Source organism: Lutra lutra, chromosome 6, assembly GCF_902655055.1.
Source record: "Lutra lutra chromosome 6, mLutLut1.2, whole genome shotgun sequence".
Lineage (NCBI taxonomy): Eukaryota > Metazoa > Chordata > Mammalia > Carnivora > Mustelidae > Lutra > Lutra lutra.
In genome coordinates, this window is record NC_062283.1 from 30807755 (window position 1) to 30879843 (window position 72089).

Sequence of the window (72089 nt, forward strand, 5' to 3'; positions counted from 1 at the left end):
ACCCAAAAGGAGAGATAATTTCATGCCGGGGTTTGAGGTGAACTCTGGGGAAACGGTGGTCAATCCTTCTCAGATAACACAATCACTATTTGGGGGCATTGACAGCTCATTCCACCCATTCTCACACATAGTCTGTCGAGTCCTCTACCCATCACTTTGTGATCACAACTTCTAAGAAGTTGTGTGGGACTGTGTGTGGGACTGTGTGGGAAGTTGTGTGGGTCTGTGAACCACCTGTAATTATATACAATACCTTTTGTATATTGTGGAGAAAACTGGAGAAAACACACTCCCTGGTTGGTATTATGGAGCTAAGGTCACACTCCTATCCTTAGTGACCCCATTAATTTATATAGTTATTTTCCTGAAATCTCAGAGCAGCTGGCTTCTGGATTCCAAGTGTTGACAGAACTAGTTGGACTGAAGGCTAAAGAGCTAGCAATATGGCATGCAGGTCAGCATTGGAATAAACCCAAGATGCACGACAGACTCCAGGAACCACCATCACCCCCGGGTTCCCAAGAACTGGGTGGGAAACAGTGGCTTAGATTGGAGAAAGCTCATGGAACAGGGTTCTTCCTCCCAGCAGCTTCTGCCCCAGAGAAGGTCCACATGTTTCTGCCTGAAACAAGGAGAGGGGACACCTTGACTAGGTGGAACAAAAGACCCAAGGACACTTGGACAGTCACTCACCGGTCAGATAAACAGATTTCCTCCAGTCTGAAAGGCAACACAGGAAACAGGTGAGTTAAGAACCAGAATGTCTCCTTCAAAGAAGACACAGAAACTTCTAGAGAAAAAGCAGAACTTACTGAGATCTGCTTGGAGTTCATCTGAAAGAGAGTGAGAAATAAGCATGAAGCCCCATCTCTAAGAACAGCAAAGATTGCACCTGACAAATCCACAATTGCACATGTAAGTATCCTAGAAGTTATAGCTGCAGATCCAACGAGCCTCCACAGCTCCATGTCCTCTCTGGACCTCCTCAGCCACTTGACCCAGGGCAAGGGCCCTCTGTCCACTTTTCCTCTGCACCAGCTGCCACACTCACAGACTGTGGCCACTGCCCTGCCTTACCTCTGGCTTTCAATGCCTCCTCCTTTGCCCACTGGTCCTCCTCCTTTTCCCTATGGAGTTTCTCCCATTCCTTCATCTCCTGGCACTTAGCAGTTTGTTCTCCCTTGGTGTAGTAGGCAGTCCCAAAGAATAAGAATATCAACAAGGTCAGGATCACCATGAGGGCTGACATCCAGGGAGAAATCTGGAGAAAGAAGTCCTCTGTGTCCGGTCAAACACACAGTCAGGGGCACAGCCCAGAACAGTCCACCCAGAGTTACTAAAAGAGTGAGAATATCAACAAGCTCAGGATCATCCAGGGAGAAGTCCAGGGAAAGAAGTCCTCTGTGTCCAGCCATACACACAGTCAGGGGCACAGCCCAGTACAGTCCACGCAGCACACCCAGGGACTCCCAGTCCCTCCCTGTGGCCCTACTGGGAGAGGGAAACAGCACAGACCTGGGGAAAAAAAATGACAATTGCTTTCTCTTGGCTCAGGATTGGGTTAGAAAGGGAGCAGGTCACATTCTCCGAAGAGCTATGTTTCACCACCAGTGCAGCCTCCACACTGAACAGCCCTTCAGCATTTTGGGCATGGGTCTCAGAGAATGTCAGGAACTTCTCTCCACTGAGGGCTATCCCCCGCACCTGGGGCTTTGGGAACCACCCCAATGTCTTACATACCACTCGGACCCCGTCCTCCCCTGGCCCTGTGATGTGAACTTGAGGGGCAGAGCCCACACCTGCAAGAAAGAAGCTGGAGAGTACAAAAGGTCTCCCAGAGCCCAGGGATGCAAGAAAAGCCTTCCGGTGCACACCACCAGGGGCAGCATTTCATTCTGGGGTCTCCACTGGGGAGTGATCATGGCAGAACAAAGCAGGGGTGCTACCACAGAAAACAAACAGAAGGAGCATGGGGACCTGTGGTAGGCACAGAAGGCAGGTCTCTTCTCCCCAAACATGAGGGTGGGAAGTCCATTGTCCAGAGTAACAGAAGGGGGAATTTGCTCTCAGATTCCATCTTTCTCTGCTCTTCTCACCTCACACACTCTCCAGGTCATCTGCATACCCACTGCCACTTGGTACATCACTTCACCTTCAATAAATCTAGCTACCTCCTGAGGAACCTACCTAATATCCACATTCCTGAGGGTTACCTCTGCCTGAATTCCTCACAGATACTTCAGACTCAAATCCTGAACAGGTTCATACTTACTTGGTCCCATCTTTGATAGCCCGATGATGAAAACATTCCAATCCTTGAGTCTTCCTTACACCCAGCTCACCCTGGGCCACATGCTGTTAGTGCCTTCACACAGTGCTTCTAGGCTGAATCATGTGACTTGACTTAGCCACTAAGAGTTCAGGGAATATGACTCCAGCAGTGGTTGGAAACTACTTTTGCCATTTGCCTTGCCCTCTTCCATAAAAAGGACATGCTCAGGCTAGCACTGCCTTTCTAGCTAAAGTTGTCCTAGACCAGCCAAGAGCCAGCTAAACAAAACACATGTGAGCAGACCCAGCCAAGGTCCACTGTCAGGACAAATAAAAATTAAGGCAAAGAGGCTTAATTTTCCCTGTTGAAAATAAGGGAAGAGAGTCCCTTCCTTTTTTTTTTTTCCATCATTTATTGAGAAAACATGTGACTGTGGGTGCTTTCTCTCCTCTTTGAAATGTACATAAGTCCATTGAAGAACACAGATAGGCTTTTTGCCAGCTTTGTGATCCAGGGATGTCTTTCTCAAAGATCTGGGAAACTTGTCTTTGAACGGCTCACTCAAGAAAGACAACACCCCTCTCTCCTCCTTCCTGTGCCAGGGTATGGGCCTAACCTCAGTGGCACCAGGATCCTCGTGTAAAACCACTTCCTGTTATAAAAATGGGAGAATTTGTTTTTCTTCTGGATGAGGTCAACTACCTAACATAGATGGTCACCTAATTACTATGTAAATCTAGGGTGAACTGTTTGTGACAGATGGTGCTGTCATGTCCACTTACTTGAGAGCTAGTAACAACTATCCTGAGAACATATGTGTAATGAGCTGTGTCTGCATGGCTATGGAAAAGAGTGATTTTCTCTGTCTTTGCATCTCTTCAAGGATTGAATATGATGCACATCACATTTTGGTAAATCTAATTCTATAATAAAAGGATTTTCTTCCCCACTATCTCTGTGAAGGAGATTTCTCAGAGATTTCCTTTTAATTATATTTCCCCAATATGACCAAAGATGCATGAGCAAGCCCAGTTAAGAGTAGCCGAATACTACTCCAAATTGCTAACAGACACATGAAAAAATGTTCAACATCACTAGCCATCAGGGAAATAAATATCAAAACAACATTGAGGGGTGCCTGTGTGGCTCACTGGGTTAAGTCTCTACCTTTGGTTCAGTTCATGATCTCAGGGTGCTAGGATCCAGCCCTGCACTGGGATTTCTGCTCAGAGGGGAGCCTGCTTCCCCCCACCACCACCGCCTGCTGCTCTGCCTACCTGTGATCTCTCTCTCTGTCCAATAAATAAATAAAATCTTAAAAAATACCACATTGAGATATTACTTTGCATCAGGTAGAATGGCAAAGATTAACAAGGTAGTAAACAACAAATCTTGAGAGGATGTGGAGAAAGGGGAACCCTCTGACACTGTTGGTAGGAATGCAAGTTGGAGCAGCCGCTTGGGAAAATAGTGTGCCAATTCCTCAAAAAATTAAAAATAGAGCTACCCTATGACCCTGAAATTGCACTACTGGGTATGTACATCAAAGATACAGATGTAGTGAAATGAAGCCAATATTCATAGCAGTAATGTCCACAATAGCCAAACTGTTGAAGAGCTGAGATGCCTTCAACAGATGAATGGATGAAGAAGAAGTGATTCATATATAAGTGGAATACTACTCAGCCATCAGAAGTATGAATACTCACCATTTGCACTGACATGGATGAAACTGGAGGAGATTATGCTAAGTGAAATAAGTCAAGAAGAGAAAGACAATTATATGGTTTCACTCATATGTGCAACATAAGGAATAGCATGGAAGACATTAGGGGAAGGAAAGGAAACCTGAAGGGGTGAAATTGGAGGTGGAGATGAACCATGAGAGACTATGGACTCTGGGAAACAATCTGAGGGTTTCAGAGGGGAGAGGGTGGGACGATGGGTATTATGGAGAGGATGTGTTGTGATAAGCACTGGGTGTTGTATACAAATAATAAATCACTGAACATTACATCAAAAACTAATGACGTACTATCTGTACTCAAGGAACTCGAGGAACTATAGAACACTCATGAAAGAAGTTGAAGAAGACACACAAATGGGAAAAGCATTCCATGCTCATTGTTAAAATGTCTATACTGCCTAGAGCAATCTATACTTTCAATGCTATCCTGATCAAAATTCCAGCAGCATTTTTCAAAGAGCTTGAACAAACAATCCTAAAATTTGTATGGAACCAGAAGAGACCCTGAATTGCTAAGGAAATGTTGAAAAAGAAAAACAAAACTGGGGGCATCACATTGCCTGAATTCAAGCTTTACTACAAAGCTGTGATTACTAAGACGGTGTGCTACTGGCATAAAAACAGACACATAGACAAGTGGAACAGAGTAGAGAGCCAAGATCTGGACCCAAAACTCTATGATCAACTAATCTTTGAGAAAGCAGGAAAAAATATCCAGTGGAAAAAAGACAGTCTCTTCAATAAATGGTGCTGGGAAAATTGGATAGCTATGTGTAGCAGAATGAAACTCGACCGTTCTCTTACACATACACAAAGATAAACTTGAAATGGACAAAAGACCTAAACATGAGGCAAGAAATCTATCAAAATCCTAGAGGAGAACATAGGCAGTTAACTCTTCGACATCCATCACAGCAACTTCTTTCAAGACATGTCTCCAAAGGCACAGGTAACAAAAGTGAAAATGACCTTTTGGGACTTCATCAAGATTAAAAGCTTCTGCACAGCAAAGGAAACAGTCAACAAAACAAAGAGGCAACCCATGGAATGGGAAAAGACATTCGCAAATGACATTACAGACAAAGGGCTGATATCCTCTTGTTCATTTCTACCTTCATACCATCGTGGTCAATGAAGTTGGTTGATATGCTTTCAGTCTTCTTAAATTGCTACGATTTCTGTGCTCCATCATATGAGATAACATGGGAAATACTTCATGTGCGTGTGAGAGGAATATACATCCGTTGTTGGACAGAATGTTCTGTAAATATGTCTTTTTTTATTTTTAAAAGGTTTTATTTATTTATTTGACAGAGATCACAAGTAGGCAGAGAGGCAGGCAGAGAGAGAGGGAGAGGGAAGCAGGCTCCCTGCTGAGCTGAGAGCCCGATGTGGGACTCAATCCCAGGACCCTGAGATCATGACCTGAGCCAAAGGCAGCAGCTTAACCCACTGAGCCACCCAGGCGCCCCTGTAAATATGTCTAAAATGTGGTTTCATTCCAATGTTTCCTTGTTGCTTTTTTTATTTTGTTGTTGTTTTTGTTGTTTGTCTGAACATTCCATCCATTGTTGACAGTGGGGTGTTGACGTCCCATACTATTTCCTCTGTTAGGTCTTGCTGTTTCCCCTCTGGTGACCCCTATACTGAAGGCTAACAGTATTCCACATGACAAAAATGAAATTGTTATGGGGCCCAGCACCAGTATCAACAAGTAGGGCAAAAAACAGGGTATATTTGAATCCAAAAGGCAATAAGTTGATAATGGGCACAGTCTGTACCTTTAGTTCCTCAGCTTCCACATGCACCATTTTACCCACATTGGAAGTTTCATATAACAACACAACAAATCCACATTTTCACCATCTACAAAGCTACACTTACAAATGAAGAAGTTCTCTTTCTCCAAAATGAAACACACAACACTGTTATATTATTTACTCCTCAAGTTGAGTCAAAATCCCTTTGACTATTCTGTTATGTAGAGACAATATTTTAAATACCACCACCAGCAACCTGAATAAAATCATACTCATAAAAAGAAGAGACAGGAATAATGTAGATATTAAAGACAAATAGCACATCTACATGATAAGAAGGAGAAAATATGCAGAGCTTCTACAGTTCTTTTTCAGTTATTGTTCACATGCAGGAACTGGTATCTATGAATTCCATCTTCCACTTCTAATTCTGTGTCTTCTCATTTCTCCCGGAACCATAGCAGGTCAACGTTCTCTACCTTGGAAGCGAACACACCTTCATTCCTGAAGGTCTGAGTCCTCAATAGTCTGGTTTCCTTTTGTTTGCTGTAGTTTTCTATCCACCTTTACCATTGGAGTTGGACATACTGAGAGACAGTACAGTGTTCAAGGTCAAAGCTTTCTATAGTTCACCGGGGGTTTAAAATTCTCTTCTTCACTCACACCTTCATTCTTGTAGCAGTTCTGTTCTTTCCAACTGGTGTTGGCAAACCAGGGAATTCAGACCCACATCCTTCATTCCCGGAAGTAACTAGCACAAGTTTCACAAGTAACAGACAGGTAAGTGTGTTTTATCCATCCCAGCATAGGAAGTATATAAAGTAGAATATTAGACTGCTCTCCTCTTAAACCATCAACCATCATTTCCCCAGAAATTTTTGGAAGACTAATGCCTCTGGTTAGAGTGCACATTTCCCAAAAAAGAGCGGGAGACCCACCCATAGCCTCTGGGTCCTCTGCACACCTCAAGCTGTGTTTAATTTGCAGAGTCATTCAGCCCTTATCTCCTTCATATCCAAACAGCATAAATGCTCCATGAAAAAACACACACACACACCCTAAAAAAGAAAAAAAAAAGAGACAAGCACAAAAGACTCAACTATAGAGAACAAACTGGTGGTTGGTGGGTGACAGATGGGTGAAATATGTGAGGGGGATTATGGCGTACACTTACCATGATAAGAACTGAGACACGTATAGAATTATTGAATCACTATATGGTACACTTGAAACTAATCTAACCCTGTACATTAACTGTACTGGAATTTAGAAAACATTTTTTTAAAAAATATAAATAAATAAGTAATAAGAAACTCTAGGACACTTTATAAATTAAATTTTTGCTGAATTTACATAGGGACACTGATAATATAAATGAATTATAAATGATGATTAAAAATTTTTTAAAAATAAATAATTTTCATTATCAAAAGAAACATGACCTCCTTTAGTAAAATTCAGCCTACCCCAAATCAGCTCAAACAAGAGTCAACTTTTATCTTCTGCTATCTGAGCATAAGGTATGAACTAACTATTCTCATAACTATACCAGGAGTCTGTATCCAGAGCAGGAGTTCAGGACACCAGCTCACTCAGGACCAGCCTCAATCCTTTTGCTTCAGGGAGTCTGAAGCTCCAGTAAGAACCACCATGAGGGGTCTGAGACTATGTTGGTTCCTAAGGGGGATATAACTTTGGGCTACAAGAGAGTAATGGAGATTTGGCTCCTTGGGAAGCACCATCAATACCAGAGCCTGGGCTGAGCCCCTGCCCTGAAAGTTTCACAGTTTTTTCCGGAGAAGGAGAAAGCACCGGGTCCTCCCCAGGCCCATGCACCACAGAGAAGATGGTCAGGGACACATCTCTTGACCTAGACATGATGTATAGAAACAGACAGGGGCTCTTGGGTGGCTCAGTGGGTTAAAGCCTCTGCCTTCGGCTCAGGTCATGATCCCAGGGTCCTGGGATTGAGCCCCGCATCAGGCTCTCTGCTCAGCTGGGAGCCTACTTCCTCCTCTCTCTGCCTGCCTCTCTGCCTACTTGTTATCTCTGTCAAATAAATAAAATCTTAAAAAAAAAAGAAAAAGAAATAGAAACAGCCAGCCAGTGGAGGAAGCTAATGGGAAGGAGAAAATGTGGAAGCCATCAGTCATGTTAGAAAAGGAGACATCACCTTTGTTGAGGTCCAGAAAAACCCCTACCCTATGGAGAACTTGCACAAGGATTAGTTGAGTCACAGTGATGGTGCAGGCATAATATATATTGGCATATTGTCCACAGTCCAGAACCCCTTTTCTGGGAACTCTTGTGCCAGACCTACTTCTTCACATCTTCCCTACAGACCCCCAGAGCCCACTCATTTCTGTCTCCACTGATTTTCATCTCCCAGTAACATCACTGTGATGTTTAGAGCTCACAGTCCAGGATGCTGGGTCTCTCCTGTATCCTCAAATGTATCCATCCAGATCATATTAGTCTTTTTATCAGACACAGCAAGGTCAGGATATGCAGAATCTGGATCCAGACACTGCATAGAGAGTTGCCAATCATGCAAGGCCTTCCCCTGCCCTATAAGAAGGCACACAACCACCACCACCCAAGACACCTAGCTGCAGGGAGGGCTAAGCCTTCTGAGATTAGAGCCTTGTGACTCAAGCCCATAGCCCTCCAAACAAGAGAAGTAATCATGAGACTGATTAGGAGGTTAGATATGTCACAGGACACTTGAGGATCAGACGATACTCCATGGACTGAAGGATATCTCTTTAGCATCCAATATCACTCACACCCACCAATCCCAGCTACATGACTTTCACTGCCCCATCCGAGCCCACCACCATTGATGGTGCCAGCATCTGTATCATCATAGCAAACTGAAGGAGATGTCAGCAGCCATCAGGCAGCAGTAGAAGCGGCCAGAAAGAAATCAAAGTAACTCACAGGCCTGGAACTTCTCTTTCTGCCAATTTACGAGGGAAACACATCTCCCAAAAGTGAACAAATACTAGAGATTTGAGGAGACTGTACACATCAATGTCAATATCTAGGCATCTGAAATGCAGTGATGAAAGGGTTACAGGGAAATATACTTATGTCTGTGTTGATTTGCTTGATGGAAACAGATCACTTAATATGGGCTGACCCCTGTGACCCTTTGAGAAAAAGAAACTTTGTTTACTTATTCTTCACCAAGAGATTAGTTGACACCCAGCAAATACATTTCTATATAAATACTGACACGGATTAGCAAAGAAGAGGAATCAGGAGGAGAAGGAGAAGGAAAAGGAAAAGGAAAAAGGGAGTTGGCATTCCATTCTGAGACTCTACAATGCATCCAGAGCTATGCTATGCATTTCAGCGGCTCAAGTGCATTCTTCACTTCATTTCCACAGCAAGTCTTTCATTATGATTCATTTTTTTCCAATTTCGTGAATAAGATGAGGTCAGATATTAGTCCACCTCACACTATGAGCCCATCAATGTGAAAATGTTGATTCTACTGTAAGGGTGTCTGTCCTGACAAAATAAACAGGTATACAGAGTTCACATTATTTTCCCCCATAGGCTTCTTTTTCTTTCCAAGTTTTTATTTAAATTCCAGTTAGTTACCATACACTGTAGTATTAGTTTCAAGTGTAGATTTAGTGACTCATCACTTACATACAACACCCAGTGCTCATCACAAGTGCCCTCTTTAATCCCTGTCCCTCATCTAGCCCATCCCCCACCCATGCCCCTCCAGTAATTGTCAATTTCTTCTCTAGAGTTAAGAGTCTGTTACAAGGTATACTTTGAAACACATGCACTTCAGTTCAATAGAGAAGGGAGAGATGCTAAAAGAATAGTTGATCCCATTTTTAACAAATAAATCCCAAAAATCAATGAGGCTCTCTGAAGGGGTTTCCTCATATATCTGGCCCCCAGGCCTCCTTCACCCATGGCTCCCCCTTCTCTGCTGTCACAGTCATTATTCCTGATCATGAACACAAACAGCCAAACACAAAAGACCACATGTTACACAGGTTCAAAGGACCCAGAACTTAATCCACCCCATTGTTACAGGATGCTCTGGATAAACTTTCATTGCATTAGGATCACCCTGATCACACTCTGGTCCCACTCCTAATTTCACTAGAAGGTTGAGATGGTCTCATTATCAGAAGCAAACTCAATTAGATGATTAAAATAAATATGTCTTTTTAGAAATGTCTCAGACAGATGTCAGGAGTTTATTACTTTTCAGATACCCAAATACCCAAATACACCCTCGGTGTACTTCCCACTTTATCCACCATGACTGTGATTTCTGGTCTCTCTTTCACTGCTCTGAACCACCCAAAATCTCTCCAAGAGGAATCACAGGATCTCTACTTTCCTTCTTATCTGTTTCTCTCTTCCCTACCAGCTTTCCTTTCCCTAATTTCCTCCCCATTTTCTGTGGTAAACAATTCTCACTCCTCATAGTGAGATGTGTTTAGATGTGTCTGCCCTTCTACAAACTTCACGCATTGCTCCTAATAAACCCAAACAAGGTGGAGCCCATCAGTCAAGTGCAATATTCTCCTAAAAGGAATGACAATGGTTGGGAACAATCATTAGTGGATGTTTTTTGAAATCTATACATATCATCTATCATGTTATATATTAACAATATACTATAGATTACAGTGTAATATATTTTAATATATGTTATTCCACCTACTACACAAACATATATACAAGATTTTGTATATAATGAGGGTGGTTCAGAGATCCCACCCCCAGGAATCCATAACTGTCCTGGAGGTTCTGGATCTCAGATTCAGATCAACTTCTCTAAAGCATTTAATTCCTCAGCAACTAAGCCATTTAAAGGAAGAAACCCAGCTTAGAAAAGGAGTCAGAGCATGAGGAAGGGAAATGGAGAACATACCAGGGGACCAGCAAGAAGCAGGGAACCCAAACTTAGATCTATGAAAAGTAGGAATTTCAGGGTAAAATGGATTCAGGACCAAGAATCCACTTAAGAAGATCTAAGTACTAAGCAGGCAAACATGATTTCTGAAATCTTCTAGATATGGGAATTTCTAATCTATACAATCACTATCCTTTTCCAGACTCTCCTTATAAATGACCTCTTTATTGACATTGAACAAACTAAAAAAATCATTTAAAAAGGTGTGTTCAGAGAGAGACAAGATGGCGGGAAAGTAGGAGGAGGCGCCGTTTCAACCTATACCCTAAAGTGAGCTGATGACCTACTAAAGAACTCCCATCACCCATGAAATCATCCTGAGATCAGAATTATACATGTCTGGATCTCTACGGGGCAGAAGACGCCAGTGGGCAGGTAAAACAGAGTGGGAACGTCGGACTGATATCAGAAGATAAACAAAAGGGGGAGGGAGCCACCAGAGGCGACCCATTGGAAAGTAATACCCCAATACGAGAGTGCCCTGCGTCTGGGGACCAGCATTAACTTGGAGTCTGGTTGAAAGCACTCAAAAAGAGCAAAGGATCATGGGGGGAAAGTGTGGGAATTGGGGCGGTTAGGGACAGCTGCTTAAGTCCCTGAACCTAGGACAGCCATTCCTGGCACTGAGCCAGAGAGAGTGTAGCGGAGAAGCCAGGTCTTGGTCCCTGAGCCACCAGCGCACCTGAGAATGCATGGGGTCTGGCTTCCGTGAGGGGCTGGGAGCCTTGCCAGCCGGGAGAACGCCACGCCTTTCTATCAGAGCCAGAGACACGTGCGCCCTACACCCTCCCCTGAGAGAGGTGCGCACAGCGCCAGCCCGGTGCTCTCGGACTGGAAAGACCAGGCACTCCCAGCCTGGGCCAGCGGGAAAATCTCAGCGTGCGATCACTTCTTGGAACCTCTCTGGTGGTCTGGAGCTGCCCAGACAGCCGCCAGCGGGAAAATCTCAGCGTGCGATCACTTCTTGGAACCTCTCTGGTGGTCTGGAGCTGCCCAGACAGCTGCCGCTGCCGTGGTTTTGGGTACTGTGTCCGCAGGGACTGTGACTCGGAACCTGCTCTGCCAGTGGCCGAAGGGGAACTTAATGTGCTCTGGAGACCCAGAGGGGAACAGACTGAGACTACTCTCTGAGACGGAGGTTGGGGTGCAGTTTGTTTTCCTCTAAATCTCCCAAAACCATCAAAAGCTAAAAGAAGCTAACAAACATAAAAACCTCCAGAGAACAAAAGCCTGAAAAACCGGTTTCCTCAGAGCCCGCCCCCTTGAGGGGGGCGGGAGAACTTAACTCAGGGAACATTGTCTGAAAACCCACGTGGCACGCCTCTCCCCCAGAAAACCAAACAAGAAAAAAGGAAAAGAAAAAGAGATGACAAGAGAACAACCACCACTACTTCATAGATACAACTTTTGTTTTTGATTCATTCCCACGAATCTGGTTCTTTTTTTTTTTTTTAATAGATATTTTTTTAACCTACTTACCATCACAGTGAGATGTCCAGTACATTAAATTCCATAATAACCTTTTAACCTGAACTTTTTGATACGTATACCCGTGTTTTTCTTTTGCTTTTCTATTTTTTAATTTTTTTTCAATTTTGGTTCAGTTTAGTTTAGTTTATTCTCTTATTTTTATTTTTATTTTTCAATATTCATATAGAGTTAAACTTCAAGGTAATCCCCTTTCCCCAACCAATGCTACCCCTATAGGTAAACCAATTTTTAAAACCCCTTTATCTTAGGAAAGTTGATTCCTTTAACAAAGATATCAAGATACATCCAGGAAGAATCAAAATAAACTTCCTCACCCACACTGAGAATTTATAACCACTCTCTCATCTTTTTCTTCCACCAATGTTTCTGTGTATTTATATTTGTTCTGATAGTATATAAATTTTATACTTGGGGTTCTTTTTGATGAGGTTTCCCCCCTTTTTTTTTTTTTTTTGCTTATATATATATATATATATATATTTTTCTCTTGTCATATACTTTCATCAGTCTTTTTGTTTGTCTGTTTTTGTTTGTATACTTTGTAAATCTTACCTTGGGGCCCATTTGGGCTGAGCCTTCTCTTTTATCTTCTCTCTTTTTTTTTCCTGTCTCTCTCTCTCTCTCTTTTTTTCCTTTTAATTTTCTTTTTTCTCTGATTTGGGTGTGAAATCCTGATTGCTCAGAAGCATTCCAGGGTGCACCTTAACTGCACCACGGTGGATACATCCAGCTACATCTGTTCAGACATCTCTCACCAAAATGACTAGGAGGAGGAATGCCCAACAGAAGAAAAATACAGAGGATGGGCCTTCTGCAACAGAGCTAACAGCTATCAACATAGACAATATGTCGGAAAGGGAATTCAGGCTAACAATTATCCAGGCAATAGCTAGGTTGGAGAAAGCCATGGATGACCAAATGGAATTGATTAGGGCTGAGCTGAAAGCGACCAGACAGGATGTTCACAATGTTCTCAATGAGTTCCAATATAATCTAATTTCTAAAAAAGCTAGGGTAACTGAGACAGAAGATAGAATTAGTGATCTGGAGAACAAACAGATAGAGAGAAAGGATCAGGAGGAAGCCTGGAACAAACAGCTTAGGAGCCATGAAAACAGAATCAGGGAAATAAATGATGCCATGTAATATTCCAACGTCAGAATCATTGGAATCCCTGAAGGGGAGGAGAAAGAAAGAGGTCTAGAAGATATAGTGGAACAAGTTCTTCATGAAAATTTTCCCAATCTTGTGAATGGAACCAGCATTCATGTACTAGTGGCAGAACGGTCCCACCCCCACAAGACTATAGATTCCAAAAAAACCCATTAAGGCAACTGATAGTAAAATTGAGAAATCATAACTGTAGATACAATCTCTTGAAAGCCGCTAGGACAAAGAAGCTCCTTAGGCACAGAGGAAAGCCCATCAGAATAACGTCAGACCTGTCCACAGAAACCTGGCAAGCCAGAAAGGACTGGCAAGATATATTCAGGGTACTAAATGAGAAGAACATGCAGCCAAGAATACTTTATCCAGCAAGACTGACATTCAAAATAGATGGAGAGATAAAGAGTTTCCAAGACCGGCAAGGCTTAAAAGAGTGTACGACCACCAAGCCAACACTGCAGGAAATATTAAGGGGGGTTCTATAAAAGAGGAAAAATCCTAAGAATAGCATTGAACAGAAATATAGAGACAATCTACAGAAAGAAAGACTTCAAAGGTAACACGATGTCAATAAAAATGTATCTATCAATAATCACTCTCAATGTGAATGGCCTAAATACACCCATAATATGGCACAGGGTTGCAGATTGGATAAAGCGACAGGACCCATCCATATGTTGTCTACAAGAGACCCATTTAGAACCTAAGGATACACCCAGACTGAAAGTGAAGGGATGTAGAAGCATCTTTCATGCCAATGGGCCTCAAAAGAAGGCCAGGGTAGCAATTCTCATATCAGATAAATTAGATTTTTAAATAAAGACTATAGTCAGAGATACAGAAGGACACTACATCATTCTTAAAGGGACTATCCACCAAGATGATCTAACAATTGTAAATATTTATGCCCCCAATATGGGAGCAGCCAATTACATAAGAAAACTATTAATCAAGATAAAAAGCCATATTGATATAAATACATTAATAGTAGGAGATCTTAACACGCCTCTCTCAGTAATAGACAGATCATCCAAGCAGAAAATCAATAAAGAAACAAGAGCATTGAATGACACATTGGACCAGATGGACCTCATAGATATATACAGAACATTCCACCCTAACACAACAGAATACTCATTCTTCTCAAGTGCACATGGAACCTTCTCAAGAATAGACCACATACTGGGTCACAAATCAGGACTCAACCAATACCAAAAAACTGAGATTATTCCTTGAATATTCTCAGATCACAATGCTTTGGAAGTAGAGCTCAACCACAAGGAAAAGTTTGGAAAAAACTCAAACACCTGGAAGCTAAAGGCCACCTTGTTTAAGAATGCTTGGATCAACCAGGAAATCAAAGAAGAACTGAAACAATTCATGGAAACCAATGAGAATGAAGACATTTCGATCCAAAACCTATGGGATACAGCAAAGGTGGTCCTAAGGGGGAAATACATAGCCATCCAAGCCTCCCTCAAAAAAATTGAAAAATCCAGAATACACCAGCTGTCTCCACACCTTAAAGAATTGGAAAATCAACAACAAATCAAACCAACTCCACACATAAGAAGAGAAATAATCAAGATTAGAGCAGAGATCAATGAGGTAGAAACTAGAGATACAGTAGAACGTATCAATGAAACTAGAAGCTGGTTTTTTGAAAGAATCAATAAGACTGATAAACCAAGGCCACACTAATCCAAAAGAAAAGGGAGAAAGCTCAAGTTAATAAAATTATGAATGAAAAGGAAGAGATCACAACTAACACCAGGGAAGTAAAATCATCAGAAGTTATTATCAACAGTTATATGCCAATAAGTTAAGCAACCTAGATGAAATGGATGCATTCCTGGAAAACTATAAACTCCCAAAATTGAACCAGGAAGAAATCAACCACCTGAATACACTGATATCTAGTAACGAGATTGAGCAGTGATCAAAAACCTCCCAGAAAACAAGAGCCCAGGACCTGACATATTTCCTGGGGAATTCTACCATACTTTCAAGGAAGAAATAACACCTATTCTCTTAAAGCTGTTTCAAAAAATTGAAGCAGAAGGAAAACTTCCAGACTCTTTTTATGAAGCCAGCATTACCCTGATCCCCAAACCAGGCAAAGACCCTACCAGAAAGGAGAACTTCAGACCAATATCACTGATGAATATGGATGCTAAGATTCTCACCAAGATCCTAGCAAACAGGATCCAACAGCACATTACAAAGATTATTCACCATGACCAGGTGGGATTCATCCCTGGGTTACAAGGATGGTTCAACATTCGCAAATCAATCAATGTGTTAGAACAAATCAATAGGAGAAGAGAGAAGAAACACATGGTCCTCTCAATTGATGCAGAAAAAGCATTTGACAAAATGCAGCATCCGTTCCTGATAAAAACGCTTCAAAGTATAGGGATAGAGGGAACATTCCTGAACTTCATAAAATCTATCTATGAAAGACCCACAGCAAATATCATCCTCAATGGGTAAAAGCTCACAGCCTTTCCATTGAGGTCAGGAACACAACAAGGATGCCTACTCTCACCACTCTTGTTCAATGTAGTATTAGAAGTCCTAGCAACAACAATCAGACAACAAAGAGAAATAAAAGGTATCCAGATTGGCAATGAAGAAGTCAAACTGTCTCTTCGCAGATGACATGATACTTTATATGGAAAACGAAAAAGAATCCACCTCCAAACTACTGGAACTCATACGGAAATTCAGTAATGTGGCAGGATATAAAGTCAATATATAAAATATTGGATATAAAATCAGTTGCTTTCTAACCATGACAATACAGAAAGGGAAATGAGAGAATCGATTCCATTTACTATAGCACCAAGAACTATAAGATACCTGGGAATAAACCTAACCAAAGAGGTAAAGGATCTGTACTTGAGGAACTACAGAACACTCATGAAAGAAATTGAAGAAGAAACAAAAAGATGGAAGACCATTCCATGCTCTTGGATCAGAAGAATAAACATTAAAATGTCTATATTGCCTAGAGCAATCTATACTTTGAATGCCATTCTGATCAAAATTCCACTGGTATTTTTCAAAGAGCTGCAGCAAATAATCCAAAAATTTGTATGGAACCAGAAGAGACCCCGAATTGCTAAGGAAATGTTGAAAAAGAAAATAAAAACTGGGGGCATCATGTTGCCTGATTTCACGCTTTACTACAAAGCTGTGATCACCAAAACAGCATGGTACTGGCACAAAAACAGACACATAGACCAGTGGAACAGAGTAGAGTCCAGTCATGAACCCTCAACTCTATGGTTAAATAATCTTTGACAGAGCAGGAAAAAAATATACTGTGGAAAAAAGACAGTCTCTTCAAAAAATGGTGCTGGGAAAATTGTACAGCTATTTGTAGAAGAATGAAACTCGACCATCTCTTACAACATACACAAAGATAAACTCGAATTGGGTAAAAGACCTTAACGTGAGAAAGGAATCCTTCAGAATCCTAGAGAAGAACAAAGGCAGTCGACCTCTTCAACATCGGCCACAGTAACTTCTTTCAAGATATATCTTCAAAGGCAAAGGAAACAAAAGCGAAAATGAAGCTTTGGGACTTCATCAAGATCAAAACCTTCTGCACAGCAAAGAAAACAGTCAACAAAATGAAGAGGCAACTCATGAAATGGGAGAAGATATTCGCAAATGGCAATACAGACCAAGGGCTGATATCCAAGATCTATAAAGAACTTCTCAAACTCAACACACACAAAACAGGTAATCATGTCAAAAATGGGCAGAAGTCATGAACAGACACTTCTCCAATGAAGACATACAAATGGCTTTCAGACACATGAAAAAATGTACATCATCACTAGCTATCAGGGAGATTCAAATTAAAGCCACATTGAGATACCACCTTATACAGTTAGAATGGCCAAAATTAGTGAGACAGGAAACAACATGTGTTGGAGGGGATGTGGAGAAAGGGGAACCCTCTGACACTCTTTGTGGGAATGTAAGTTGGTGCAGTCACTTTGGAGAACAGTGTGGAGATTCCTTAAGAAATTAAAAATAGAACTTCCCTATGACCCTGCAATTGCACTACTGGTTATTTACCCCAAAGATACGGATGGAGTGAAAACAAGGACCATCTGTACCCCAATGTTTATAGCAGCAATGGCCACGTTCGCCAGACTGTGGAAAGAACCAAGATTTCCTTCAATGGATGAATGGATAAAGAAGATGTGGTCCATATGCACTGTGGAGTATTATGCCTCCATCAGGAAGGATGAATACCCAACTTTTGTATCAACATGGACGGACTGGAAGAGAGTATGCTGAGTGAAATAAGTCAAGCAAACAGTTTCTTGTGAAGAATTGTACAAACAGTAATTATTTATAAATTCATTCTTGTGCAGTTTCACGTATTTTAAAACCTGGTGTAGAGGGCGCTTTCAGGGAGTAGGCTTGAGCCCTGGAACTCTGAGTAAGGAAGAAGGGCTCGCGGTGACCACCAGGCTGAAGGGAAACAGGCACATCAGGAAACCCATCTCGAAACAGCCAGAAGCCCTAGCTTCTGACCAATGGGCTACTTATGGCTGGGCACAGAGACCAAAAAAGAAAAATTCCCTACGTTTCCATACCTCTTCACTCCCCCACTTCCCTGTAGCCCTACCACCACTGCCCCCTGGCCAACAGTATCTCCTTTGCTGTCCTGCCCGATGCTCCCTTGCAGCGTATTCCATAAACTTGTATTTCCTGTGTCCTGCATTGGCCGAATTCATTCACCACCGGAGCTGCCGGTCCCACACCAGGACTTCTACAACACTGCTCTCCAGAGTCTTTTCTGGAGGGTAATAGAATATACAGCAGCACAAAATGACACTTTATTTCCACAGGAAGAAAAAGGTTTAGTATAGATAATAATTGTGTGCTTCTAGTAAATTGTAATAAAAAAATTGAATGCCTCAGAACCCTGAATTTTTATCAACCCTGCATTTTCCTGTTAGAAGAGAACCTCAAAGAAGTCACAACCGTGAGGGAGGGAGGTGGGGTGGGCAGATGGGCCAAAAAGGTGAAGAGAGGGAGATAGGCTCCCAGTTAGATGGTAGTTACACTCATGGTGAGCATAGCATAATGTTTAACTTGTGAATCACTATGTTGTGCCCCTGAAATGAATGTATCATTGTCAAGTATACTCAAATTAAAAAATTAATAAAAATTTAGAATAAATTAAACTTTACTTTATTTCATAAAACCCCACTTTTAATAAGTGGGTTTAATTCTTTCCACCAACTGGCACATTATAAAATCATAATTCATTTTATCTTAGCCCTAGTTTTCTGGCTTTCTCTGAAACTGCTTCAAAGGCACCTGAAGCAACTAAACATCAGAGAGGGGGGCAACCATAAGAGATTCTTAACTAAAGGAAACAAATAGAAGATTGCTGAAGGGGGGGGGGTTGGGGGGGAAGAGGTAAGTGAATGTTGGGCATTAAGGGTAACACTTGATGTAATGAGCACTGGGTGTTATATGCAATTTATGAATTACTAAATTCTATCTTTGAAATTAATAATATACTATATGTCAATAATTGAATTAAAACATTGGAGGGGGAGATGAACCATGAGAGACAGTGGACTCTGAGAAACAAACTGAGGATTTTGGAGGGGACGGGGAGTGGAGGTTTGGGTGAGCCTGGTGGTGGGTATTGTGGAGGGCTCATACTGCAGGGAGCACTGGGTGTGGTGCATAAACAATGAATTCTGGAACACTGAAAAGAAATTTAAAAAGAAAATAAAAATTTTAAAAAAGAATTGTTATATGGCTGTTAAAGTAGATAGTATAATATTAACTCAATTATCATCAGAATAATCTATATTTAGAGCAAGAAAAGTCATTCATGGTCAGTGAACAGTTTTTGTAGATGAAACAGCCAGAACGTAAGCCTGATGAGCTGGAGGAGGCAGGGAGTTTGCTGTTTTGTTTCCTTTCCAAGTTGTCTTATCCTCCCACTGTCCTTCAGGAAAGTCTTCCCTGTACTTTGTCATTCCTTCCTCTCCCCTCTCAACATGGGGTCCAAGGAAGAGAATGCAGGGGAATAAACTTTCAGGCCCTATCATCTGCATCATTGCTGGGTCCAAGGTCCCCTTCCTCCTCCTCTTTCACCCTTCATTGTATGGAGTTGGGGGCTGGGCTGGGCTGGGCTTGAGGACTGGGGTGTGTAGGGGTGTGGGGGGCAGTGTTACTGCAGCTCCAGCCCTCCCCCCTCTGGAAAGTTCCTGCATGAAATTACTAGATGGCGGGACTGATGTCTTCATCTCTGTTTGCATGTGTGAGAATCATGTTTTGTGAATACAACTTGTGTAGCTTTGTTCCTGGCACTTAGGAGGTACTCAGTAAAATAAGACTTTCTTCCCTGTGTCTTTTTTTAAATAGGATATTTTAAAAAAATGTTTATTTATTTAATTGACAGAGAGAGAGAGCACAAGTAGGTAGAGAGGCTCAGTGGGGAGCCCAATGCTGAGCTGGATCCCAGTGCCCCGGGAACATGACCTGAGACAAAGAGAGACACTTAACTGACTGAGCCACCCAGGTGCCCATTCCCTGTGTCTTTTAATAATATTCCCCTAATGTCTTAGGCCTTGAGGAGTCTCCCTGAGGGGCAGCGAGTGGTCAGTACAGTGGGGATGATCCTGGAAGTAAATATTGGCTCTGGTTCATCCCATATCTTTTTTAATTAAGGATTTCCCCAATATTCCTGAGTCTAAGTGTATGTTGTCAGAATGGATGTTTGAGGATGACAACATGGGATGCTTTCAGATATATCCAGAAGTCCTGGTACTGCCCAGAATATCTCAGTCCAGACATCCTGGCAGAGAACTATCACTCCCGTGCATCAGGGGTCTCTCAGTTCTTGCTTCCTGAAAATAAATACAGTGGATCATTCAGAACAATTGAGAGTGAAAAGGCTGGGTGTGTGGTTGTGAAACTGAGAGATTAAGGTTTCCTCATCTGTAGAATGAAGACAGTAGTGACAGGAAGCTGGCAGAAGTGTGGCCATGGAGTGCCGGCCCAAACTAGTGTTTTAACACCAGTCACACATGAACACCTGATTACTAGGCAGGCTTGAGGGAGCAAACAAAGGTCAGGTGTGAAATATGAGTTTCTATTCTGGCGATGCTTCAGTGTTGCATATATGTTTGGGGTAGGAAGAAAAAAAGAGTGGTGGAGATGGTGGAATTGCTGTATCCACCCAGGGTCTGACTTGTTTAGGTCAGAGTTAACAGTTTTTGTGTTTGTCAGTGAACTGAAATGTTTTCCAAATTTGGACAGGGCTGGGTAGCCAATGTGCTGCTGAAATGACTCCTCTGCACATGAGCCCAAGCAGTTTCCTGAGTGCTGTGTGCTAGACACATGACCAGGGCACACAGTGCCTCCCTTTGTGGATGCCACAAACAGTTCACAGAAGAACACATGTCAGGGCTGTGGAGGAGAACAGAGGGCCACTAAACCCCCAACACACATGTGTATGGGGCACATGTGGGGATGAGCAGGTTGGTGAAGGCCCCACTGAGGAAGATAACATCAGGCAAGATTGCAATGGTAACCAGTTTGAGGGATGAGAGAGAGAGAGAGAGAGAGAGAGAGAGAGAGAAACATTCAGTGGCTTGTGAGAAGGCCTGAGGCTGGGGAAGCTCCATGAACTGGAGGAACTCACCCAGGCTAGTGAGCAACCAACTGGGTAAGTGATGGATGATGTCAGAGACAAAGACAGGACCTGAGAGCCATAGATGAGAGGGGGATCTCTCTCATCTCATTAGCAGGGGATCCCTTGAAGGGATGAGGAGACCTAACATAAGCTGACTTGAGAGGATCATGACCTTGGAGTGAAAATGAATGTGAGTAAATTCCCGATTGCTTAGTTCCCTAGGAGAGGATGGGGACAGGGGTCAGAATAGGAAATGACTACTAATGGGTACAGGAATTGATTTTGGTTGTGATGAAAATGTTGTAAACCTAAGTTAAGATAATGGTTGTACAAGCCTTGGAATATATCAAATCTGTGACATTGGTGAAAGCACACGCTATGGGCCTTCATTAAAAAAAAAAAGAAAAGAAAAGAAAATGAGCTTGAGGAGGTAAGGCTGGAGGTGGTAGGGATACTAATCAGGAAACAGAGACCCCCAGTTTGGATCAGGGAGGACATAAGAGTGTTGTAGGTAGGTACTGGCAGTGAATATGAATTTGAGAAATTCTTGAACTTTCTAGTATGTTGGAAGTAGACTAAGAATGTGGAGTGTCAGGAATGTGCTTCAAGTTTCTGGCAGACATAACTGGGTGAAGCCAGGTGTCCTTTACTGAGATGAGGAAGTGCAGCAAGGGAGGGGCTGGAGAAGAAGCCCTAGTGCTCCATGGTTTTTCTTCAGAGGCCAGAGAATCCACATTTCCTGGTGCAGAATGTGACCTGGCAGGGAGGGGCTGTGTGATAAATACAGTATTAAGCAGCCACAGAGCACTGTGCATTTACTTCTGCAGGGACAGTTTCCTGAATGATGCTAATGCCCAATACTAAATTGCCTGTTGCCAGGTCGTGGGATGATGTGGGTGGTCTCCTGGTGAAGAAAGGCAAAACAGCTACACTGGTGGATCCATGATACACCCACAGACATGGTGTCATCTTAGTAGTGAACAGTTAGGTGACCAGGAGAGTAGTAGTTGTCCAATAAATGGTTGCTAAGTCTGTGTCTCTGTGTGTCCTCCTGCAGAATGGGTCAGTGTACCTGTGCTTGTCCTGTTTCTGTGGCTCTGATCATGCTGTTTCCTTCCTGATAACTAGGGTGCACAATCCAGAGGGCAGGGCAGAGTCTGCAGGGCAGATTCTCCTATCTGGAAGTGCTTAGTGCCCCAGGTCCCTGTTTCAGGAGAGACCCCTGCAACTTGTGCCAGGCTCTCCTTCTCCACTCATCTGGGAACCACTACCTCTCAGACAAGAGAAGCCAGCATCACCCATATTGGACCTGGAAGCAGGGTGTGGGGTTCAGAGTAGCAAACTGCTGAGGCAATCTGAGAGCAGATTTGGGGTCAACTGAGATCTTGCACTGTTGAGTTAGAGATGCTTATGAAGTCCCTGGTTTTCAAGCCGGTGAGTTGGTTCTGAAGATACTTGTTTGGCAACAAGAGTAAAGCTCAGAGCTATTGGCTGTGGGGAGGAGGCTGAGATCATGGTAGGGTTAGAGGTGGAGGTGCTGGATAATAATGGGGGCAGCATTTGACTTATTTATTTAATGACATTTCTGTAGCATTCCCAGGACCAGGTACTGTTCTAATGACATAATTTCATAGGATGCATATACATATTGAGAGGATTCTGTTTATACCTTGGGGTATACCTTATACTCTTACTATCCCCATTTTGCAGATAAGGCACAGCAGATGAAGAAACTTGTTGAAGAAAGTCACACAGAAAGTGGCTGTGAGTGGAGGAGATGTCAGCAGTCCAGAATCTGTCCTTTAAGACCACTGACTCCCTCCCATATATAAGTGGTGTGAAGCCCTTCTTTCTGAGCGGGGCTCATTTTACCCTCTGCTGCTCCTGCCCTGCTGGGATCCTTTATCCTGAGGCAGAAGCTCCTCAAGGATAGAGAGGATGACTTTTGTGGACCCATCATGGAAAATTGACTGGGCATTGGCTGTGTGAATGGCCAGGGCCTTGTCCTGAGAAGCAAACGGCTGGGTGGGGGGATGGGACTGAAGTTCAGGTGAACTGAACAAACAAAGGACCCCAGGACAATGTGCATGTGGTGGGAGCCACAGTGTCCTTGAGGAGGATGCAGTCTGACTCTCATGCTTCTCAATCATTCCCTGGTTATAATTAGGGGGCAGCAGAAGAACAGCAAAGAGGAGGAGCTTGTGTTCTTCATGGAGAGGGACCTGAGTCTATGCCCTGTGTCTCTGGGCATCTGTGGTGGCCTGTGACTCATGCAGATATGGAGGAGACCCCTGTGCTGAGGCAGCAAAGGTCTGGTCCTGTGGGCAGAGCAGGCTGGGAACGTTTCCAAAGGGCTGGGCAGGCAGGTAGTGAGATGGGAATGAAGCATGGTGGAGGCAGTGTGTCATCCTGTGAGGATCCCCCAGGACTGAGGGATTCTATCATGCAGAGCAAACAGAGCAAAGCTGGAAGTGTTCTTCTTTGTTCAGGAAGCCAAGGAAATAAGTGTTGGCTGTAGCAGAGTGACGGAGAGGGAGAGAAGCAGGGGTTGGGGGGTCAGAGAGCAGTGGCAGATCATCCCTATGGGGCCTATGGGCCATGTGGGGAACTGTGGAGCCATTTCAGGGCTTTGAGCAGAGGAGGGACATGGTTTTGCTTGTGGATTGAAAGAGTCATGCACATAGGAGAGAATAGTCACAGGGAGTGTAGTCACTCTCATCTGAGTGAGACATATAGTGAGTCAGCCAAATTTGAGTAGCACAAGAGGTGAGAAGTCACTCTTCTGAGGTCCAGCATAGGTGCTTCTTGGAGAAGTGTCCTGTCATGACATGTTCATCAGTTCTCAGAAGACCAGAGACTGAGGGGGTGGCAGCAGTGAAGTGAAGTGAACCTTTTGTTGTAAGAAGTCATGATTTGCATCCTATAGGTGATGGAGTGGGAACAGGCTTTAACAGAAATAGCTGTGGACTCTAGGTTTAGTGCAAATGTAATTCACCAGAGTACTAAGATATGGGGATAAATATCTAACTTAGGAGTAGGTGTGGGTAAGTTCCTGAGTTGGCTGAATGAGCAGAGCGTTCCCACCTAGGCCACAGGTGTTTTGTGGTCAGTTTTCAGTCCTGTCCCAAGAGGAGGCAGGTTAGAGCTGTGGATCTGAGTGTGGTCCCTGGAGCATTAGTAACAGAGTCCCCACCACCCCCTTAAAAATACACATTCTTAGACCCACCCCAAAACTACTGAACCAAGAGCTCTGGGGGTGGAGCCCAGCCGTCTGTGTTTCACAAGACTTCCTGGTGATTCTGATGCCTGTGGAAAGTTGGAACCACTGAGTTAGAGAGTCCTTCATGGAAGGGCCTGGAGTCAGGAGCACGGGCTGCTGTGGGAGTCTCTTTGACATCATTGCTGGGTCTCAAGTATGTGGTAAGAGGATCTTGCCCAGGTGCAGAGTGGTAAAAGCTGAGTCCTTCAGGTCAAGACCTCCTAACTGACTCTTACCCCCACTTTTCTTGACCTCCCACCTGACAGTGTGTTCCCTTCTCTGTCCTGCATCTCTCTTGCTTTCTCACCCTTATGTCTGTGTCCACAGAGGAGTTCGTGTTGATTGGCTCCTCAGAACCCACTGTGGCAGTGCTGGGTGGGGTCATAATGCTGCCATGTCATGTGTTCCCAGCCATGAATGTGGAGAACATGGAGCTGTGGTGGTTCTGCTCAAATTTCTCAGAAGCAGTGTTCATCTATCAAAACCAGTGGGAGCAGAGAGAGGTGCAGTTGGGCCCAGTACACAGGGCGGACTTCACTGGTGAAGGATTTCCTCACCTGGGGAGAGACCATCCTGCACATCCACAAGGTTCAGGCTTTCAACAATGGGCTATATACCTGCTTCTTCAGAAAGGGAAGCTTCTGTGAATCTGCCAGTTTGGAACTGAAGGGGGCAGGTGGGTCATTGATCTATATTTAGTGTGCTGTAGTATTGGAGCTGGGAACAAACTTGGGGCCAAGTAAATCAGTCCCTCATTTTACAGCTGAAGGAAAGGAGGTGTCTTCACTTATTCATTAATTCAGTGTGCATATAGAATCCCCATGAAGTGTCAGCTCCCCTTCTGGGTACCTGGGGGCATTACTGAACCAAACCATGATCCTTGCTCTGTAGAGTTTATTTTCTAAAAGCAATAAAAGTGTAAACAGTTGGGTTATAGAGGGTGTTAGGTAGTGGTGAGTAGGCATTTGGAGAAGTGGATATCTGGGGGTGAGAGTTCCAAGCATAAGAACAGCTATGTGATATAACCGAGTTAGGCATGTGGCAGGTGTGTTGGGCACACAGGGAGGACACATGGTTAGTGAGAGGTGAATAGTGGGGTGGGGAGAAGTGAGAATCCTGGCATAAACAGGTGTTTCTGGACCAGGTGCACAGAGAAGAGACTGATCAGGAAACTTTCATGAGCAGCACATACTTGAGAAGGTACTTGGGATCACCAGTCTCTTCCAAAGGGCCTTTCTGGTTTGTGGTCTGGACTATGAGGGGCACAGAGACCGTGGTGATTGTGGTTATGAAGAGTTAACCATATAGTCCTAGGGCTGGAGTGTGTGTTCCCAGGGGAGTGCAGGAGTGGAAACTGGGGAGAAATGGACAGCTGTTTAGTGGGGGAGAGACATATGTGAGAGTATAGAAGGCTTTTTGTGCTGTGTAACAGAGTTTGAATGTAGAGGTGAGGAAATTTTGAACAGAATGATGTAGGGTGGAGGTTTGCTTTGACTGTGTGAGGGAGGATAGATGGAAGGTGAGGAGACTGAAGGCATGAACGTAGTTAAACAGAGGAAGGTTGGCTATCTGATTTCATGTGGGGGCTCTGGGGTGGGAGATATTTGGCTTCAGAGTAGTTTGGAAACGAGACACAAACGAGTCAGTAGATTTGGTGATAGGTGAAGGGGGGAAAGGGGACTACAGAGAATCCTAGGGTTTCTCTTTTGCCAATTGTTTAACTGTAGTAGAAATATTGATAATTATAAGTTATTTCCTAATTGTCATGATGCTGTGTAACACAAAGTGCAGAGCTCTCAGTGGCAGATAGCTATTTATTTAACTTGGGCATTAAGTGAATTTAGCTAGTCTAGGCTGTGTTTGGCTTCTTCTTTTTCTCTTCATTTTCCAGTTTTATATATATATATATATTTTTTTTTAAATTTTATTTTTTATAAACATATATTTTTATCCCCAGGGGTACAGGTCTGTGAATCGCCAGGTTTACACACTTCACAGCACTCACCATAGCACATACCCTCCCCAATATCCATAACCCCACCCTCCCTCTCCCAACCCCCCTCCCCCCATCAACCTTCAGTTTGTTTTGTGAGATTAAGAGTCACTTATGGTTTGTCTCCCTCCCAATCCCATCTTGTTTCATTTATTCTTCTCCTACCCCCTTAACCCCCCATGTTACATCTCCTCTCCCTCATATCAGGGAGATCATATGATAGTTGTCTTTCTCCGATTGACTTATTTCGCTAAGCATGATACCCTCTAGTTCCATCCACGTCATCGCAAATGGCAAGATTTCATTTCTTTTGATGGCTGCATAGTATTCCATTGTGTATATATACCACATCTTCTTTATCCATTCGTCTGTAGATGGACATCTAGGTTCTTTCCATAGTTTGGCTATTGTAGACATTGCTGCTATAAACATTCGGGTGCACGTGCCCCTTCGGATCACTATGTTTGTATCTTTAGGGTAAATACCCAGCAGTACAATTGCTGGGTCATAGGGTAGCTCTATTTTCAACATTTTGAGGAACCTCCATGCTGTTTTCCAGAGTGGTTGCACCAGCTTGCATTCCCACCAACAGTGTAGGAGGATTCCCCTTTCTCCGCATCCTCGCCAGCATCTGTCATTTCCTGACTTGTTAATTTTAGCCATTCTGACTGGTGTGAGGTGATATCTCATGGTGGTTTTGATTTGTATTTCCCTGATGCCGAGTGATATGGAGCACTTTTTCATGTGTCTGTTGGCCATCTGGATGTCTTCTTTGCAGAAATGTCTGTTCATGTCCTCTGCCCATTTCTTGATTGGATTATTTGTTCTTTGGGTGTTGAGTTTGCTAAGTTCTTTATAGATTTTGGACACTAGCCCTTTATCTGATATGTCATTTGCAAATATCTTCTCCCATTCTGTCAGTTGTCTTTTGGCTTTGTTCACTGTTTCCTTTGCTGTGCAAAAGCTTTTGATCTTGATAAAATCCCAAAAGTTCATTTTTGCCCTTGCTTCCCTTGCCTTTGGTGATGTTCCTAGGAAGATGTTGCTGCGGCTGAGGTTGAAGAGGTTGCTGCCTGTGATCTCCTCAAGGATTTTGATGGATTCCTTTCTCACATTGAGATCCTTCATCCATTTTGAGTCTATTTTCGTGTGTGGTGTAAGGAAATGATCCAATTTCATTTTTCTGCATGTGGCTGTCCAGTTTTCCCAACACCATTTATTGAAGAGGCTGTCTTTTTTCCATTGGACATTCTTTCCTGCTTTGTCGAAGATGAGTTGACCATAGAGTTGAGGGTCTATTTCTGGGCTGTCTATTCTGTTCCATTGATCTAGTGTCTGTTTTTGTGCCAGTACCATGCTGTCTTGATGATGACAGCTTTGTAATAGAGCTTAAAGTCTGGAATTGTGATGCCACCAACTTTGGATTTCTTTTTCAATATTCCTTTGGCTATTCGAGGTCTTTTCTGGTTCCATATAAATTTTAGGATTATTTGTTCCATATCTTTGAAAAAAATGGATGGTACTTTGATAGGAATTGCATTAAATGTGTAGATTGCTTTAGGTAGCATAGACATTTTCACAATATTTATTCTTCCAATCCAGGAGCATGGAACATTTTTCCATTTCTTTGTGTCTTCCTCAATTTCTTTCATGAGTACTTTATAGTATTCTGTGTATAGATTCTTAGTCTCTTTGGTTAGGTTTATTCCTAGGTACCTTATAGTTTTGGGTGCAATTGTAAATGGGATGGACTCCTTAATTTCTCTTTCTTCTGTCTTCTTGTTGGTGTAGAGAAATGCAACTGATTTCTGTGCATTGATTTTATATCCTGACACTTTACTGTGTCTTTTGGGTTTTCCACATATAGTATCATATCATCTGCGAAGAGTGATAGTTTGACTTCTTCTTTGCCGATTTGGATGCCTTTAATTTCCTTTTGTTGTCTGATTGCTGAGGCTAGGACTTCTAGTACTATGTTGAATAGCAGTGGTGATAATGGACATCCCTGCCGTGTTCCTGACCTTAGCGGAAAAGCTTTCAGTTTTTCTCCATTGAGAATGATATTTGCGGTGGGTTTTTCATAGATGGCTTTGATAATATTGAGGTATGTGCCGTCTATCCCTACACTTTGAAGAGTTTTGATCAGGAAGGGATGCTGTACTTTGTCAAATGCTTTTTCAGCATCTAAGGAGAGTATCATATGGTTCTTGTTCTTTCTTTTATTAATGTGTTGTATCACATTGATTGATTTGCGGATGTTGAACCAACCTTGTAGCACTGGAATAAATCCCACTTGGTCGTGGTGAATATTCCTTTTAATGTACTGTTGAATCCTATTGGCTAGTATTTTGGCGAGAATTTTTGCATCTGTGTTCACCAAGGATATTGGTCTGTAGTTCTCTTTTTTGATGGGATCCTTGTCTGGTTTTGGGATCAAGGTGATGCTGGCCTCATAAAATGAGTTTGGAAGTTTTCCTTCTATTTCTATTTTTTGGAACAGTTTCAGGAGAATAGGAATTAGTTCTTCTTTAAATGTTTGGTAGAATTCCCCTGGGAAGCCATCTGGCCCTGGTCTTTTGTTAGTTTGGAGATTTTTGATGACTGTTTCAATCTCCTTACTGGTTATGGGTCTGTTCAGGCTTTCTATTTCTTCCTGGTTCAGTTGTGGTAGTTTATATGTCTCTAGGAATGCATCCATTTCTTCCAGATTGTCAAATTTGGTGGCATAGAGTTGCTCATAGTATGTTCTTATAATTATCTGTATTTCTTTGGTGTTCGTTGTGATCTCTCCTCTTTCATTCATGATTTTATTTATTTGGGTCCTTTCTCTTTTCTTTTTGATAAGTCTGGCCAGGGGTTTATCAATCTTATTAATTCTTTCAAAGAACCAGCTCCTAGTTTCGTTGATTTGTTGTATTGTTTTTTTGGTTTCTATTTCATTGATTTCTGCTCTGATCTTTATGATTTCTCTTCTCCTTCTGGGTTTAGGGTTTCTTTCTTGTTCTTTCTCCAGCTCCTTTAGGTGTAGGGTTAGGTTGTGTACCTGAGACCTTTCTTGTTTCTTGAGAAAGGCTTGTACCACTATATATTTTCCTCGCAGGACTGCCTTTGTTGTGTCCCACAGATTCTGAACTGTTGTGTTTTCATTATCATTTTTTTCCATAAATTTTTTCAATTCTTCTTTAATTTCCTGGTTGACCCATTCATTCTTTAGAAGGATGCTGTTTAGTCTCCATGTATTTGGGTTCTTTCCAAATTTCCTCTTGTTATTGAGTTCTAGCTTTAGAGCATTGTGGTCTGAAAATATGCAGGGAATGATCCCAATCTTTTGATACCGGTTGAGACTTGATTTAGGACCAAGAATGTGATCTATTCTGGAGAATGTTCCATGTGCACTAGAGAAGAATGTGTATTCTGTTGCTTTGGGATGAAATGTTCTGAATATATCTGTGATGTCCATCTGGTCCAGTGTGTCATTTAAGGCCTTGATTTCCTTGTTGATCTTTTGCTTGGATGATCTGTCCATTTCAGTGAGGGGAGTGTTAAAATCCCCTACTATTATTGTATTCTTGTCGATGTGTTTGATTTTGTTATTAATTGGTTTATATAGTTGGCTGCTCCCACGTTAGGGGCATAGATATTTAAAATTGTTAGATCTTCTTGTTGGACAGTTCCTTTGAGTATGATATAGTGTCCTTCCTCATCTCTTATTATAGTCTTTGGCTTAAAATCTAATTGATCTGATATAAGGATTGCCACTCCTGCTTTCTTCTGATGTCCGTTAGCATGGTAAATTCTTTTCCACCCCGTCACTTTAAACCTGGAGGTGTCTTCGGGTTTAAGATGAGTTTCTTGTAGGCAACATATAGATGGGTTTTGTTTTTTTTATCCATTCTGATACCCTGTGTCTTTTGATTGGGGCATTTAGCCCATTAACATTCAGGGTAAGTATTGAGAGATATGAATTTAGTGCCATTGTATTGCCTGTAAGGTGACTGTTATTGTATATTGTCTCTGTTTCTTTCTGATCTACTACTTTTAGGGTCTCTCTTTGCTTAGAGGACCCCTTTCAATATTTCCTGTAGAGCTGGTTTGGTGTTTGCAAATTCTTTCAGTTTTTGTTTGTCCTGGAAGCTTTTAATCTCTCCTTCTATTTTCAATGATAGCCTAGCTGGATATAGTACTCTTGGCTGCATGTTTTTCTCATTTAGTACTCTGAATATATCATGCCAGCTCTTTCTGGCCTGCCAGGTCTCTGTGGATAAGTCTGCTGCCAATCTAATATTTTTACCATTGTACGTTACAGACTTCTTTTCCCGGGCTGCTTTCAGGATCTTTTCTTTGTCACTAAGACTTGTAAATTTTACTATTAGGTGACGGGGTGTGAACCTATTCTTATTGATTTTGAGGGGGGTTCTCTGAACCTCCTGGATTTTGATGCTTGTTCCCTTTGCCATATTGGGAAAATTCTCTCCAATAAATCTCTCCAACATACCTTCTGCTCCCCTCTCTGTTTCCTCTTCTTCTGGAATCCCAATTATGTTAATGTTGTTTCATCTTATGGTGTCACTTATCTCTCGAATTTTCCCCTCGTGGTCCAGTAGCTGTTTCTCCCTCTTCTGCTCAGCTTCTTTATTCTCTGTCATTTGGTCTTCTATATCGCTAATTCTTTCTTCTGCCTCATTTATCCTAGCAGTGAGAGCCTCCATTTTTTATTGCACCTCATTAATAGCTTTTTTGATTTCAACTTGGTTCGATTTTAGTTCTTTTATTTCTCCAGAAAGGGCTTTTATATCTCTCGAGAGGGTTGCTTTAATATCTTCCATGCCTTTTTCAAGCCCGGCTAGAACCTTGAGAATCGTCATTCTGAAATCTAGATCTGACGTATTACCAATGTCTGTATTGATTAGGTCCCTTGCCTTTGGTACTGCTTCTTGTTCTTTTTTTTGTTGTGAATTTTTCCGCCTTGTCATTTTGTCCAGATAGGAGTATATGAAGGAGCAAGTAAAATACTAAAAGGGTGGCAACAACCCCAGGAAAATTATGCTTTAGCCAAATCAGAAGAGATCCCAAATCGTGAGGTGGGAGAAAGGGGATAAAAAGGGGTTCAGAAAGAAAAAAAAAGAAACTATTAAAAAAAGAAAGCCGATAAAAAATATAAAAAGGAAAAAAATATATATATATTAGATAAACTATTTAAAAAACGTTAAAAAAGAAAACAGTAAAAGTTAAAAAAATTTAGCAGAAGAAGAGAAAAAAAATTGAAAAAGAAAAAAAATTAAATTAACTGCAAGGCTAAGGAATCATGGGGAGAAAGCCATGAGTTCCATGCTTTGCTTTCTTCTCCTCTGGAATTCCGTCGCTCTCCTTGGTATTGAAACTGCACTCCTTGGTAGGTGAACTTGGTCCTGGCTGGGTTTGTCATTGATCTTCTGGGGGAGGGGCCTGTTGTAGTGATTCTCAAGCGTCTTTGCCCCAGGCAGAGTTGCACCGCCCTTACCCCGGGGCTGGGCTGAGTAATCCGCTCGGGTTTGCTGGGTTTGCTTTCGGGAGCTTTTGTTCCCTGAGTGCTTTCCATAGAGTTCTGGAAGATGGGAATGAAGATGGTGGCCTCCCGGTCTCCGGCCCAGAGGAGCCGAGAGCCCAGGGCCCCACTCCTCAGTGCGCCCTGAGAGAACAGCGCCCAATTACTCCCGTCACCGTGGCCTCCAGCTGCGCTCCAAGCTGACCGAGCCTTTGACTGGTTCAAGGTAACCCCGAGTTTAGAGCTTACTCCTCGGCTCTGTCTCTGTAGCCGGCTTCCCCGTTCTAATACCGGTAAGCTCTGCGACACTCAGACACCCCCGATCCTTCTGTAATCTATGGGACCTGAGGCCGCGCTGACCCCGCCTGGGCTTCACCCCAGTTAAGCCTCTGGAGCGATGTCCCTCAGCGGAACAGACTTTTAAAAGTCCTGATTTTGTGCTCCGTTGCTCCACCGCTCGTCGCTCACTGGCCCCTCCCCCCGCGGTCTATCTTCTAGTCGCTTTGGATTCACTTCTCCGCCAGTCCTACCTTTCAGATAGTGGTTGATTTTCTGTTTCTAGAATTGCTGTTCTTCTCTTCAATCTCCCGTTGGATTTGTAGGTGTTTGCAATCTTTAGATAAGCTATATAGCTGATCTCCCGCTACCTGAAGTAGTCTCAGCCTACTACTTCTCCGCCATCTTGACTCCTCTATCCCTGTAATTTTTTATACAGTGTATGTCAGCACCTGGCAGGAGGTCATTTCCTGTCCAACCTCTCCTCACTCTGCAGTTAGTGTCACCTGTAGCCCAGAGGGGAGGCAAGGGTCAGTAGATGAATGCTGAGCAGACTTGTTCTGACTGAGGTCTCACCAGCATGTGTTCCCTTTCAGTCTGGAGGAAGGCATATATGTATGCAGGTATGCTACTCAGTTTCCTGTTACTGTATCTCCCCTGGGTCAAATCGGCCACCTTCTATGTATCAGACCCTACAATAGGATGGTGTTGGTGTCCATGCTCCCCTTGTCACTTTTGTCTTCTTTCTCTTAAGACTGTAAGGACTATCCTTGGAATGACAGTTCTGCCTCCATTCTGACCCATTCTCTGCTGCAGGTCACTGTTAGGGTTACCAACACCCTCTGAAACCACTGCTCAATTCATACTTTTAATTGTTGCATTCACAACAGAGAGGTTATTTATAAGGAGAGCCTGGAACAGGATTGTGCCTTTATAAATCAGAAACTGTTGTATGTAGAGGATTTCAGAAATCAAGCTTGCCTGCTTAGGACTCCTGTCTTCCTAGGTGGATTCTTGATTGTGAATCCAGTTTTCCCTGAAATTCCCACTTTTTTTTTTTTTTGTCTCTGGTTTTGATTTTCCTGTTTCTTGCTAGACCTCTGGCATGTTGGTCTTTATTTTGCTTCCTCATGCTCTGACTCCCTGTTGGAACTGGGTTTCTTCCTTTAAGCCTCCTTAGGTGTTGAGGATTTAAATATTTTAGAGCATTTGATCTGAATCTGAGAGGCAGAGCCACCATGATATTTATAGATTCCTGGGGTTGCGGTCTGTCACCACCTGAAATTACATACAATATCTTTTATATATTGTTGTGTAAGAAGAACAATAACTTATATATATTATAATCTTATTATATTATTAAATATATAATATATTAAATATTAACATTAGGATATGTAATATGTATATGTTTTTAAAAATAGCTACTGATAATTGTTTCAAGCATTATCTTTCCTTTCAGGAGAATATTGCTCTTACATAATGGACTTAACTTGGTTGGGTTTTTTGGAGGCAAAGTGTGAAGATGCAAAAGCAGAAACCTAGAAGAGTTAAAATTCTTTACTAGGGAAAAGTGGAGTTCAAATCAGGAAAGGAAAAATGTGTTAGGAGAAGAGAAGGAGCTGAGAAGGAAAGTAGAGAGCCTGAGATTCCTTTGGAGAGATTATGGGCAAATAAGAGTGGTAGAATTGAGAACCCAAATCACAGCTGTGGTGGTTTGAGTGGGCAGTATACAAGAGGGTGTGCAAGTTATTTGCATGTATGAAAAGTAATAAACTCCTGATACTTGTTTGAGAGATTTCTGAGAGGACTTATACTTGTTTTAAGCTGTTTGAAAGTAGTCATGTAACCAGATTTGCCTCTGATAATGAGATCATCTTGATCTTCCAGTGGTGTGGGGACAGGAGAGTGGTCTGGGGATCCTAAAGCAATGAAAAGTTATCGAGAGGTTCCTTTAGTACTGGGGTAGGTTAAGAATCTGGGGCCTTTGAACCTGTGTAATATGTGCTTTTTCTTTTTGACTGTTTCTATTTATGATCAGGGATATAAACTGTGAGAACAGAGAAGGGGAAGCCAGAGGTGAAGGAAACCAGGGGTCCAGAAGTGTAAGGCTCCTTAGAGAGCCTCGCTTGGGATATATGTGAAAAATGATGATCAGGGACACCTGGGTGGCTCAGTGGGTTAAAGCCTCTGCCTTTGGCTCAGGTCGTGATCCCAGAGTCCTGGTATGGAGCCCCACATCAGGCTTTCTGCTCTGCAGGGAGTCTACTTCCTCCTTTCCCTCTGCCTGCCTCTCTGCCTACTTGTGATCTCTGTCAAATAAATAAGTAAAAATCTTTAAAAAAATGATGATCAAATAATCATATTTAGCATCTCCCCCTTCTGTGCTGAATTGATGTGCATGATATATTTAATTAATTAATTAATTAATTTTAAAATATTTTTTTCTCATGAAGCATACTGATAAAATATTTATTATGTTATGTTAGTCATCATACAGTACATCATTAGTTTATTGTTCCATGATTCATTATTTGCATTTAACATGCAGTGCTCATCACAACACATCCCCTCCTTAATACCTATCACCAGGCTACCCCATCCTCCCACCCCCACCCTTCTAAAATCCTCAGATGGTTTCTTGGAGTCCATAATCTCTCTTAGTATCTCCCTCTCTTATTCCCCACACCCCCGCTTCAGTTTTCCCTTCTTTCCCCTAATGTCTTCCATGCTATTCCTTATGTTGCATATATGAGTGAAACCATATGATCTTTGTCTGCTTGACTTATTCACCTAGCATAATCCCCTCTAGTTCCATCCAGGTCAATGCAAATGGTGGGTATTCATCCTTTCTGATGGCTGAATAATATTCCATTGTATATATGAACCACATCTTCTTTATATATTCATCTGTTGAAGGACATCTCGGCTCCTTCCACATTTTGGCTATTTTTCCTGAATTAAAAAAATATATTTTAGGGGCCCGTGAGTGGCTCAGCTTCTTAAGAAGCTGCTTTTGGCTCAGGTCATGACCCCAGGTCCTTGGATCAAGCCCCACATTGGGCTCCCTGCTTAGTGGGGACACTGCTTCTCCCTCTCCTCCCTGCTCTTCCTGCCTCTTTCTAGCCATTGGAGTGGGTGGAGTGGTGGAGTGTTGAAAATCTCAAGCAGATTCCTTGCTGAATCTGGAGCCTAATCAGGGGCTGGATCCAACCACTCTGAGATTATGACCCGAACTCAAATCAGGAGCCAGATGCTTAACTGACTGTTGCAGGTGCCAGTGTTTTAAAGTATGTGTGTGTGTGTGTGTGTGTGTGTGTGTTTAAGATTTTATTTATTTATTTGAGAGAGAGAGAGAGAATGAGAGACAGAGAGCATGAGAGGAGAGAGGTCAGTGGGAGAAACAGACTTTCTGGCAATCAGAGAGCCTGATGTGGGACTTGATCCCAGACTCCAGGATCATGACCTGAGCAGAAGGCAGTTGCTTAACCAACTGAGCCACCCAGGAGCCCTAAAGTATGTGTTTTAAAGTATGCCTTGTGTACTTGTATTTTGATCTCTCCCATTTGTTTCAAGAAAACCTAGCTTTCATGATGGATATGTGGCTAAGGATTGAGAAAACATAATTTGAGTGAAATCTGGGCATAGATTCTTCTTTTGAGGTTGTTACACAGCCTCTCAGGTGTGTTAAGCTTTATGGCTTGACTTTTATGGGAAGGCTGTAGCATCATGGCTGTGTGTGTGTGTGTGTGTGTGTGTGTGTGTGTGTGTGCACGCACGTGTAAGAAATAAATGCATCAGGGAATGTTTCCAAAAGATATTTCCCTGTAACTCTTGCATCAGTGTATTTCAGAAAACTAGATATAGACCCCAGTGTGTTCAGACTTCTCAAAGCCTTAACAAGAAACGTGGTTCTTTTGTAGATTGGCGGAAGGAGAAGTTCCTGCCTTGTGAGTTACTTTGAGTTCTTTCTGGGTCCTCCTACTGCTGCTCCAGGGTGGCTGACCTCTCCTCAGCTTGCTGTGGTGACACAGATGTTGGCCCCATCAGTGGTGGTGGGTTTAGATGGGGTGGTGAAAGTCAGATAGGTGGGTTGGTGGGTGTGGATGATATCGGATGTTAAGAGATACCGTTCAGTTTGGAGTCCAGTCTTGTCCTCCTGGATCAGTCTTTAGTTACTTCTCCTTGTTGGTGGGGTGTGTGCTTGAATCACAAGATTCTAATCTCAGGATGCTTAACCCTGCCCACATGCATCTAGTAGTCTAGTGGTGGGGGTGGTTAATGTGTGCCTTGTTATAGGGCAAGGGAGACCTCAAATGATTGGCAATTGTCTCTGCAGTGTCTGTCACTCTGGATCCAGGTCTGCAGATCCAAACCTTGCTGTTTCTAATGAAAAGTCTTGTGTGACCTGGAAGGATACAACTAAGGACCCAGGAAAACACTGTAGCATCTTAAGTCAGGAAGGCATCACATCAGGGCGCTGTGTCTGGGTGGTGGATATCAGGAATGGAGACAGAAGTGAATGGTCTCTGGGTGTCTGTAGAAGAGATGTAGAGAGGACATACTGGTACCAAGAGTGCCCAGGAGGGGGGTTCTGGGCTGTGGGAGTATGTTTGCAAAATTACTGTGCATATCCCAACTTTGTGATTCTGCTATTCTGTAGACAAGTTCCTCACATGGTGGGGGTTTTCCTGGATGTTGAGGAGGAGATGTCTCCTTCTACAATATGACTGATGACTCCCATACATTCTTCTTCCCTCTAGCTTCCTCCTCTGGGACTCTGTTTCCAAACTTGATGTTGAAGTCAGGAGACATGTCCCTCACCATCTGCTCTGTGGTGGGTGGGCCTGCAGATACCCCTGTGCCCCTTCCTTCTCCTTTGGAGGATCCTATGAGCCTCTCAGGGCAAGGGCTCAGGTCAGGCTCTGATGTTGATGGTGCTCTTCCAGGGGCTGAATCTCCATTACTCCCCTGCAGCCCTGAAGTTATGTTCCCGTAGGACCCCAACACTGTCCCAGATTCCTCATGGTGGCTATTTCTGGAGTTGCAGTCACCCTAGGTCAAAGCTTCTGGGTAGGTCCTGGATGACCTGGTGTCTTGCCCTCCTGGTTATAAGAATAGTCAGTTCACACCTTATGCTCATGTAGGAGAAGTTAAAAGTTAACTGTTGTTTGTGCTGATTTGGAGTACGTTGAATTTTCCTATTGGAAGTCATATTTGTTTTGGTAATAAAAATTATTTCATGGAGTCTTTATATTGTTTCTATATGAAAGGAGGTGAAGGCTGAATGACTGCAGAATTACATGGTGTTTGTTTTATCTAGCTTGAGTTGTGCAGATGAACCCAGAGGCAACAGGTGGGTTATCAGCTCTATTTCGGAAAATCTACACTCTGGCCAGAGACATTGGCCATCCAAAAATTTCTGGAGAAATGGATGGGTGATGAATTTAAGAACAGATAATCTAATATTTTATTGTATAAACTTCCTATTCTGAAATAGATGAGAGACACTTATCATATCTTAGTAAATTTGTTACTTTGAAAAACTAGTGCTGTGTTAAATCAAGGAATGAAGGATGAGGATCTGGGTTTTCCTTTTGTGTCAACACCAGTTGGAAAGAACAGAACTGCTACCAGAATAAAGTGTTCATGGTGAAGAGAATTTTCAGATCCCAGGTGAACTGAAGAAAGCATTGATCATGAGCACGGTTCCAGGATCTATATACTGCCTCTCAGTACTTCCAATCCAATGATAAAGGTATCAACTACACATGTATAGGGAAACCAGACTACTTAGGACTCAGCCTTTTGCACACAAAGGTGTATTTACTCCACAGGTAGAGAATTCTGATCTGCTATGCTTCTGGGAGAGATGAGAAGACACAGAATTATAAATGGAAGAAGGAAGTCACAGATATTATTTTCTGCCTGTGACCCATGAAAAGGCTGTAGTAAGGACTGCATATTTTTTTCTTTCTTGTCATAAGATGTGTTTATTTGTATTTATGATCATTTTCTTCCTCTCTCTTCTTACCCTTATGATTTTATTCAAGTTGTTGATGGATATATTTAAAACAGAGCCTCTACAGGAAACCATCAAAATTCTATAGGAGAACACAGGCAGAAGACTCTTTGATCATCTTCAGAGGCAAGGAGTACAAGAGCAAAAATGTGCTGTTGGGACTTCACCCAGATAAAAAGTTTGTCACAGCAAATGAAACCATCAACAAAGCTAAAAAACAGAATGGGAGAAGCTATTTGGAAATGATAAACTTGCTAACAGGTTTTATCCAGAATCTGTAAAGAAGATATTAAACACAACAAATATGAACTAAATAATCCAGTTAAGAAATGGGTAGAAGACACGAACAGGCACTTTTTTCAAAGACATCCAGATGGCTAACAGACACAAGAAAAAGTGCTCAACATCATTCACATGAGGAAATAGAAATCAAAACCACAACTAGATACCACCCCAATAGTTCAGATGGCCAAAATTCATGACACAAGAGACAATAGGTATTGGCAATGATGTGCAGGAAGGGGAATCCTCTTTTACTGTTGGTGGGAATGAAAACTGGTGCAGCCACTCAGGAGAAAAGTATGGTAGTTCCAAAAAACCTAAAAATGGATCTACCACAAGATCTAGCTATTACACAACTAGGTATTTAGCCAAACTATGGAAAGAGCCCAAATGCCTGTTGACTGTTGGGTAGCAAAGAAGGTGTGGTATATATATAAGAGTAAACATGATGAAGGGATGGGATATGACCATAAGGACGAAATTAAAAAAAATTTTTTTCTAAAAAAGGAATTGATAAGATATTGATTGGGAGAATAAAGAATAAGAAAGTGGAGAGTATTTGCTAGGCTGGAGACTAGAACAAAGCCCTGTGCTAGATTTAGGGTATATTTTGATCTACTAGAAGAAGTTGTATCCCATTTTTTTTTTTAGAAGAGAAAACCCTATGTGTATACAAAAAATAAAGTTAGATACAATCAAGGATAAAATATGAGTATAATAATGAAGGTTCAAAAATATTTTTATGAAAGGTATTGTTAAGATAAACTAGTTAAAAAACATTAAAAGAGGAAAGAGTAAACATTTAAAAAATAAGCATAAGAAAAAAATTAAATTAAAAAAAAATAATTAACTTTGCAAGTCTAAAGAATCATGGGGAGAAAGCCATGAGTTCCATACTTTGCTTTCTCCTCCCCTGGAATTCCTTTGTTTTCCTTGATAAGTGAACTTGGTCTTGGCTGGATTTCTTGTTGATCTTCTCTGGAAAGAGCCTGTTGTAGTGATTCTCAAGTGTCTTTGCCTGAGGCGGAAATGTCCCACCCTTACCAGGGGCCAGGCTAAGTAATCTACTCGGGTTTGGGTTCGCTTTTGGGAACTTTTGTTCTCTGCATGCTTTCCATAGAGTTCCAGAGGACAGGAATGAAAATGGCTGACTCCCAATCTCTGGCCCAGAGGATCCAAGAGCTCAGGGCCCCACTCCTCAGTGCGCCTCAGAGAAAAGCGCTCAATCACTCCCATCTCCCTGGCCTCCAGCTGCACTATGAGCTCATCCAGCATGTGACCAAGCATCTCTGTCTCTGGGAAACAGCCCTGCCTGGAGTCTCCAAACCCTGCAGATCCCTGCGCTCTTCCAGGGTGGTCTCCCTGGATCTTGTGGGGTCCCTGCTCACAGAGAAGTGGCCTGTGCCATGGATCACAATTTAAGGTACCCTGAGTTGAGAGCTCACTCCTCAACTCCGTCTCTATAGCCAGCTTCCCCGCTCTAATACCTGTGAGCTCTGCAACACTCAGACACCCTTGATCCTTCTGTGACCCCACGGGACCTGAAACCATGCTGTCCCTGCGTGGGCTTCACCCCGGCTTAGCCTCTGGAATGATGTCCCTCAGTGGAGCAGACTTTTAAAAGTTCTGATTTTGTGCTCCATTGCTCTGCCACTTGCAGGGAGCCAGCCCCACCCCCCGCAGTCTATCTTCCCATCGGTTTGGATTCATTTCTTCACTGTTCCTACCTTTCAGAAAGTGGTCACTTTTCTGTTTCTAGAATTGCTGCTCTTCTTCTCTTTGATCTCCTTTTGGATTTGTAGGTGTTCGGAATGGTTTGATAAGCTACCTAGCTGATCTCCTGCTACCTGATGTCATCTCAGCCTGCTACTTCTTTGCCATCTTGACTCCTCCCCCATTTATTTCTTCGACAGAGAGAGAGCACACAACCAGATAGAAGGAGGAGAAGCAGATTCCCCACTGAGCAGAGAGCCTGCTGTTGAGGTTGATCCCAGGGTCTTGGGATCATGACCTGAGCCAAAGGCAGATGCTTAACCAATTGAGCCACCCAGGCACCCAAAAATTTCCTGAGGATTTTATCGAACTTCCCAAAGGCTTGAGTCGTAAATGAAATCTTCTTGACTAATTAGGCTTGCTTATATGGTATGTTAAGTTATTTGGGAAGGATTGTCAAACAAATAATGGTAAGCTTTGCCTTATGTTGTACGGGTAAATGCTATAATAGTTCTAGAAATTATATGAAATTCCAAAAGTTTTATTATATTCTGGTATAAGGTCATCACTTCACATTCTAATTATTAAAGCATCATGTGTCATAACAATAACCAAATTTTTTGATCAGCTATGTTATAATGAACTATCATACCAGATCTTTAAACATGTTCATTTTTAAGTTTATCCTTTTATAGTTATCATTCTGATGTTCTTGCAGAACATATTTTGTCCTCAAGGAGATTCTTGAAGAGGACTTTTAACAAACATATGATGTTTTGGGGTGCTTGGGTGGCTCAGTTGGTTAAGCTTTTGCCTTTCAGCTCAGATCATGATCCCAGGGTCCTGGGATTGAGCCCTGAGTCACATTGCATTGGGCTTCTTGCTCAGTGGGGAGTCTGCTTATCCCTCTCCCTCTTCTGCCCTCCCTGTTTGTGTTCTCTCTCTCTCACTCTTGCTCTCTCATATAAATAATATATTTTTAAAATGATGTTTTGATATCTTTAAAACCATAAAACTAAAATTGGTAAGAATTTGTGGAAGGAAAAAGCTGCATTCAAACTGAAGAATAAGTAATGTCACCACTTAGACCCTCCGACCTGGCCTTTGCTACCCATTTGCTCATACTCACTGACCTATTTTTACATTTTTCCCTAAGCTCTTCTTTCCAGTTTTTCCATTAACTCAAATGAAACCTGAAACCACCTTCAGGTAATGGTGACTCTCCTGACAAGCCTGCCCTGACAAGACCTCTCACAGGCCCAGATCACCTAGACTTTTTGAGCTAAATATGACTCATCCTATGCAGATGGACCATGGAGTGAACTTTGGAATGACCTACAATAACCTTTACCTCTTTATTATACTAAAATATCTACCCAAGGCGAGGCCTCAGCCTCATTTACATAACATATAATGTATGTACAGGCATGTTTCCTTAAGGAGCATGTGTGACTTTATGCCTGCCTATACATAGGATGACAATGCTTCCCTATCTAAATATTCATCCTAATCTTAAACAAAAGGAACACATTTGGACCTCTCTGATGTAGTCATGGCTTTGGAAGCCATTCCCTGTGATCTCCTTATTTTCTACAAATAAAAGTTTTCTTTGTGAGAAAACTCAACCTGGTACAGTTTCTGACTCATCAAGGAGTAAATTCATGTTGGTTCAATTACAGTAACATCGACTAAATGAATTGAGGAAGATGATTATAGTTTTTGTGATGCTTGTTTGAAATATTTTGGGTTCTCTAATGTTTGTTCAACAGAGTAAGGAAACTTTCTTTATTTGAGAGTGAGAGAATGAGCACATGAGTGGAGTGAAGGGGCAGAGGGAGAGGAAGATGCAGACTCTCCACTGAGCCAGAAGCCCAACATGGAGCACAATTCCAGGACTCCAGGATCATGACCTGAACTGAAGGCAGAAGCTTATCTGATTGAGCTACCCAGGAGCCCCAGGAAACTTTCTCTTAAGATATCCATGATTATACAGGAATATGATAAAATATTCCTTTGTGAACAAATAAAGCATTTAATTTGTCTCTATACTTAAACCCCCCAAATTCAGAAACTCTCAGTGAATATTCTTTATTTCATGGCAATTCTTTATTTGCGTAAGTTCAATAAGAATCTGTTCTCCCTGTAACAGGAAACATTGGTTATTTTACCAAGGCTTTGACTTCCAGTCATACTTGAGAGAGACATGCATAAACTCAGATATCACCATTTTAAGGTAATGAGGTTGACTTCATGAAGCCAATAGAACCCCTTGGAAATGTTGACCTGATAACTTGCTTACAGAGTTCTTGGTAGCTTACAGGATGAGTAAAGAATGTCATTTCCTGGCAGGTGCAGTAACCTCAGGATATTTTTGGGGACCTCAGGAAGAGGAATTCTTCCAAATCTACAGGTATTGCAAGCATGTGTTTGGCTTGGCTTTTGGTCTTGAAAAGCAATTAAAAGTTCAATCTAGAGATTCCCCATAAGTACTTCCAGCAAAGCAGATTTTACTTTATTTTATTATTTTTTATCATTTTTTTGGATATTTTTTAAATTTAATTTTACTTTTTCAGTGTTCCAATATTCATTGTTTATGCACCATACCCAGTGCTCCATGCAATACGTGCCTCCTTAATACCCACCACCAGGATCACCTAACCCCCACCCCCCTCCCCTCCAAAACGCTCAGTTTGTTTCTCAGAGTCCACAGTCTCTCCTGGTTCATATATCCCTCTGATTTCCCCCAACTCACTTTTCTTTTCCTTCTCCTAATGTCCTCCATGTTATTCCTTATGCTTCACAAATAAGTGAAACCATATGATAAATGACTCTCTCCATTTGGCTTATTTCACTCAGCATAATCTCTTCCAGTCCCATCCATGTTGATACAAAGGTTGGGTATTCATCCTTTCTGATGGAGGCATAATACTCCATAGTGTATATGAACCACATCTTCCTTATCCATTCATCCGTTGAAGGGCATGTTGATTCTTTCCACAGTTTGGTGACCATGGCCATTGCTGCTATGAACATTGGGGTACAGATGACCCTTCTTTTCACTACATCTGTATCTTTAGGGTAAATACCTAGTAGTGTAATTGGAGGATCATAGGGAAGCTCTATTTTTAATTTCTTAAGGAATCTCCACCCTCTTCTCCAAAGTGGCTGCACCAACTTGCATTCCCACCAACAATGTCAGAGGATTCCCCTTTCTCCACATCCTCTCCAACACGTGTTGTTTCCTATCTTGTTAATTTTGTCCATTCTAACTGATGTAAGGTAGTATTTCAATGTGGTTTTGATTTGAATCTCCCTATGGCTAGTGATGATGAACATTTTTTCATGTGTCTGTTAGCCATTTGTAGTCTTCTTCGGAGAAGTGTGTGTTCATGTCTTCTCCCCATTTTTTTTTTTTTGACATGATTATCTGTGTTTTGTTTGTTGAGTTTGAGGAGTTTTTTTATAGACCTTGGATATCAGCCCTTTGTCTAGAGTGTCATTTGTGAATATCTTCTCCCATTTTGTGGGTTGCCTCTTTGTTTTGTTGACTGTTTCCTTTGCTGTGCAGAAGATTTTGATCTTGATGAAGTCCCACAGCCTCAATTTTGCTTTTGTTTCCTTTGCCTTTGAAGATATATCTTGAAAGAATTTGCTGTGGCTGATGTCAAAGAGGTTACTGCCTCTGTTCTCCTCTAGGATAGCAAAGCAGATTTTAAAAGGTTTATATGACCAATAACTACTCTTGCTTAGCTTATGTAAATAATTAAGCCAAGTTTGTTAAAATTGGACTTGTTTATCAAATGCATTAATATTGATTTTGTTATCTTTAGTAAAGAGGGTGATTATAGAGAAAAAATATTTCAATATTGCATCTCTATAAATACTAGATTTTAATAATCTTTATTATAAAGTAGACTAGATCCTGAATTCTTCTGGCTTCCTCAAATATCTGTCTATAGGTCTCCAAATTAAGGTTTCCAGTCTTCTTTCATTCTCTTAATGTCATTAAAAACCAAAATTTCCCTTTTCCCTAAATTCCCAAAAACTGATGCTGGGCAACTTGAGGTCAGCTTCAGAGAAATTGCCACAAAACCCATGTCCAGACAATCCTCTGTGCCTATTACTCTACCAGCCATTCAAAAGAATCAATAGAGACATTTGAATTATAAGCCAGAGAAACCCATTTGATTCCTGCTTCTGTTCCCACTCCATCTGAGGATGCTTCAAGGCTGACATCTGAAGAATCTTCTCACTGGCAGCACTCAAGATTCAGACACTGGGTGTGTCATTTGCTCCAAGAATTAATCTATATTTTTCTTTTGTTTCCATATTAATTATCTGATTGCTTGCTAAACAAAACAGAATCTACATGATGGGTAGCAACACCTGCTACACAATTAAAGTGTTAAATGACACTCAAAATGTCATTACATTATTAAACACTGAAGTTACACAGATGTGCAAAGCACTTTTACAACATTGAATGGCCTTGGGTATTTTGACAGCTGCACAGGCTGGTACACGTACCATTATAAAACAGAATGTAGTGTATATTTTCCAAATTATCACATGTATCACAAATATAACAGGATTTCTAAAAGATATGAGTACTCAGATCCTTTACATGATCCCTCCCTCTCCTTTAATGATTGGTTGAAGTCCTGGAATGGAGGAGAATTTTGGTCAACTATCAAAGGTCATTTTCATGTGCTTCTTTTATTCATAATAATATTAATCTTATTTTGTTGTCTTTTCTTGTGTCTGCTCAGTGCTAGGATTCTTTCACTGCCATAACTTCTAGCTGATAGATGTTCCTTTCTACTGAAAGAGATTCATATATGTCATCTACCTTGGATTCATTCAAATGCCTCTGCCTTTCATTCTCCCGTATATAAATTCCCACTGACCAATATTGGCCCATAGGTAGGGACCTCTCTACACCCCTGTTCAGCAAGAAGAAGTTATAGAAGATAAAACCTTCTAGCCTAAGCAACCCTAAAGAATTAAGGGTCAAATTGTTCAAGGGAGAAAATGATGAGGAGAACAAAGCAAGAGAAATGTAGATAAAATTATATTTCCTTACAGCTTGCAGTCCATTGATACATACCTGAGACAAGCAGAATGTGACATTCCTTAAGGAATTCATGGCTGATTTAATGTTGATGTTTTGCTAGACTTAAGGTGACCTTATCTTGACAATAGCCAGACCTCAGGATCCCATACGTCCTCTTAACATACAGAAAAGTCTTTAAAGACTTCCCTTATCTTTACCCCCAATTAAGAAATAGCTAATCAGTTTCACCTCTCCATGACAGGCCAGTTCTTTTTGCCCGTGGATCCTCTCCCCATGCTATAATAATAGCAGCTTTTTGCACAAAAATGTCTCAGGAAGTCTTTGTCAACAGTTGTCTTGGTGGCCACATATCAAGTTTGAATTAGGATGCCTCCTCTTCTTATTCCTTTCGTTTCCCTGGCTGATCTCAGAAATGGCTTCAGTTGACAGCTCCACAGATGACTGAAATTTATATCTTCGGCTCAGATCTCTCTGAGAGTCTTACTCCTTGATCCAATAGTCAAGTTGATATTTCCTCTCGCATACTACAAAGGCAGGCACATTAAAATCAATATGTACAAAATAGAACCCTCTCTCAAATCTATCCATTTCTATCTCCACTGCCACCACCAAGATACCTTCATCTTTCATATAGGTGCTCATAGTAACATCTGAATTGGGTCTTCTTTTTTTTTAAGATTTTATTTATTTATTTGACAGAGATCACAAGTACACAGAGAGGTGGCAGAGAGAGAGGGGGAGGCAGGCTCCCTGCTGAGCAGAGAGCCCAAATGCGGGACTTGAACCCAGGACCCTGAGATCATGACATAAGCCAAAGGCAGAGGCTTTAACCCACAGAGCCACCCAGGTGTCCCTGAATTGGGTCTTCTTGTGTCACCTTGACCCTTCTTCAGACTGTCATCTTGCAGCAAAAGTGATTTTTGTTGTTGTTGAAAACGCAAATCCAATCAAGTCTCATTAAAAAACTTTCTGTACCTCTTTGATTAGGTTTATTCCCAGGTATCTTATGGTTCTTGGTGCTATAGTAAGTGGAATCAATTCTCTAATTTCCCTTTCTGTGTTTTCATGGTTAGTGTATAAGAAAGGAACTGATTTCTGTACATTGACTTTGTATCCTGCCACATTACTGAATTTCTGTACGAGTTCTAGTAGTTTGGGGGTGGAGTCTTTGGGGGTTTCCATATAAAGTATCATGGCATCTGTGAAAAGAGAGAGTTTGACTTCTTCATTGCCAATCTGGATACCTTTTATTTCTCTTTATTGTCTGATTGCTGTTGCTAGGACTTCTAATACTATGTTGAACAAGAGTGGTGAGAGTGGGCATCCTTGTTGTGTTCCTGACCTCAATGGGAAGGCTGTAAGCTTTTCCCCATTGAGGATGATACTCGCTGTGTGTTTTTCATAGATAGCGTTTATGAAGTTAAAGAATGTTCCCTCTATCCTTATACTTGGAATCATTTTAATCAGAAAGGGATGCTGTATCTCATCAAATGCTTTTTCTGCATCAATTGAGAGGACCATGTGGTTCTTCTCTCTTCTCTTATTGATTTGTTCTATTACATTGATTGATTTGCGAATGTTGAATCATCCTTGAAACTCGGGGATGAATCGCACCTGGTCATGGTGGATAATCTTTTTAATATGCTATTGGATCCTATTTGCTAGAATGTTGTTGATAATCTTAGCATCCATATTCATCAGGGATATTGGTCTGATATTCTCCTTTTTGGTAGGGTCTTTGCCTGGTTTGGGGATCAGGGTAATGCTGGCTTCATAAAAAGTGTCTGGAAGTTTTCCTTCTGCTTCAATTTTTTTAAACAGCTTCAGGAGAATAGGCATTATTTCTTCTTTGAAAGTTTGGTAGAATTCTGCAGGGAATCTGTCAGGTCCTGGGCTCTTGTTTTTTGGGAGGTTTTTGATCACTGCTTCAATCTTGTTACTAGATATTGTTCTATACAGGTTGTCAATTTCTTCCTGGTTCAATTTTGGAAGTTTATAGTTTTCCAGGAATGCATCCATTTCATCTAGGTTGCTTAACTTATTGGCATATAACTGTTGATAATAATTTCTGATGATTGTTTCTATTTCCTTGGAGTTAGTTGTGATCTCTCCTTTTTCACTCATAATTTTATTAATTTGGGACTTCTCTTTTTTCTTTTGAATTAGTTTGGCCAATGGTTTATCGATCTTATTCTTTCAGAAAACCAGCTTCTAGTTTCATTGATGCATTCTACTGTATCTCTAGTTTCTATCTCATTGATCTCTACTCTAATCTTGATTATTTCCCTTCTTGTGTGTGGGGTTGGCTTACTTTGTTGTTGATTCTCTAGTTCTTTAAGGTGTAAAGACAGCTGGTGTATTCTGGATATTTCAATTTTTTTGAAGGAGGCTTGGATGGCTATGTATTTCCCCCTTAGGACCACCTTTGGTGTATCCCACAGGTTTTGAACCGAAGTGTCTTCATTCTCATTGGTTTCCATGAATCGTTTAAGGTCTTCTTTGATTTCCTGGTTGATCCAAGCATTCTTAAGCAAGGTGGTCTTTAGCTTCCAGGTGTTTGAATTCCTTCCAAACTTTTCCTTGTGGTTGAGCTCCAGTTTCAAAACAATTTGATCTGAGAATATGCAGGGAATAATCTCATTCTTTTGGTATCAGTTGAACTCTGATTTGTGACCCAGTCTGTGGTCTATCCTGGAGAAGGTTCCTTGTGCACTCGAGAAGAATGAATATTCTGCTGTTTTAGGGTGAAATGTTCTTTATATATCTATGAGGTCCATCTGGTCCAGTGTGTCATTCAATGCTCTTGTTTCTTTATTGATTTTCTGCTTGGATGATCTGTCTATTACTGAGAGTGGCGTCTTAAGATCTCCTACTATTAATGTATTCATATCAATATGACTCTTTATCTTGATTAACAGTTGTCTTATGTATTTGGCTGCTCCCATATTGGGGCATAAATATTTAAAATTGTTATATCTTTTTGGTGGATAGTCCCTTTAAGAATTATGTAGTGTCCTGGGGCACCTGAGTGTCTCAGTGGGTTAAGCCTTTGCCTTTGGCTCAGGTGATGATCTCAGGGTCCTGGGATCGAGCCCCACATAGAGCTCTCTGCTCAGTGGGGAGCCTGCTTCCTCCTCTCTCTCTCTCTGCCTGCCTCTCTGCCTACTTGTGATCTCCCTCTCTCTCAAATAAATAAAATCTTAAAAAAAAAGAATTATGGTATCTCTGACTACAGTCTTTAGTTTAAAATCTAATTTATCTAAGAATTGCTATCCCAGCCTTCTTTTGAGGCCCACTGGCATGAAAGATGCTTCTCCATCCCTTCACTTTCAGTCTGGATGTATCCTTAGGTTCAAAATGGGCCTCTTGTAGACAATATATGGATGGTTCCTGTCATTTTGTCCAATCTGCCACCCTATGTTGTTTTATGGGCACATTTAGGTCATTCACATTAAGATTGATTATTGAGAAATACATTTTTATTGACATCGTGTTACCTGTGAAGTCTTGGTTTCTATAGATTGTCTCCATATATTTCTGTTCAATGATATTCTTAGGATTTTTCTTCTTTTATAGAACCACCCTTAATATTTCCTGCAGTGTCAGCTTGGTGGTCACATACTCTTTTAAACTTTGCCAGTCTTGGAAGCTCTTCATTTCTCCATCCATTTTGAATATCAGTCTTGCTGGATAAAGTATTCTTGGCTGCATGTTCTTCTCATTTAGTGCCCTGCATATGTCTTGCCAGCCCTTTCTGGCTTGCCAGGTTTCTGTGGACAGGTCTGATGTTATTCTGATGGGCTTTCCTCTGTATGTAAGAAACTTCTTTGCCCTAGCTGCTTTCAAGAGCTCCTGTCTACAACTATGATTCATCATTTCCACTATCAGTTGTCTCGAGGTCTTTCTAGATTCTATGATCTTGTGGGGATGCCTTTCTGCCTCTAGGACACAAATGCTGTTTCCATTCACCAGATTGGGAAAATTTTCATGGAGAATTTTTTCAGCTGTATCTTCTAGTCTTCCTTCTTTCTCCTCCCCCTCATGGATTCCAATAATTCTGACGTTGGTACATTTCATGGTGTCATTTATTTCCCTAATTCTGCTAATTCTTGCTGCTGTCCCCATTCCCATTTGCGTTTAGCCAAACCTTCTCTGACTTTTGCCATCGATTCTCGGACTATTCACGAGTGGTCAGTGAAGAAGCAACATTCCTCATTTAAGGCAGCACATAACCCCCCTTGTTGTAAGAAGACTAGGTCTATTCCCCTTTTGTTTTGAAGGACAACCTCAGACAAAGATGTTAGGGAATATTGGAGGTGGGAAATAGAGGTTTTTATCCATTCTATGTCTAGATTGATTGCTGCTCTGAGACTGTTATAGTGGGAATTCTGTACGGCAATTAAAGCAATACCTGCCCCCACTCCTGCTAACCCAATTCCCAACAGTGTGGCGATGGTGATAGCTGAGATGGGCTCTCTTTTATCTCATCTGTGGGTAACTGCATTGAACCATTGAAGTACCTGTTCATCTGAGTGGTAGATAATTTTAGGAAGTAGCTGAACTAGCACACAGAAACCCTTTGTCTTATTTAGAACCTGACCATGAAAGCAGGGGGTTAGGCCTGCAGAACATGCCCACCAACCATCTTGAGGAGGTAGGTGGTAGTCTAGGCTAGATATAGATCTTGTATCATTACATAGGGACTGGCATTGGGGTGAGGGGTTGCCTATACAGAGTCTCTGACCTGACACTGATTGTAAAGTGAGCCCTGAGTCTTTTGATGCCATCTACAGGCGTTAGGGTCAGAGATTGTGTTATACTGACCCAACACCACGATTCCCTCATAGAAGGGAGGCTGGATGTCATAGCATAGCAAGCAAGATCAGCTAAGATTGGGCTTGGTTGCACTGAGGAACCTGTAAGCTTGGAACATCAGGTCCCAAAGTGGATGCTGAGAGGGGCTGAGGAAGGGAGGATCTTGTGGGAATGAGGTTGGGATGGGAGTGATTGTGTCTGCATCAAGGGTGTTATTGGACGCAGATGGCATGGTAGGTACAGGGGAGGGGAGATAGGAGTTATCTGAGGTTTGGGTGGAGGAGGTGCTAGCACAGGGTTTGGACCTAAGGCAATTGGGTTAGTTTCCCTGGCCAGGAGTCTCACAATAAACAGGGTTCCAGGGTCGGTTTTTTCCCATCTTGAGCCATCTCTGGAAGTCAAATAGTTTCTAAGACCCCAGGTAATTCCCATGTGCCATTTTGTATCTATTGTATCCATTTTGTATCTCAGTGAATTTTAGGGTGATCGGATTATAGGTTTTAGAGTCAGAGTTGTCTTTTACCTGTGATGTGTAGTTTTGAATTTTTTGTAAGGTGTGGCTTCTTTTAAAGGTAATTAAATCATCTTTGTAGGGGGCCATCCACCAAATTTCGCCATTGGAGACACAGCTCCAGCTGGCACAGTAAAAGTGGGAGGGGACCCCACACTGTCTTGCCTGGCTTCCTTTAAGTTATCCTGGGCAAACATAGAAATACTGTTTCTGCAAAAACCATGGTTGGACTGGGCAATGGCCGCATGTGTCCTCCACATGGAGTATCTGTAACAAGTCAAAGGTCAAGTCAGGAAACCAAGCTTGTAGTGGGGCAGTTTTTGAGAGGGAATATACAATTTCTCCTCTAGAAACATCTATCACCTGCCAGGTTAGGTTAAGTGGTCAGTAGGGGTTCATTCTGGCATGAAGAGGACCTAGTATAAGCAAGATTAGTGAGGTAAGTGAGAACGGCACAGTCTTAGCTTTAGGGGATTGTCCTTGTTTGTTTGGTTGGCTTTTCCATTCTGGAACAAAGTCCTTGAGAATGGCGTGTGGGTCAGCTGGCTGGACGTGGGTGTAGTGGACCCAGGGAGTAATCCCGTCAACCTTGAGAGCTGTGGGAGTGGTCAGGACCACGATGTAGGGTCCCTTCCAACGTGGTTGAAGTGTCTGGTGTTGGTGTCTCTGGATGTACACCCAGTCACCCAGCTGATATCTATGGGGGTCTGGAGGTGGCCCAGTCTTGTAGAGGGCCCTCAGCTTAGGCCACACCTATTCATGGGTTCGTTGTAACATTTAGAGGGAGAAAAGGAGTTGGTGATCATCAAACTCAGCAAGCACCTCAGGTTTTAAATTGGGAATAATAGGTGGAGGAATACCAAACATGATCTCATAGGGAGTAAGTCCCATCTTATGTGGGGAGTTTCATACCCTATATAGGATGAAGGGGAGGAGAGTCATCCAGTCCCTGCCAGTATCCAGGGGTAATTTAATTAGGGTCTCCTTTAATGTTCTGTTCATCCTCTCTACCTGTCCTGAGCTTTGGGGCCTGTATGCACAATGTAATTTCCAATCTGCCCCAAGTACTAGTGCCAGTCCCTGTGTTACCTTAGAGACAAATCCTGGTCTGTTGTCTGATCCAATCTTAATGGGAAAACCATACCTCAGAAAGATGTCTTCCAGTAGTTTCTTGGTCACGGTCTGTGCTGTTTCATGTTTGGTGGGAAATGCCTCTGTCCATATTGAAAAAGTATCTACAAACTCTAGCATATACCTGTATCTGTATTTTCCAGGTTTTACCTCAGTGAAGTCCAATTCCCAGTAGGCTCCTGGACAGTCCCCCAGGAGCTGGGTGTCTGGGTTAGATCCATGGGGAGTGGCATTAGTTAACTTACATGCATGGCAGCTTGCCACAATCTGTTCGATCTTTGATTGGGAGTCTTTGATGGTAATCTTTGCATGTCACACCAAGTCTTCCATTTTTTTTGTTCCCATGTGGGTACTCTTATGCATTTTGGATAGGACTTGCAGTCCCAGTTCCTCTGGTAGGATTATGCTGCAATCTGCAGCTCTCCACCAGCTATGTAAGCATTGTGTCATGGGCAGACACCTAATCCATTGTAAGTCTGAGTCAGTGTAGTTGGGGCTGCCTGGCAAGTTCGGTGCCCCGGGATCAGGCAGTGTGGTCACTAAGACATGGGCCACCAAAAGAGCTGCCCCTTTGCCTTTAGGTTGGCTAGCTGGTTTCCCCTGGCCACTGGCATGTCTGCTTTTTGGTATCCCGGACAATGGATAATGGCCAGTGCGTTAGGCAGCCAGAGGGCCCTTAGGAACTCAAGGATTTCTACCTTGTTTTTAATAGTCTTTCCTTCTTTCTCTATAAATGGCTCCGTGGATGTGGGCTGTGGCAAAGGCGTACCTGCTATCAATATAGATGTTTATCCACTTGCCTGCTCCCATTGTTAGTGCCTTGGTTAGTGCAATCAGTTCTGCACGTTGGGCAGATGTCCCAGCCGCCAATGGTTCTGCCCAGTCTCTGTCTCTGTGGTCACAGCTGCCCCTGCATACCTGATTCCTTCCTGGACAAAGCTGCTGTCATGTGTATACCAGGTGTCATCTGCATTCGGCAGTGGTTGGTCCTGGAGATTGGCTCTGACTCTGTGCACCTGAGTCAGGATTTCTTGGCAGTCATGTAAGGGGGGTTCCCAGTCAGGGTTAGGGAGCAGTGTCTCTGGGTTTAGGGCTGTTGGTGCCTGGAACAAAATTCTGGTAGGGTTCAAAAGCAAGCCCTGGTAATGGGTCAAGTGGGCATTGATGATCCATCAGTCCGGGGGTTGTTTGAGTACCCCTTCAATGGCATGTGGGGTAGTGACATATAGTTCCTGCCCCATAGCCAGCTTATCTGCATCCTTAACCATGGTGGCCACTGCAGCAATAACTTTTACATGGAGGCCATCCAGCAGCCATGGCATCTAATTTCTTTGAGAGGTAGGCCACTGGTCTCTTCTAGGGGCCTATGTATTGAATTAGGACTCCCTTTGCCACCCCTTCCTTTTCATCCACATAAAGGTGGAAGAGCTTAGTCAGATCAGGCAGCCCGAGTGCTGGGGCCAAAAGCAAGGCTTGCTTAAGGTCATTTAAGGATTTGTTCATGGCCTCAGTCCATACAAAGTCCTGTTTTTGTTTTGTGGCCTCGTAGAGGGACCTAGCTATGTCAGTGAAACCAGAGATCCACAGTCGTAGAACCCAGCCGACCCCAAGAATTCACGCGCCTGGTGAACATTTCGAGGCTGTGGGATCCTCATGATGCTCTCCTTCCGTGCATCTGTTAACCATCTTTGTCCATTTTTCAATTTGTACCTCCGTTCTGCAGATCTGGGTCTTCTTAGCTGAAGCCCAGTATCCCAGAGTTGCTATCACTTGGAGCAAATCCTTGGTGCCTTGTAGGCATGTTTCCTGGTCCTCTGCTGCCAACAGGATATTATCTACATATTGTAATAGAGTCAGATTAGGGTGCTTGGCACAGAACTCACCTAAGTCTTCATGCAGTGCCTCGTCAAAGATGGTGGGTGAATTCTTGAATCCTTGCACAGTCGAGTCCAGGTAAGTTGGATATCAACATCATTGATCAACATCATTTAACAACATCATTGATATCATCATTGATAATAATGATCAACATCATTGATAACATCAATATCAAATGTTATTGATGCCCTTCTCTGGGCCCGCCCATTCAAAAGCAAAGAGGTCTTGGCTCTTTGGGGCCAAGGGCAAGCTGAAAAAGGCATCCTTTAGGTCTAGCACTGTGTACCAAGTCTCGTCTGGGGGCAAGGTGGAGAGGAGATTATAGGGGTTTGGGACCATAGGGTGTATGTCCATCACCCATTGGCTTAACTTCCCTCAAGTTCTGGACCGATCTATAATCATTAGAGTGTGGCTTTCACACCGGCAGCAGGGGAGTGTTCCATGCCGACTGACAATGTTGCAGCATGCCCGAGTCTAGCAGTCGCCGGATGTGTGGGGTGATCCCCGTCCATGCTGTGAGAGGCATATGGTATTGTCAGACTCTGACTGGGTCTTCCCCTGGCTTTAGTTCAATGTATATATCTGGCCAATGCTGGGCTAGTCCCATTCCCCCAGTTTCTGCCCACGCTTGGGGAAACTCCTGCAACTGGTGGTCAATGTCAGTCATTGGTGTTGGGGGTGTTTGGTGAAGATGATATTCGTTCTCAAGGGTAATGACAAGCACCTGGATCAGGTGCCCTTCTTTATCCAGAATTTTTGTCCCTTTAGGGTGGAAACTAATTTGGGCTCCCATCTTGGTGAGTAAGTCCCGGCCTAAAAAGGGGTAAGGGCACTCAGTGATGACCATGAAGGAGTGGGATACCCAGCCCATGCAGAGATCCACCATTCTTCGGGTAGTCCATGAATATTGTTTAGTGCCTGTGGCCCCCTGTACCCATGAGGCCTTATTTGTCAATTTCCCTTGAGGTTGTAGCAAGACAGAGTGCTGTGCCCCGGTGTCTACTAGGAATTTAATTGGTTGCCCCTACACTTTTAAGGGTTACCCTGGGCTCAGGGAGGGGTGCCGAACCCCGATCCCCCTAGTCATCTAAATCTTTGACCTCCAAGATAGTAGCAGAGGCCTTTGGTCTTTTGTTGGGGCAATCCTTTACCCAGTGGCCTTCCTCCTTGCAATAAGCACATTGGTTTTTATTCAGTTTGGGGCATTCTTGACGGGGGCCATCCCCCTTACCTGCTCCTGAAGCCAACTTCTTGAGACGTCTCTGTTTTTCATGTGGGTCATCCCTTGGCAGCCCCTGGTGCTTCTATTGGAGGGGCAGATGGGTGGGGGGGGGAACCTGGTAGGGTGGTGGAAGAATCAGGTCCTCCGTGAAAGTGTCCTGAAGGACCGGGTAAAGAGGAGTCTTTGGTTTGGACTCCACTTCCTTGTCAGACGTAGGAGTTGGGTTCCACAAGGCTAGAATCTTGGATGTAAGTCCTGCTTTGGGAGGGAGGAAAGGTTCTCAATCATGTTCTGCCAGACCAGGATATAAGGCACTTGGTCAGGGTGGCCATGTGGTTTTTCTCTGAAGATGATAGCCTTAACCTGTAAAACAATAGGCAGTTGAAAAGTTCCCTCCTGGGGCCAACCAACATTAAAGGATGGCCATTCAGACATGCAGAAAGTTCAAAACTTTCCCTTTTGTATGTCCATGCTCAGGTTATGAGCTCTTTCCCTGACGTCTGGGAAGTGGTCAACCATCAGAGACAGAGGGGTCATCTGTGTCTGTCTCATTGAGTCCTCAGTCCACACCAAGACAAAGACACCAATGACAATTAACAAGAACACACTCACACAGACAAAATCCGGTGCGGCTGTGAAGAAAAAACTGAAAGTAAGTTGAGGGGTGGTCCGACCACAATGGCAGCCAAATCTCCTCACAGATGAGGACTTTGTCCTCCAGGCGGGGGCAAGAGATGATTCCCAAGAGCCCAGGTCGACCACCCACCAGCGCGTCCGCTTAAGCCAATGTTGACCCAGATATAGCTTGGAATTCCTACAGGTAAAAATGCAGATTGGAGCTCCCAGAAAGTATGTGTGCAAACAGGTAAAAACGAGTGTAATCACCAGCCAGTGCAGGACCCTCCAGGTCAGGGTCCTGGGGGTCTCTCAGATCCGGGACAAGCCCCCAAATGTTATCAAGTTTCAAGCCCGAGAGACCACCAAAGAGCCAACACTGATACAAACACAGAGGGTTTTATTTGGATTCGAGTCCAGGCTCACAACTGTCACCGGCACAGAGGCACAGGAGTGAGAGCCCCAGACCTGCCAAGCAAGGGGTTTTTATGTGTGGTTGCCAGAAGCTTGCAGGGGTCAGGGGGAAGTGGAGAAATTTCAGACTTCCCTGCAGTAAGCTGATTAGCTGTTGCTGGGGTGTTTGCAGGGTTGGGTATAGCGGTTTTTCCTGTAATTAAGGTAGAGTTGGGTATAGCAGTTTTTCCTGTAACAAGAGTTCAGCCCCTGGTCACAGGGGCCTGAGATGGCTGTCAAAATTAAGATGCCTGTACTTGTGCTGACACTAAACTTGAGGTGGAATGGCCTTAATTTTCTTGGCCTCCACAGTTCTGCTGGCTGGTGAGGCTCCCTCACCCTCATGGGCACTGCCACCCAGATGCTCACAGGTGTACCAGTGGCTCAGGGACCAAGACTATCTCTGACTCATTACCAGCGGTGGCTGTCCTGGGTCAGCAGGCTTAAGCCCCTGTCCCTAACCGCCCAATACCCCAATATCCCCCTAAAATCTTTTGCTCTTTTTGAGTGCTTTCAACCAGACTCCAAGTTAATGCTGGTCCCCTATCACAGGGCACTCTCGTTTTGGGGTATCACTTTCCAATGGGTCACTTCTAGTGGCTCCTTCCCCTTTTGTTTATGTTCTGATACCAGTCTGATGTTCCCACTCTGCTTTACCTGCCCACTGGTGTCTTCTACCCTGGTAGAGATCCAGAAGTATATAATTCTAATCTCAGGCTGATTTCATGGGTGATCAGAGTTCTTTGGTAGGTAATCAGCTCACTTTAGGGGACAGGTTGAAACAGCACCTCCTCCTACTTCTCCACCATCTTGTCCCCCTTTGGTGGATAATCTTTTTAAGGTACTCTTTGATCCCATTAGCTAGGATCTTGTTGAGAATCTTAGCATTCATATTCATCAGGGATATTGGTCTGAAATTCCCCTAAGAGGTAAAAGATCTGTACTCAAGGATTTACAGAACACTCATGAAGGAAATTGAAGAAGACACAAAAAGATGGAAGACCATTCCATCTCATGGATCGAATAATAAACATTGTTAAAATGTCTCTACTGCCTAGAGCAATCTATACTTTGAATGCCATTCCAATCAAAATTCCACTGGTATTTTCCAAAGAGCTGTAGCAAACAATCCTAAAATTTGTATGGAACCAGAAGAGACCCGGAATTGCTAAGGAAATATTGAAAAAGAAAAACAAAACGGGGGCATCATGTTGCCTGATTTCAAACTTTACTACAAAAGCTGTGATCACCAAGACAGCATGGTACTGGCACATAAACAGACACATAGACCAGTGGAACAAAGTAGAGAGTTCAGACATGGACCCTCAACTCTATGGTTAAATAATCTTCGACAAAGCAGGAAAAAATATACAGTGAAAAAAAAGACAGTCTCTTCAATAAATGGTGCTGCAAAAATTGGACCGCTATATGTAGAAGAATGAAACTGGACCATCTCATCTCTTACACCATACACAAAGATAAACTCGAATTGGGTAAAAGACCTTAACGTGAGAAAGGAATCCATCAGAATCCTAGAGAAGAACAAAGGCAGTCGACCTCTTCAACATCAGCCACAGTAACTTCTTTCAAGATATATCTTCAAAGGCAAAGGGAACAAAAGTGAAAATGAAGCTTTGGGACTTCATCAAGATCAAAACCTTCTGCACAGCAAAGAAAACAATCAACAAAATGAAGAGGCAACTCACAAAATGGGAGAAGATATTCACAAATGACAATACAGACCTAGGGCTGATATCCAGGATCTATAAAGAACTTCTCAAACTCAACACACACAAAACAGATAATCATGTCAAAAAATGGGCAGAAGACATGAACAGACACTTCTCCAAAGAAGACACACAAATGGTTATCAGACACATGAAAAAATGTTCATCATCACTAGCCATCAGGAAGATTCAAATCAAAATCACATTGAGATGCCACCTTACATCAGTTAGAATGGCCAAAATTAATAGGAAAGGAAAAAACGTGTGTTGGAGATGATGTGGAGAAAGGGGAACCTTCTGAAACTGTTGGTGGTAATGAAAGTTGGTGCAGCCACCTTGGGAAACAGTGTGCAACGTCCTTAGGAAATTAAAAATATAGCTTCCCTATGACTCTGCAATTGCACTACTGAGTATTTATTCCAAAGGTAGAGATGTAGTGAAAAGAAGAGCCACCTCTACCCCAATGTTCATAGCAGCAATGGCCACAGTGGCCAAACTGTGGAAAGAACCAAGATGCCCTTCAACGGACGAATAGATAAAGAAGATATGGTCTATATATACAATGGATTATTATGCCTCCATCAGAAAGGATGAATACCCAACTTTTGTATCAACATGGACGGGACTGGAAAAGATTATGCTGAGTGAAACAAGTCAAACAGAGAGAGTAATTTATCATATGGTTTCACTTATTTGTAGAGCATAAGGAATAACACGGAGGACATGGGGAGATTGGGAGAAGGGATTTGGGAGAAATTGGAGGGGAGAGGAACCATGAGAGACTGTGGACTCTGAGAAACAAACTGAGGGTTTTGGAGGGGTAGGGGGGTGCAATGTTGGCTGATCCTGGTGGTAGGTATTATGGAAGGCAGGTATTGCATGGAGCACTGGGTGTGCTGCATAAACAGTGAATTCTAGAGCACTAAAAAGAAATTAAAAAAATAAAAATTAAAAAAAATAAGCATAATGTTTAGACCTAGAAATTGTCTATGAACTTAATAGAATTTTTTTTGTATTTTACCAATATAAGATCAAATACTAATAAAAAATATTTTATTAAAAAATCCTTTCTGTAGTTTCTCAATTAATCAAAGATGAGAGACAAAATTTAACATATCCTAAAAGGCTCTACATGGTGTGGCTTCTGGTCTGCTTCTTCAGCTTTTTTTTTTTAGTGTTTCTTTTGTGTTGATCTGGGTGTACAAGTCTTCTGCCAGTCTCTGTTACTGATAATCTTTGCTCAAGTAAAGATGCCTTTGTACTGTTATCCTCCCAGTGTAGTATACTATTCTCCTTCCCTTTTTTTTTTTAATGATTCCTACTCCTCTTTTAGCTCTCAATTGAAGCAGTATTTAAGATTAAATATTCCTTAATCTGACTCACTACCTAATGATCTTCTTATTGCAGGTCATTTTCACAATGATTCTTGTTACGTTTAGTGGCTAAAATTATTTTAATTCTTTTAGGCAGTTATTTCCCTGCCTTTTGGCGCCCAGCCCCAAATAAGGGCACCTAGATAAGGCAGGAAGACTCAGCACTCCTGGTGAGCAGAAAGGGAGGTGGGGGATGGTGCTGGGCTTTATAAGGTCTCCACTAGCCATCCCTGCCAGCAAAACCAGCCCTGGCTTTCCTATTGCCTTCATGTGTGACCCCATCCCTAAGTCCCAGCCTTTCACCAGCTTCACTTCACTCTCTCCTCTTTATACTACGCCCTCTCATGCTGCCAGTTGTTACTGGCCTGACCCTCTGAAGTCAGATGACCTCTCATAGAAGTTTCTGCCTGTCAATCTGACCACTTTTAAAGATTTTATTTTAGAGAGAGAGAGAGAGAGAGAGAATGAGCAGGGAGGAGCAAAGGGGAAGGGAGAGGGAGGAAGAATCTGAGGCAGACTCCACACAGTGCAGAGCCCTATCTGGGTGTGGATCCTAGAGGTCTGGGAGATTAAGTCCTGAGCCAAAGCCAAGAATAAGACATTTAACTGACTGAACCACTCATGTGCCCTTCAATCTGAACTTTAAAAAACCAAACCAGAAGCCTCTGCCTGTCAATCTGACCTTTTAGAAACTTATCAAACTGCTAGAACAGAAAAAAAAATTGAGGATGACACCTGGATAAGTTTGAGTCAGAAAGTGCTAGAACTGCTGGACAGCTACCTCAATGTCATTATACTGTTAAAACCCCACTCTATTCATCTCAAGCCCTTATAAAAAGAACTCTCCCCTGTTTCCAGAGATAAGGCTTTGGAAATTATAACTAGAGATCTTTTATTTATAAAACTAAAAATGACTTTGAGCAGGAAATATACCTCATGTTGGCTTTGTCTATAAGTTATCACCTATCCCTGACCTGTGCTTAGCTTCCCCTCCATCGTTTATGCCTGACCACTATCTTATCCACACTTCCCTATTCTTAAAAAAAATGCCATTGTAAGTGCAGTTTCATGTGCTTATGATTGGATTAATATCTTTCCCACTAGAATAAGTTCCATGAGAGCATAAGCCATATTTAATAGTGCCCACCAGGGTGCTGCCTGGTATGTAATAAGTGATTGGTCAATGAATCAATTCAAATGGGGTGTGTGAAATATGCAGCTCAAACTACAGCCTTGGACCTCACAGAATTTTAAGAAATCTACTTTGGCATTATGTTATCATGGCTAATGTAAAAAGTTTCTCAATTTAATATAGTATTATAATTATTTCAGCAATAGTATGAAGACATTACATCCCAACAGTATCTTTTTAATGAACATATAAAAAAAGCAGTGTTTCAGTATGAATCATTTTTTTTGTTTAAAATGTTATACATTTATTTTGCAAACTATAGTGTGTCTAAAAAAAGAAAAAGAAAAATAGTGAAAAATCACCAGAATCTCATCATAAAGAGGATCATTGTTAAAGAAGATGTGGTGTATATATACATTGGAATACAACTCACTCATCAAAAAGTGAAATCTTGCTATTTGCAATGATGTGGATGGAACTAGAGCGTATTACTCTAAGCAAAATAAATCAATCAGAGAAAGACAATGATCTCACTGATATGTGGAATTTAAGAAACAAAGCAGAGGATCCATAGGGGAAGAGAGGAAAAAATAAAACAAGATGAAACCAAAGAGGGAGAGTTTTTATCTGTTGCCTATGAAATAAATGGAATGAAAACTGAAGTCTCCCCAAAGCTCTAGTTTCTTATTCCAACCTTATTTTCTTCTTGGAAGGAAGCATTTGTCAAATTTCATCATTTAGATCCCACCATTTGTCATAATTTTTCACAATATCTAAATAGAATTTATGCTATTTTATACTTATTTTTTAATTGACTCACCTTAATCTCATCTTAACCTATAATTTCAAAAATCATGAGCTTGATAGGCTGGATATATTATTTTCATTCACATAAAAGTAAATATTAACTATTCATGTTAAAATGTTTACTGGGGGCCACCTGGAATCATCTTCTACATCAGCGGGGTCCTCATCCCCCTTTGTGTCCTTATCCTTGGGGAGGTTTGCTGTATGCAGTTTATCTGTTTTACTCTCTTCCTTTATAATAGACTTTCTATGTCCTAAAATTTTTCTTTCTCACTCCTCTCCTAGTCCATTCAATTTCATAAACACAGTGGTAGGCACTGAAGATGGAGATCATGGTAAGACACGGATCTTCCTTCAAGGAGTTTATACTCTGGTAGAGGAATTACTAATTCAGGTATCTCAAACAATATACAAAACCTACCTATCTTCTTTTGATGCCCAGCTCAAATTCTACTGCCTATGAAAGTCTTTCTTGTATTACCCCCAAACAAAGAGGCTTTCCTTTTCTGAATTTTTCCTGTTGTATTTATTGCTCTGAATTGATATTTCTATTTTTAACATGGTTTATTCTTCCCATTTATGTTTATCCTATTGATAAAGATATTTTGCATACCTTTATGGATGTTACACTTACTAGAGACTACCTAAACAGCTATTTGGTTAGACAGGAAAACACCAAACTTTTTGAGAAAATATAGATGTGAATTTCTTTAATCAGAGTTTTATTTAATTTTTATTTAGTTGTATTTTCCTGACAATGATACATCATGAACATACATTTTGAAAAACTCACATTTGGCAGCTGAAGTTTGAAACTGAGAGATCTAAAAATAAGCAATTTCTGAAGGAGATTTTGCCAGATTACAAGCAAAGGAACAGAAAATTTGTGATTAAAAAGAATGTAAGGAATGTATTATTTTAATCTCTATCATAGAAGATGAGGATTTAGGTTTTTGAAGCTTATGTGTTGGAGCAAAATTATTCAATTCTGTTTTGTTAGTTTATGAAATGCGGAGTTTTTCTCAATGAGACCCTTTTCTTACTGCCCATTTTCTTTGCCTTGCCTTCTTTTGGGTTCATGTTCTTCTTGTCCTCTTTAGCCACTTTTATTTTATCCTTTTTATTCATAGAATCTCCTTTCATATCCTTGTCTTCTGTCTTGTCTTCACCTCTCTTCTTGTCTTCCTCCTCTGTCCTGTCATCATCCTCCTTTATGTCCTCATCTCCATTCTTGTCTCTGTTCTCTGTCCTGTCCTCATCTCCCTCATTGTCATTGTTTTCATCCTCCTTTATTTCCTCATCTTCATTCTTGTCCTTGTCCTCATCCTCCTTTATGTCCTCATATCCAATCTTATCCCTGTCCTCTCTCCTGTCCTTATCTTCATTCTTGTCCTTGTCCTCATCTTCCTTTATGTCTTCATCTTCATTATTGTCTTTGTCCTCCTCCTCTTCTACGTCCTCATCTCTATTCTTGTTCCTATCCTCTGTCCTGTCCACATCTCCCTTATTGTCCTTGTCCTCATTCTCCCTTATGTCCTTACCTCTATTCTTGTCCCTGTCCTCTGTCCTGTCTTCATCTCCTTTATAGTCCTTGTCCTCTTCCTCCTTTCTCTCATCTACCTTTGTGTTCCTGTCTTCTGTCTTGTCTTCACCCCCTTTTGTGTTCTTGTCCTCATTCCTATCTTCATTTCCCTTATTGTCCTTGTCCTCATCCTTCTTTATGCCCTCATCTCCCTTCTTGTCCCTGTCCTCTGTCTTGTCTTCATCTCCCTTTGTGTCCTTGTCCTCTGTCTTATCCTCATGTCCTTTCTTGACCTTATCCTTTTTGTTCTTTTCCTTCTCCTTGTATTTATTCTCCTTTAAGTCTTTATCTTCCTTCTTGTCTTTATCCTCCATGTTCTCATCTCTGTTATTTTTCATGCTTACCCTTTCTTCTTCTTCACCTTTATATTTTTCACCACCTCCATCCTTCAATTGCCCCTTACCTATTTTCTTTTCCTTGTCCATGTCTTTCTCAGTATCTTTTCTTTTGTCTCTTTTTACTCTTCTCTCTTCTTTACTCTGAGTTTTCTCAGGATGCTTTTCAACTTTCACTCCAGTTTTCTGTTTTTGTCTCTTTTCATAAGTCTTCTCAGGGCCACTTACTTCTCCCTTATGTTGGTATTTAGGACCATTTTGGCTATTTTGGTATGGGACTATCTGAATTCTCAAATGAATATCCTGTTTTGGGGTAGTTTTTCTTGATTCTGTAGTCCTACTTTTTACTTCTGTTTCTGAATCTTCTTTCAAATTATCTGAAAATATAATAGATAATGTAATAAAATGCATAACTCATATCTTAGTTTTTTTCTATTGTCAACTTTAGTTACCAAACACTTTTACTTTGCTTTAAGTTTGAAATAACCTGTTTGTTTTCCCAATAATATAAAATTTTTGAAGTTGTACACATATGAAGGTTTAGATAAGAGGTTCTTGAAATACAGACTGTTCAGGAACTGAACTGAAAAAAGGGAAAAATATAACACAAAAAAATTAGTAGTTCTCAGTAGACTAGGACTGGGGTGTATGATTAAAATAGAAATGTAATATGAAAAGGATAACCTCCTCTGAGAAAATTATATTATTAAATAATATTTATAATTCCTTAAGGAAGCTCCATCTCCTTTTGAGTGATAAAGAGAATTGTTAAGCTGGCAATCTGAGAGAAAATGAGGCTGGAACTTTTTTTAGCTACATTGTAGATTTTCAGGAAGTCTGGTGTTTCTTTTTGTTTGTTTGTTTGTTTTACTTTTTTAATTTTTGTTTTGTTTTTGAAATATTTATTTTCTAATGAGCATACAAGGTGAAAATTCAATAAAAATACGTCAATATTTTACTCATACACACCCTCATAGTATGACCTCTTGTCAAGCAAACTACACATGACTCTCAGGATATACAAATAGTTTTTTTGCGGGGGGCATAAAACAATAAAACAAATGCAATTAAATTAGTTATTTTGTCTTGTTTTGTTTTTAAATTTTTTAAATTTATTTTCGGCATGACAGTATTCATTGTTTTTGCACCACACCCAGTGCTCCATGCAATCCGTGCCCTCTCCAATACCCACCACCTGGTTCCCAGGAAGTCTGTTTTAAAAGTAACTTAGAGATGGGAAGATCAAGATGGCAGAGAAGTAGCAGGCTGAGACGACGTCAGGTAGCAGGAGATCAGATAGATAGTTTATCAAACCATTCCAAACACCTACAAATTCAACAAGAGATTGAAGAGAAGAAGAGCAGCAATTCTAGAAACAGAAAATCGACCACTTTATGAAAGGTAGGACCAGCAGAGAAATGAATCCAAACTGATGGGAAGATAGACTGTGGGGGGTGGGGCCGGATCCCTGCAAGTGGCAGAGCAACGTAGCACAAAATCAGAACACTTAAAAGTCTGCTCCACTGAGGGACATCACTCCAGAGGTTAAGCTGGGATAAAGCCCATGTAGGGACAGCATGGTCTCAGGTCCTGAAGGATCCAGGGTGTCTGAGTGTTGCAGAGCTCACAGGTATTAGAGCAGAGAAGCTGGCTATAGAGACAGAGTTGAGGAGTGAGCTCTCAACTCAGGGTACCTTAAATTGTGATCCATGCATGCATGGAGGACAAGGGGAGTTGGAGAGGAGAGGGGAGTTGGGGGAGGTTGGAAGGGGAGGTGAGCCATGAGAGACTATGGACTCTGAGAAACAATCTGGAGGGGGTTTGAAGGGGCGGGGGGTGGGAGGTTGGGGGAACCAGGTGGTGGGTATTGGAAAGGGCACGGATTGCATGGAGCACTGGGTGTGGTGCAAAAACAGGGAATACTGTTATGCTGAAAAAAAATAAATTATAAGAAAAAGAGAAAAAAAATTGTGATCCATGGCACAGGCCACTTCTCTGTGAGCAGGGACCCCACAAGATCCAGGGAGACCACCCTGGAAGAGCACAACTAACCCAAAGAAATACAAACAAGTATAAGAACATATTATGAGCAAATATACGCCAGCAAATTTGACAATCTGGAAGAAATGGATGCATTCCTAGAGACATTTAAACTACCACAATTGGTAGTTTAACCAGGAAGAAACAGAAAACCTGAACAGACCCATAACCAGTAAGGAGATTGAAGCAGTCATCAAAAATCTCCCAAAAAATAAGAGCCAAGGGCTAGACGGCTTCCCAGGGGAATTCTACCAGACACTTAAAGAAGAATTAATTCCTATTCTCCTGAAACTGTTCCAAAAAAAATAGAAATGAAAGGGAAACTTCCAAACTCATTTTATGAGGCCAGCATCACCTTGATCCCAACACCAGACAAGGATCCCATCAAAAAAGATAATTATAGACCAATATCCTTGATGAATACAGATGTGAAAATTCTCACCAAAACACTAGCCAGTAGGATCCAACAGTCCATTACAAGGATTATTCACCATGACCAAGTGGGATTTATTCCAGGACTGCAAGGTTGGTTCAACATCCACAAATCAATCAATGTGATACAATGCATTAATAAAAGAAAGAACAGGAACCATATGATACTCTCAATAGATGCTGAAAATGTATTTGACAAAGCACAGCATCCTTTCCTCATCGAAACTCTTCAAAGTGTATGGATAGAGGCTACATACCTCAAAATCATCAAAATCATCAAAGCCATCTATGAAAAACCCACCGCAAATATTCTCAATGGAGAAAAACTGAGAGCTTTTCTGCTAAGGTGAGGAACATGGCAGGGATGTCCATTATCACCACTGCTATTCAACATAGTACTAGAAGTCCTAGCCTCAGCAATCAGACAACAAAAAGAAATTAAAGTCATCCAAATCAACAAAGAATAAGTCAATCACTCTTTATGGATGATACGATATTATATGTGGAAAACCCAAAAGACTCCACTCCAAAACTGCTAGAACTTGTACAGGAATTCAGTAAAGTGTCAGGATATAAAATCAATGCCCAGAAATCAATTGCATTTCTTTACACCAACAACAAGACAGAAGAAAGAGAAATTAAGGAGTCAATCCCATTTACAATTGCACCCCAAACCATAAGATACCTAGGAATAAACCTAACCAAAGAGGCAAAGATCTGTACTCAGAAAATTATAATGTGCTTATGAAAGAAATTGAGGAAGACACAAAGAGATGGAAAAATGTTCAATGCTCATGGATTGGAAGAACAAATATTTTGAAAATGTCTATGAGACCTAAAGCAATCTACACATTTAATGCAATCCTTTTCACAATCCCATCCATTTTTTCAAAGAAATGGAACAAATTATTCTAATTTATATGGAACCAGAAGAGACCTCAAATAACCAGAGGAATGTTGAAAAAGAAAGCCAAAGTTGGTGGCATCACAATTCCAGACTTCAAGCTCTATTACAAAGCTGTCATCATCAAGCCAGTATGGTACTGGCACAGAAACAGACACATTGATCAATGGAACAGAATAGAGAGCCCAGAAATAGACCCTCAACTCTATGGTCAATGCATCTTCGACAAAGCAGGAAAGAATCTCCAATGGAGAAAAGACAGTCTCTTCAACAAATGGTGTTGGGAAAATTGGACAGCCACATGAAGAAGAATGAAACTGGACCATTTCCTTACACCACACATGAAAATAGACTCAAAATGGATGAAGGACCTCAATGTGAGAAAGGAATCCATCAAAATCTTTGAGGAGAAGGCAGGCAGCAACCTCATCCACCTCAGCTGCAGCAACTTCTTCCTAGGAACATCACCAAAGGCAAGGGAAGCAAGGGCAAAAATGAACTATTGGGACTTCATCAAGATCAAAAGCTTTTGCACAGCAAAGGAAACAGTCAACAAAACCAAAAGACAACTGACAGAATGGGAGAAGATATTTGCAAACAACATATCAGATAAAGGGCTAGTATCCAAAATCTATAAAGAACTTATCAAACTCAACACCCAAAGAACAAATAATCCAGTCAAGAAATGGGCAGATGACATGAACAGACATTTCTGCAAAGAAGACATCCAGATGGCCAACAGACACATGAAAACGTACTCCACATCACTCTGCATCAGGGAAATACAAATCAAAACCACAATGAGATACCACCTCACACCAGTCAGAATGGCTAAAATGAACAAGTCAGGAAATGACAGATGCTGGGGAGGATATGGAGAAAGGGGAATCCACCTACACTGTTGGTGGGAATGCAAACTGATGAAACTACTCTGGAAAACAGCATGGAGGTTCCTCAAAAAGTTGAAAATAGAGCTATCCTTTGACCCAGCAATTGCACTGCTGGGTACTTACCCTAAAGATACAAATGTAGTGTTCAGAAGGGGCACGTGCACCCGAATGTTTATAGCCGCAATGTCCACAATAGCCAAACTATGGAAAAAACCTTGATGTCCATCAACAGATGAATGGATAAAGAAGAAGTGATTATATATATATCATGGATTTTATATATATATATATATATATATATATATATATATATATACACACACACACACACACACACACACATATATATATATATATATATATATACATACATAAAAAACTGCATAAAAAACTGCTAGGAAAACTAAAGCATGATTATTTGTTTTATTGAAATCCAGGTTAATTTAGTTAATCCTTTCATGATTAATTTCTCTTTTAATTGATCTGAGTGTTTGCTTCTACTAAGGTTCATTTCCCCTTTCCTTATTTAACCTAGACCAAATAGGACAAGTAGCTACCAAAATATGATAGAAAGCATATTTTATGAAAGTAATGAGAGTTAGGAGTCTTCCCGCATTGGGAGTGGGTTAAGAGTTTAGTGAGAGCTCATATTGAACATCATAGTAGCATCCCTTTATAAATGTCCCAGATATTTGGCACTGGACACTCAGATTTATTCAGTTGGTACTGCATATTGGTGCATGCACTCTCTAACTGGTTCTTCTCTTTGGCTGGAGTCGAGGTGTGTGTTTTATGTTTGGGTGTTGCATTATCTGTATTGGGCAACACCTCTATCCGTATTTCCTCCTCTATGTATTTTATTAGTAAAGGAAAGTTAGGAGTTGGGGAGCTGGAATACATAGAATCTTGAAAGTTATGGGAATAAGCATAAAGTAATTCATAATTTATAAAACTGGACAGGTGATGTTGAGGGTAGAGAGATGGAGTAGGATATTATGAAGAGAATTTTCAATAGGGCTTCCAACCTGGAATGTTAGCACTGTGGAATAGGCCTGTTTCTTGTTTTTAGAAAACTTGTTAGACTCAGTTCAGGGTAGTGGAGAGATCATTGGATGAGGAATTTAAAAATATTTGAGTTCTGTTATTATGTGGCCTTTGCCAAAGACTCCCAATTTTTTTGTATCTTAACTTTTCATATGTACAATGAAGTTAATAATACTGGCCTTGTTTACATCATACAGTTTTGTGGGGACAAAATGACAAAAAGTACATTAGTGCACTTTAAAATTGCTGAAATAATAGACACAAATACATTTGAGGTTAACAACTTGCAACACAAGAGGAAATTTTACCATTAAACATAATTAGTACAGTGGTCTTTTTTTTTTTTCAGCATAACAATATTACTTGTTTTTGCACCACAACCAGTGCTCCATGCAATCCATGCCCTCTCTAATACCCACCACCTGGTTCCCCCAACATCCCATCCCCCACCACTTCAAACCCCTCAGATTGTTTTTCAGAGTCCATAGTCTCTCATTGTTCACCTCCCCTTCCAATTTCCCCCAACTCCCTTCTCCTCTACATTTCATGAGGGGTGCCTGGGTAGCTCAGTGGGTTAAAGCCTCTGCCTTCAGTTCAGGTCATGATCCCAGAACCCTGGGATCCAGCCCGCATTGGGCTCTCTGCTCAGCAGGGAGCCTGCTTCCCCATCTCTCTCTGCCTGCCTCTCTGCCTACTTGTAATCTCTGTCTGCCAAATAAATAGACAAAATCTTAAAAAAAAAAAAAAGCATTTCATGGTACTATGTCCATACTATTGATTGGTATAAAATGTTCGCAAAATAGTCCATTTATGTAATTTCATAATTTTAAGCCAGTCTCCTATTAATGAATATTATGTGCGAATTTTAATTATTGTAATGATAATGTCATAAACTACCTAATACATATGCCTTAGGAATGTTTGTTTTTTTTTTCTTAGAAAACATTTCTGGAAGCATAATTTCTTAGTTAATGGATGTGAACATCTTATATTTTGAAACATATTGTCAAATGCACTCTTGAAAAGTTAAACAAAGTTACCTTAGTACTACTAGGGCCTAGAAATAAAAATATGCTCAACACCCAAAAGACTTTGTAAATCTTTACAATCTTTCACAGATAGTTTTTTTTTTAAGATCTTATTTGTATTTCTTTGATTAACAAGTATTTTTGGATTTTCAGCATTTACTTATTGCTATATTACCTATATCGTTTGCTTTATTTTTTCACCCAGAGATCATTATATATTGAGGCTATAAAATCTTTATGTGGTATGAATTTTGTTTTCTTAATTTCTATTTGCCTTTCAGATTTATTCACAGTGACTTTTTTTCACATAGAAGTTTAAAAATGTAGTCTAATTAATCAAAATTTTAAATTAAATTTTCTGTATTTTATATCATTCTTAGAAAATAATTTTGTTTGTTGATAGCACTGTAAGATGTTAATTTACAAAGTAAAATATTTTATAATGCATATAGGTTACCAAATAATCATTTTTAAAGGTATTTACCATTAAAAAATGAAGAAAATAATTTGAGAAGATATACACAACCCCCATATTTACTGCAGCATTATTTATAATAGCTAAAATGTGGAAACAACCCAAGTGCAATCAATAGGTGAATGGAGATCACAGCTTTGTAGTAAAGCTTGAAATCAGGTAACGTGATGCCCCCAGTTTTATTTTTGTTTTTGAACATTTCCTTCATGATTCGGGGTCTCTTCTGGTTCCATACAAATTTTTGGATTATTTGCTCCAGCTCTTTGAAGAATACCTGTGGAATTTTGATTGGAATGGCATTAAAAGTATAGATTGCTCTAGGCAGTATAGACATTTTAACAATGTTTATTCTTCCGATCCAAGAGCATGGAATGGTCGTCCATCTTTTTGTGTCTTCTTCAATTTCTTTCATGAGTGTTCTGTAGTTCCTCAAGTACAGATCCTTTACCTCTTTGGTTACATTTATTCCCAGGTATCCTTTGGTTCTTGGTGCTATAGTAAATGGAATCGATTCTCTAAATTCCCTTTCTGTATTTTCATTGTTAGTGTATAACAAAGCCACTGATTTCTGTACATTGACTTTGTATCCTGCCACGTTACTGAATTGCTGTATGAGTTCTAGTAGTTTGGGGGTGGAGTCTTTGGGGTTTTCTATATAAAGAATGATGTCATCTGCAAAGAGAGAGAGTTTGACTTCTTCCTTGCCAATTTGGATACCTTTTATTTCTCTTTGTTGTCTGATTGCTGTTGCTAGGACTTCTAAGACTATGTTGAAAAAGAGTGGTGAGAGTGGGCATCCTTGTCGTGTTCCTGATCTCAACGGAAGGCTGCAAGCTTTTTCCCATTGAGAATGATATTTGCTGTGGGTTTTTCATAGGTAGATTTGATGAAGTTCAGGAATGTTCCCTATATCCCTATACTTTGAAGCGTTTTAATCAGGAACGGATGCTGGATTTTGTCAAATGCTTTTTCTACATCAATTGAGAGGACCATGTGGTTCTTCTCTCTTTTCTTATTAATTTGTTCTATCACATTGATTGATTTGCGAATGATGAACCATGCTTGTAGCACAGGAATGAATCCCACCTGGTCATGGTGGATAATTTTTTTAATGTGCTGTTGGATCCTGTTTGCTAGGATCTTGTTGAGAACCTTAGCATCCATATTCATCAGTGATATTGGTCTGAAATTCTCCTTTTTTGGTAGGGTCTCTGCCTGGTTTGGGAATCAGGGTAATGCTGGCTTCATAGAAAGAGTCTGGAAGTTTTTCTTCTGCTTCAATTTTTTTAAACAGCTTCAGGAGAATAGGTGTTATTTTTTCTTTGAAAGTTTGGTAGAATTCCCCAGGGAATCCGTCTGGTCCTGGGCTCTTGTTTTTTGGGAGGTTTTTGATCACTGCTTCAATCTCGTTACTAGATATCGGTCTTTTTAGGTTGTCGATTTCTTCCTGGTTCAATTTTGGGAGTTTATAGTTTTCCAGGAATGCATCCATTTCATCTAGGTTGCTTAGCTTATTGGCATATAACTGTTGATAATAACTTCTGATGATTGTTTCTACTTCCTTGGTGTTAGTTGTGATCTTTCCCTTTTCATTCATAATTTTATGAATTTGGGCTTTCTCTCTTTTCTTTTGGATTAGTGTGGCCAATGGTTTGATCAATGCTGTGATTACCAGGACAGCATGGTACTGGCATAAAAACAAACACATAGACCAGTGGAACAGAGTAGAGAGCCCAGATATGGACCCTCAACTCTATGGTCAGTTAATCTTTGACAAAACAGGAAAAAATATACAGTGGAAAAAAGACAGTCTCTTCAATAAATGGTGCTGGGAAAACTGGGCAGCTATATGTAGAAGAATGAAACTCAACCATTCTCTTACACCATATACAAAGATAAACTCAAAATGGATAAAAGACCTCAACGTGAGACAGGAATCCATCAGAATCCTAGAGGAGAACATAGGCAGTAATCTCTTCGATATCAGCCACAGCAACTTCTTTCAAGATATGTCTCCAAAGGCAAAGGAAACAAAAGCCAAAATAAACTTTTGGGACTTCATCAAAATCAAAAGCTTCTGCACAGCAAAGGAAACAGTCAACAAAACAAAGAGGCAACCCACGGAATGGGAGAAGATATTTGCAAATGACAGTACTGATGAAAGATTGATATCCGGGATCTATAAAGAACTCCTCAAACTCAACACACACAAAACAGACAATCATATAAAAAAAAATGGGCAGAAGATATGAACAGACACTTCTCCAATGAAGACATACAAATGGCTATCAGACACATGAAAAAATGTTCATCATCACTAGCCATCAGGGAGATTCAAATTAAAGCCACATTGAGATACCACCTTACACCAGTTAGAATGGCCAAAATTAGCAAGACAGGAAACAACATGTGTTGGAGGGGATGTGGAGAAAGGGGAACCCTCTTACACTGTTGGTGGGAATGCAAGTTGGTGC

General features: G+C 41.4%; 1 protein-coding gene and 2 pseudogenes across 1 annotated transcript; 1 reads left to right on the forward strand and 2 right to left on the reverse strand.

Annotated features, from left to right (window-relative positions):
- LOC125101559 (butyrophilin subfamily 3 member A3-like) overlaps positions 1-2282 on the reverse strand; it is a 6596-nt pseudogene extending 4314 nt beyond the window's left edge.
- Positions 2283-11425: 9143 nt separating this feature from the next.
- On the forward strand, positions 11426-37129 carry LOC125101560 (butyrophilin subfamily 1 member A1-like). The gene is given in 6 exon segments (XM_047731972.1): positions 11426-11612; positions 22789-22842; positions 36054-36080; positions 36470-36487; positions 36490-36831; positions 36834-37129. Coding segments are annotated over 6 exon segments (924 nt in total).
- Positions 37130-50931: 13802 nt separating this feature from the next.
- Positions 50932-62892, reverse strand: LOC125101561 (uncharacterized; annotated as a pseudogene).
- Positions 62893-72089: the final 9197 nt, after the last annotated feature.